The sequence below is a fragment of the Halichoeres trimaculatus genome, unplaced genomic scaffold (genome assembly GCF_033239565.1).
Source record: "Halichoeres trimaculatus isolate MK-OKI-2021-1 unplaced genomic scaffold, fHalTri1.1 fHalTri1_scaffold_3, whole genome shotgun sequence".
NCBI lineage: Eukaryota > Metazoa > Chordata > Actinopteri > Labriformes > Labridae > Halichoeres > Halichoeres trimaculatus.
This window is the reverse complement of record NW_027437181.1, coordinates 40451904-40523992: the sequence shown is the minus strand read 5'-3', so window position 1 is coordinate 40523992 and position 72089 is coordinate 40451904. Positions and strand designations below refer to the sequence as shown.

At 43.0% G+C, this 72089-nt stretch overlaps 2 protein-coding genes across 2 annotated transcripts; both read left to right on the top strand.

Moving 5' to 3' along the window:
- The first annotated feature begins 16484 nt into the window (after positions 1 to 16484).
- fgf19 (fibroblast growth factor 19) lies at positions 16485 to 24877 on the top strand. Its single transcript, XM_074667026.1, has 3 exons — positions 16485 to 16753; positions 16828 to 16931; positions 23503 to 24877. Exons 1-3 carry the CDS (start codon positions 16540 to 16542, stop codon positions 23827 to 23829), a joined length of 645 nt encoding a protein of 214 aa, XP_074523127.1. The 5' UTR covers positions 16485 to 16539; the 3' UTR covers positions 23830 to 24877.
- A 7347-nt stretch (positions 24878 to 32224) lies between these two features.
- On the top strand, positions 32225 to 64889 carry LOC141788299 (CD81 antigen-like). The gene is made up of 8 exons (XM_074667198.1): positions 32225 to 32442; positions 44654 to 44768; positions 59296 to 59393; positions 59784 to 59858; positions 60366 to 60485; positions 60599 to 60697; positions 61742 to 61825; positions 62929 to 64889. The coding sequence occupies exons 1-8, from the start codon at positions 32377 to 32379 to the stop codon at positions 62989 to 62991; spliced, it is 720 nt and encodes a 239-aa protein (XP_074523299.1). The 5' UTR covers positions 32225 to 32376; the 3' UTR covers positions 62992 to 64889.
- The last annotated feature ends 7200 nt before the right edge of the window (positions 64890 to 72089 follow it).

Below are 72089 nucleotides of genomic sequence, written 5' to 3'. Positions count from 1 at the left end.
TAAATCCAACAAAGAAGAAATGTGCACAGTAAACAAAGAGCAACATTGGAGGACATCCAACATTTCTTTGTGATAAGCATGTGGCTCTTTGTTGCAGAGACCTTTGTTTCAAGATGTTGTTCCTATGGTGCGTTCGAGGCAACCCGTAAATCGTATGTTTCCCAGTTGAAATCTCCAAGTTCTGACCTGAAAGCGTTCCAGGCAATTTACGACTTTGGTTTGAGCGCAAGGAATTCTGGGATGTAAACGAACCCGCATGGCAGAAATTCTAAGATCTATGCTTGGTCATTTCAATTTACCAAAGGAGCCTGCAAGTTCTTTATTTAAGTGAAACAGAGGAGGGGAAACGGTGCATGAGGTATTTACTTTATATCTCACAGTATATGTCGTTATTTTAAAGTGTAATTTTTGTTGATTAATGCACTGAACGCCAGAGTTGCTGCCAATGTGCAATGTGTGAACATCAGACTAGAAGTTTACACTTGTAGCCCAGTGATTAAAGCTCTCTCTCTCTCCCTCCCTCCCTCCCTCTCTCTCTCTCGCTATTAGCTATTTCGTGTCAGCGACACATTTGTCCACTGTCTTGGACACATAACAGATAATAGTACATAATCGTGTGTGTAAATTGTGATTGCAACATTCAAATTTACTTCACATTGTTGTAAAGTCTATTTCTCACTGCACTACCGCATCCCTAGAGGCTGCCATATTGTTTTGGTACAGATGTGACGTCACAAGTCGTAACTCGGAGTGAATCAATCTGGTTCGAGTTTACGGGTCATATGTTACGAGTTCGACTGCCGTTCCAGGGTATTTTCACAAGTTACAGGTGGGAAATATACGAGTTACGGGTTGCCTCGAACGCACCACTACTTACTGCTGTCACATGTCACACAATTCTTTGACCAATCAAAAGACTATAGTGTTTCTAGCTCCGCCTTCTGGGGTCTGATTGGTATGTCTGGCACCCTAATAGAAGGGTCCAAATTAGCAGGTAAATAGGGGATCTGTCCTGGTCTTAGTCAAAGGAAACACCACAAAATGAGTGCCTTACTGAGACAAACTGAGCTGAACTGCCTGGTGGAAATGGGACTTTAGCCTAGCGTTGTGGAACGGCCCATTTGGCTGCAGCGTTAGCCACATGCATAACTGCAAATTGACCAAAAAAGCTTGGCAGGTGCAAAACGTCATATGTCAAGCTGAACAGGTGTGGTAATCCAGCTGTTAGTGCCTGTGATGGTGAGGTCTACCTCCATTAAATTCAATGCTCTGTTGGGGAGTTAGCCTGGCTCACAGATACCAATAATCCTTATTCTTTATTTCCACAAACAGTCTGTTTTCATTGCTAATGGCTGGGTTACCACACAGGCCCTGGCTGCTGCATCTCCCAGTAAACCTGCAGAGCAAACAGCTTCTCTGTGCTCCTGTGTGGGTTGTGTTGAAATAGTCGATGAAGCTTTCATTTTTTATCCAGCTGCTGCTGAGAGACGGTTGTAACTGTATGGCAGTTTTTTCATAAGGTGTCATTCACAGACCTTCCAAATAACATGACAAATCACTTGTGGATGACTCAAAAATAACGTATTGGTACATGAAGTCTGCTGATATCCGGGGCTGAATGAGTTGACCTGACTCTGCTCTGGCTCACTCCAAAATGTGCGGAGAGGCTCAGGGACAGGGTAAGGTCTCGAGCTCTAGCTTTAAGTCTTCTTCAGTACGTAAACTATGGATCCAGGGTCACACAGAGCACAAAGCAGGAGAGCATTAACCATGGCGCCCTGAACAAATTCTGGCTTAGTGTTCTGTTTTATTTAAAGGAAGGGTCTGCAGGAGTTGTTGTTACTTGTTAGTAAACACAACTTTCAAACTGGGCTCCTCCTCCTTGGCTCAGTGCCAGTGGCCACCCACACCAGCTGCCTCTGACCGAAGCTTCATGAACACATCACTAGCCCAGCAACCACCTGTAGCATCACCTTTCTATGTGGGAAAAACTTAAGAGCTGTGTACCTGACTTGGCATGTTAGCACAAGCTAATCACAGGTATTTGACACATACCTGGTTAGCAGAAAGCTAACTCACATCGCTCTTTGTCCAATGCTGCTCTCCAAGTGCCTAAAAATGAGTGAAAGTGGAGCCAAGCTTCCCCCTCATTTAGGAAAAAGTTTTATCTGTTTGGTGTTTCATTTCACATTGGTTGTGTTCCTCTCTTCTTGCTCTGTCCTTTATTGTAGCTGCACAGGATAGCTTCTTCCACTTGTCATCATCAACACTCAAACTCACACACACTAAGTGCACTGTGATAGGCTGATGTTACCATGCCTGGTTTCCGCCCAGAAATGTCCTGAAACATCAACATCCAGGCAGAGGAGGGGGTTGAGGCAGACTCAGACACTGACACACATGCTTAGAGGCCTAGAAGTGAAGATTGAGCAGGACTTTTCCTGTGAAAGTTGATATTTCATTATTTGTTGGAAAATCTTGTAGACTCCATCTTTAAAGACACCAGAAAGGTTGTTTTGCTGGTTTGGAAACTTGGCAGGCACCGTTAGCATCCTATATGTCACATAGCTACCATCCAGCTAGCCCAGCTCATGCTAACATCAGGTCATGAACTGACCTCGTCTCAGTCTTGGGCCTCCAGCCAAAGCCATGAGTCAGCGTAGCACTCCACCAACCACTGGGTGAAGCCATGGTGACGTAGCATGGTTCGTAGCTTAGCATTAAGACAGCTGAAGTTGTCTTACTATGAACTATGCCACAGCATCCCCTCAGATGACACACTGCTTGTCCTTCTCACCTGGTTGGAGTTAGGCCGGCAGTTCTTCCTGTCCTTGGTTTCATGCTAAGCTAACGTGCTGCACACAGCAAACAGCAAACGTTTGACTCTCAGCACAGAGGATGACATATTTCCAAAGAAGATGAACTATTTTTGTAACCATATTTCTATCTTGATCCCAGCCTTCCTTCAGTTTTTAAGGGATTTCTCAGGCGATCCATCAGTGTCACTGTCTAAGTGTTTCCCCCCTGCTCACTTCCTCCAGCCGTGATGAACAACAACCACTCAGGATAAAATAAACCCAAATATAAACATTGTTGAGGAGACAAACTTAGGCACACTTCCAGCTCAACTAATTTCCAATCTCCTGCTACAAGCTCTGATTTCACTTCCTAAAGCAGAAGGATTTCATTACTCAGACCATTTTCCAGAGACTGTGTCTTCTGTCCCTGCCCCTGCCCCTCCTCTGTCTGTCTCTGCCTGTCCCTGCAGTTGACTTCAGCCCGGCTCTGGTGGCCATGTTGTCCTAGTTGCGCCTTGTCACGTTCCGGCTATCTTTACCCAGTGATTTACTTTTAGAAAGGATAATCATGGGAGAAATATTTACGGACAGCTGTTGGACTGTACTATATGCTCGGGCCAGTAACCCTATATTTTTCTTTATATATTTGTAAATAGAACTTCTGAGTAACTGAAGGTGCTGGTATTCGTTTCGGGGGGAGCACTTTTAAACCAACAGGCCTGTCTGGAAGTTTCTGTGTGCAGTCCCAGTTTGTGTTTGGTTCACTGTGATAATAAATGAATCACTTATCAACAACTCAGAGCCCTGGGCAGAGTAAGGTGACCGCACTCAGCCTGTGCTTATTTATTATTGGATGTTTGTTTTGGGTTTGACATATTTTTTATTGCAGAGGTTATGAATCTCTGTTTGAACATTCCTCTAACTCCTGCTGGTCCCGAGCAGCAGCTTCAAAAACACACTCACACTCTGTCATGATAGTACTGTTTTCTCTGCTGAGCGTGAGTGCCTGCAGAAGTACTGATGCATTAGCACTGAGGCGGGCCACGCTGAATGCACAGGCTAGGTATTAAGTTGCAAATAGCTCAAGCAAATATCATGCAAACTGTGGCGGCTTAAGACTGTGATTCGTGCAAACCAGCGTGGATGTTCAGGCTCCTGTGAGCTCTGCAGGCTGCGACATACTCTACGTGCCTTTGTGCACATTGTCAGAACCAGTCCTGAAACATCTTCTGTTTCAGTTTATTCTCTATAATCCTCCCTCCATGCTCCCAGACGCTCTCAGCCAGTCAGCAGCCGGTCAGCAGCCAGTCAGCAGCCCAGCATGCAGGTAACCCAAAGAGTCACAGCTGGGCTGGCTGCTCTTCAGTATCACTGCTTTGCATGCCGGCATCGTGTTTGTAGAAGAAAACCTCTCTGCCCTCTGTCACTGACCCAGGACCAGCCCTCTCTCTAACAGCTCATTTGGTTAGCCAGCTTCAGTCAGGGAGATGGGGGGGGGGTCAAAGTCTGCAGTCTGTCTGCTTTGAGGCCTTCAGGGGGTCAGGTCCACCTGCAGGAGGACAGATCGTTACAGATACACACTTTGACTTCAGTGGATTCAGAGGATCCCTCAGATCAGAGATGAGAAATCAGAGCGAACAGGAGCTGGGGGGTTTGTGTGTGTGGTGAATGAAAATCACTGAGGGTATCTTTAAAGACAGGTTTTGTTGCTGAGCTGTTGAATCCATGTCAGTCTGTTCAGGGGGGGCAGTAGTGATGCTGATTCTGAGTCCTGTGGTCTATGATGCCTGTTTATCATTTAATGTTTATCATTTTGTGGTCCTGTAGTTTTATACAGGCACTGATGAGATGTCTCACTGTATGTGCTGTGCACATGACTAACACATGGGGATGATTCATGATGTTTTGTGTGTTTTATGTATTTTTGTGAGATCTTTTATGACACTGAATTGTTTTCAATAAAAGAATATGACCATGTGATGCTGCGTCTCTGAGTGTTTTTACCAACAACACTAAAAATAGTGAATAATGACTCTTTCCTGACAGTAGCCTGTAACAGCCTGAACTCTGCTCGTCCATACGTCCTTTAATGGGTATGAATTGATCTCTAAAGGCAAACTAAAGCCATATGTGTGGATTAAACTCAGTCATGAAACATATTCATCCTTTCATGGGTTGCTGGATTGTCTCTTGGTGTGGACCCTCTACACACAGCGCAGCCTGGCTGAGGATAAGTTTCCACTCTGTTTAGAGCTGTCCACTTTGGAGGCAAAGCATCCTGGGACACTCAGCAAGCTGTGCTGGTGGTTCTTCTGAAATTTCTTTCCCTGGTTTGTCTTTATCACGCCCACAAAGAAAAGGTGGTGTAATATAGAAAATATGCCTTGTAGGCTGCTGATTTGTTTGGAAAGATGTTCAAGACAGGAAACGAAGCAGCTAAGTTTGGTAACGAGCTGCTCCTCAGCACTAGACGTGCTCCATAAAGCCCCGTTTCCACCAACAGTCCAGTCTGGTTCAGTACAGTTTGGTGCACGGTGGGTCAGTAAAGCCTGGTCCTGTATGTGTTTCCACAGCCAACTGTGCTTTTCTTGGTAGGCGGTGTGAAAGCCAAAGGCCAATAGCACGATGGCACAGCAGCACGACTCAGTGTACCCCGCCAATAAAACCAACAGTGAAGAAAAATGTGACACAGCAAACAAAGAGCAAGGATGGAGGACATCCAGCAGTTTGTCTTCTTTATAAACAGCTGTGTGCCACCAGGAGAAATACAGCAGCCACTTTCACAGGGGACTGCAGTGTTTCTAGCTCCACCTTCTGGGGTTTGGACCAGTACGTCTGGCACCCCAACACAAGTTTCAAAAAGTGGGACGGTACGGGTCAGTGATTTAGGGACCTGTCCCGGTTTCACTCTGTGAAAACGCCACAGAATGCGAGCCATACCGAGATGAGCTGAGCTGAACCGCTTGGTGGGAACAGGGCTTAGGGCACTTCTTGGCCACGCCTGTTAAAGAGATCTGGATCTCAGTGGGTTTTTCTGTCCTGCTCTTCTAGATGCTCCTTCAGTCTCATGTTGAGTTGTGCAGAAACCTCAGTGGAGGTTTTATAACCTGGGAGAATCTCCTTTTTGGCTTTTTTAGACAAACTTGGTTCAGTTTTTCAGTGCTTCCCTTTAGTCTATCAGCTCTGCACCCTGTGTGTATTCATTACTCTTCTTTTTACGTACGTAACATCAGACACACAGGTACACGTCAGGTTTGATCTGAAATCTTCAGTCTGATGTTAAAGTAAAAAGCAGGAGGATGGGATGGATCTGTTGATGTGGGGACCTTAGATCAGCTGGGTGATGAGCAGGATCATAGTGAGCTGGTCATTATGCACATTAGAGTCCGTGCAGGGTGAGCGTGCGTCCACACTGGTCAGCCAGCTGGGACTCTAATGAACATCATCACCCACTCTCATTTTACCACCAAGGCCAGTTTTCTGTCTGTTCAGCTGTCTGCAGACACTGAAAGCAGGGAGCCACTTACACACAGTGAAGACATGCCTATGAGTGATCGTATAATTAGGAAAATATTTAGCATGGCAAGGAGGAAAAAATACTTTATTAATTTCATTCTATTGTTTGCTAAGTTTAAACCTGGAATGCATTAAAATAATTAGTTTGCAAGCTTAAAGTGATTCTCTGGGATGGAACAAGTTGGGTCCTATCACAAGGTTTAGGGCAGAAATTACCCCTACAGCAGTGATTTTGTGCAGCAGAAGCCCAGAGCGCTCACACCAAACACCCCCTCCCTGCTCCTCTGCTGGTTTCCTCTGCACTCAGACGGGGCCATATTTTTCTTGACCAAAAACACAAATAAACGGACTCCCACCAAAAAATCTGATATCAGTCTGCATTCACGCTTTATTTAGAGAATTTTCAGCATATTACTTTCACACACAAAAAACGTAGCTAAAAAAAACTATTCACTTTGAATAAAGCGTGAATGCAGACCGATATCCGATTTTTTGGTGGGAGTCCGTTTATTTGTGTTTTTGGTCAAGTAAAATATGGCCCTGTCTGAGTGCAGAGGAAACCGGCAGACGAGCATATGAAAATTCATATGAAATTCATATGAAAAATATGAAAAATAAAAAATTGGAGCATAATTTTGTGTTATGGAGAAAAGTTGTGACTATTGTTTTAGCTTTAATCCATATTATACTGAATTTAGAGTTATTCAACATTTCTCTGTCAGACTACGCTCCCTAGAAATGTCCCTCATCATTTCTATCACAGTTTAGACAAAATTTAAATGAATTATGGCTCAAAAATCCCAGTAACCAGCTGACAGGACAAGAAGAGAGAAACATGACTCTACAACTCTACATTTAGTGATGCTAACACAGTCGACATTTCCTCCATTTTTTGTCCCATGTGCTAACTGCAGACCCTGAACATGTCACCACCTGACCTCCATCAGCTCATATTTAAGCTCCTTTTCTTCACAGTTTGCTCTTTATAACATCTACAGTAAGAAGAGCAGAAAATGTTGGTAACACAGTTGATGAACAGTCAATGCGCCCCATGTACAGGCAATCATTCTGATGAGATATTGATGAGGAGGAGCTGAAACATGACACACTTTCTTCAAGGTTCACACCAAAAAGGATGGGACCTCAGCTGATTTGGGTCATGTGACTTTGGGGACAACCATTGCTGATTTATAGGGTTTTTTTCAATGGGTAACACAGTTGGTGCGGATTTCTCAGACACACACAAAGTGAATTACTTTATCTAAATTAATTCTTAATAGTTTTCAAACTGCTTTGTAATACTTTTATGATTATTTTTGAACAAATAATGCTGAAAATAACAAACACAAACATGTACTCGAGTGTTAATTTTGAAGAGCAAACTTGAGATTAGAGAAGCTGCTTCGTAGTTTTCCTCCATATCTGCCGTCCTGGCTGCTGGACCGAGATCTGCTGCACCTTGGCCTGGCTCAGAGCAGGACAGGTGTCCACACAGCTCCTCAACACAAGTATTTCTGCCCCCGATTCATCTGCAGCCGGGCTAAAACTGGCCCCAAAGAATGACAGAATGACAACTTTCTGCAGGACCAGACCAAGGCCGGCCCTGTTAGGGGCTGTAAACCAGACTAAAGATAGAGCCTGCCCCCTGCGTGCTCTGCCCTATTGTCTGCTTAGTGTGCAGGGCACACACACACACACACACACACACACACACACACACACACACACACACACACACACACACACACACACACACACACACACACACACACACACCTGTAGATTTAACATGAGAGCCTTTGAACTTTATGAAGAGGGAGGGTTAACAACGACGTCTGTGCCAACAGAGGGCAGTGATTGGTCGGTGGTTTCCTGGTGTCTGAGCGTACATACGGGTAGGTGAGGAGACGATAAAACCTCCTCATGTACACACACACACACACACACACACACACTGGCGCTGTGTTGTGATGTTTATGAGACAGAGGAACAGAGCAGAGGAGAGAAGCAGGTCCTCGAGGGGTGATCTGAGCCCTGTGGGACCATGTGTCAGAGGGACGTCCTCAGGAGAGACGCTCTGAGGCTCACAGTCCTTTTCTTTTCGGCCCCAGTCACAGCCCACCCCCGGCTTCTCCTGCTCCTTTGATGGATTCAGGTTTTCTTTCCTGGCCCACCTCAGGTATTACATCATTTAAAGATCTTTGTTGAGGTAACATAGTGGCATCATTTCAACAGTCATCTGAATAATTTCCACTTTCTAAATCAGATCTTTTTTAGATACTTGCAAATCTGAAGTTTTCTCCAAAATGATAAACCCCCAACCTTCCAGACCCCGCTCCTTTAGGTACACTCCTGATACTCTCACATTGTGTAAGGGTACCACCTCTCATTTCCTCCCTGCATCCCTCCTCTTTAGAGGCGGATATGAAGTCCCACTGTGAAGAGGACCAGGGTGAAGAGATTTCTGACCCATGAGTCCACTCCTCTTCATTTTCTGCTAACACAGACCAATACAATGCTGAACTGTTCATCGTACACACTTCTCTATAATCAGATTAGCTAAGACGTTTGGAAGTATTAATCTTACATGTGACAGGTGCCATCAAGCTCCAGCATCAGACAGCCACACGTCGTGGTCCTGACCTTCTGTTGTTACAGAGATCTCCTTCATCCTTTAGGAGTCCAGATGTCCTCGTCAGCACTTCTGCTATAACAGCTTGTTTTGGTTTTCCCTCTGTTAACCTACAGCTCCCAAAATATGAGACAGACCCAGTGCCATCTCTAAGGGCTGATGGGTCTGCAGTCCGTCTCAGCCCCGTCACAGCAACAGATCAGACACATTTCCACTCAAGTCAGTCTGTCAACTTACACTGGATCCACTCCTAAAAACAACCAGAGACTTTCAAAATAAAGCAAACTGTCAAAACCAGTTCATATTTATCGTGACTACATCAACAAACTGAGGTAATGTTTGGAGCCAGACCAGGAGTCACAGGTTTGAGGTTTCACAGCCCAACGTGGTTGAAGAGAGACTGATCAGTGGGAAGTGTGGGAGCTCCATGGTCTGTGACTCCAGCTGTCTGTCAGTCACTTGTTGGACTGAACATACATTGGTGTGAGTTGACAGTCGTAGTCAACAGGTAACAGAATGGAGTTGGACTGCAGACATATCTGGTGTGTTTGAGGCGTTACCAAGACAAAAGATTTTGCTACATTAAAAATCACACACTCCTTCCTCCCACAGTGCATGTCTCAGAGATGTTTCATACTTTATTAAATTGAAAAAGATAAGATGCTGTTAGCCTCAAAATAAATTCTTAAAATATGGAGCTCTTTTTTCAAGGTTCTCTTCATGGACGGATCCAGTTTGGTGATACCAACCCCAGCCAAAATCAATGGTTATACAGTAAAGCACTAGCTCCTGTGTGTTTGATGAGACCAAAACAGACAGAAAAAACATGGAAGTCTGAAAGCTCTGTTTTGATAATGCCCTAGCTGTTTATATAAGAACCTCGGGGGTTTTGGTTTTTACCAAGAAAACTTTGGAAAATGGTGAGGTATCAGCCCTTACATTAAACTCTATGATCTATTGTTGTTATCATTGTATTTGTCCAAAAAAAATGTTCCTTAAGTTGTACCAGGCATTAAAATGAACCAGAGAACAAAGAAAAACGAGGCTGATCTAAGACTTTTTCCATGACTCTTCTTGTTCACTTCTTTTTCAACAGCCAAGCTTTGATGGTGTTGTGTTCAAATGATCTTTTCCTTTTTATTTTTTTTTCAATTTTATTTGAAAACTGCTCTTATTTTACTTAAGAACCTGTCAAACATTTACTGGTATGTCTGAAAAACTCAATTACAAAAGTTTTGAAGGAGAAGAGAAGGTGCTCTGCGTTCTGTCGGTGTTTGAAACCCGTCAGGAGGTACAGCTGCTCTCAGGTTTATCCAGAGGCAAATCAGCTGATCACTGCCTGCATTCAAATGAGCTCAGTGTTTGTGTGAGAGCACACCTGCTGCTGCACACACACATACACACACACTCTCGACTGTTTGCATCTGCCTTAATGTTTTTATCCCCGTCATGATCCAGATCTTGAATTTATGGATCATCAGACTGAGAGCGGCAAAGTGTCTTTAACCAGTACACACTCAGCATACACCTCTTAAGTTGTTACACATATGCAAACCACATATTGTGAAAGAGATCCAAAGCTTCATCCTGAACAAATAAATTCAACATTCATCGTCGCAGCTCAAGTTCTGCTTCAGACTTTGTTTCCCAATTTCTCTCCATCTGAGTCAGGTTCCTTTGGAGCTGTTTGTGTTTCAGTTGCTGTGATAGTCAGGACTCTAAGGATGATAAAGACAGAAAAAGTTTGAATCAAGAATTTAATGAAGAGTTTAATAAGGAGCTTTAAAAAGAAAAGCAACAGAGAAAGAGCAGATTTGGCAGTGAAATGTAAAGGCCTCTTCCAAAAAATGGACGGTCTGTGAGAGTGTGTGTGTGTGTGTGTGTGTGTGTGTGTGTGTGTGTGTGTGTGTGTGTGTGTGTGTGTGTGTGTGTGTGTGTGTGTGTGTGTGTGTGTGTGTGTGTGTGTGTGTGTGTGGTAACAGCAGTTATCCTCTGCTGAAGAGTCCTCTGATGTGCAGCTGTAAAGTGAACACTTCAAACACTGCTCCTCCTGTTCCTCTCTTTTATTTCTCGACCTCTCTGCTCGAGTGTGTGTGTGACTTTAGGAAATGACGTGGACTCTTGTGTCTGAGGAACTCCAGGACTCTCCAGCTGTGGCAGTAACATCCCTGAGACCGTCTCCCTGAACCAGAAAATGAACACTGAAACAGGTTTTCTGTTTCTGATGAACTGTGTCACAAACATCAAACTCCTGCTCCAAGCGTCAGCAGCGCGCTGAGTCAGCAGTCTGTGTCCCACTCAGAGTTTTCCTGATCATCTGTCAGTGTATACTTTTTTTTTTTGGGAGGTTATAAATTTAAGATTGATAATAATCTTACTTATCTTTGATACTTTCTTCTGTTTCAATGATTTTGGATTCATTATGAATGTGAGGTAGAGCAGCCAGGAAGTATTCACAGGGCTTCACTTTTTACACATCACTATCTTACCGCCTCTTTCCAAAATGAAATAAATACATTTTTCCCTCAATGCTACACACAACACCCCATCATGAAAGAAGTGAAAAAGTTTTTTTCTTTCTTTTTTTGCAAATTAACAAAAAATTAAAATCCATAACATTACGTGTACAGTAGTCAGTTATAATTGAGCTTATTTCATCATCCTGTTTCCACTGAGCCCTCTTGAGATGCTCCTATAGCTTCATTTGAGCCCACCTTTGGTAAATTCAGTTGATTGGACCTGATTCTGACAGGCACAAACCTGTCTACACACGGTCCCACAGGTGACAGAGCAGGCCAGAGCACAAACCAAGCAGGAAGTCAAAGAACCTGTCTGTAGACCTCAGAGACTGGGTTGTTCCCAGGCACAAATCTGGGGAAGGGTCCAGAAACATTTCTGCTGCTTTGAAGGTCCCAGTGAGCCCAGTGGACTCCATCATCTGTGGATGAAGAAGTTCAGAACCAACAGGACTCTTCTAGAGCTGGACCCATCTAAACTGCGCCATCAGGGGAGAAGGGCCTTGGTCAGGGAGGAGACCAAGAACCTGATGGTCACTCTGTCAGAGCTCCATGGTCCTCTGTGGAGAGAGGAGAACCTTACAGAAGAACAATCATCTCTCATGGTAGAGTGGGCAGACAGAAGCCACTCCTCAGTAAAAGACCCATGGCAGCCTGCCTGGGGTTCTCCAGACCCTGGAGGACTCTCAGACCATGAGAAGTCCTCTGCTCTGATGAGACAAAGATTGAACTCTGGTGTGAACACCAGGTGTCATGTTTGGAGGAAACCAGATCATCACCTAGACCATGCCATCCCTACAGTGAAGCATGGTCGTGTCAGCATCATGCTGTGGGGAGGTGTTTCAGCAGCAGGAACTGGGAGACCAGTCAGGATTGAGGCAAAGATGAATGCAGCAATGTTCAGAGACATCCTGGATGAAAACCTGCTCCAGAGCACTTTGATTTCAGACTGGGGCGACGGTTCATCTTTCACCAGGACAACGACCTTAAGACCACAGCCTCTGTGAAGGTCCCTGAGGAGCCCAGGCAGAGCCCAGACCTGAATCTGATCATACATCTGTGGAGAGATCTGATCTTTTTTTTTTTTTTTTTTATCGTGTTCAGCGTCCTTGAGTGTCCTGAAAGGCGCTTTTAAATAAAATGCATTATTATTATTATTATTATTATTATTATTATTATTATTATTATTATTATTATTGTTGTTGTTGTTGTTGTTGTTGTTTTTATTGTTATTATTATTATCATTATTATTATTATTATTATTATTATTATTATTATTATTATTATTATTATTATTATTATTATTATTATTATTATTATTATTATTGTTATTATTATTAAAATGTCAGTGCACTGACGCTCCCCATTATCAGGGAAGGGAAGATGCAGCAGGTCCCACTTTGGTTCCACTCTGTTACCGCTCACATCCCAAGTCTGAAGCAGGCCCAAACCTGGCCAAGAATCAGTATTCAAAAATATATCTGAAGCAAGGAGCGGGATGCAATCTTAGTTGAGTGCAGTGATAGGCAGAATGGCATGATGGGACTTTGAGCAGGGAGCAACAGTTCACACCTTAGGGAGTGAGGAGCAGAAATTCCAGCCATAACACTGTCTTTTTAAAAAATGAATGCATGTCCTTAAGGCAAAGTAAGTAAACATGCAATAATGTAATTAGAAAATTTTAAAAAATCCAATCAACAACTCAGATGAAATAAATCCAGACTGCACTGAAGAGTGTATGAACAACCAAATACAGAAACAAGTAGAGAAAGCACAGCAAATACAATCAGCGCCCAAAAATGATCACCAAAGAAACAGACACTGAAACAGGGTAACAACGGAAAAAAAAATCAGAACAAAAAACCTGCAACAGAGTAAAGACATAACAACACAGCCAGCAACAGAGGACACAACCAAACTAAGACAGAACGGCTACACAAAGATAAAACAGCAGTCAACAGAAGACACTAGTGTATAGAGACAACATGATGAAGTTAAACAGTGAGAGGAACATCACACCATCAAATACATAAACAACTTTACTCTCAACATTGTTTTTTTTTTATCTCATAATCTTAATCTTTGAGTTTACACGTGTCTATGGTATCAGGCCTCAGTGTCTCTTAGTTTGGATAAGTGACACAAGGGGGACAGAGAGAAAAGGCTCTGACTGAATAAAACCTGTTCTTGGCTGCCATCTAGTGGCCGAAGCTGTGCAAACTTTTCAGTCAAGAGGAGGGAAAACCTGTCACTGTGCCACAGCACACACTGGCAGTAACACCATCTTCTGTCAGAGAGGATCGGCTGACAAGTCTGAAAAATTACCAAAAGATAAGCTTTGAAAATCTGGCCTCTGGCAGTATTTTGGTGATGTTTGCTCTTCATTACAGTTTAACTTGTACGTAATTACAAGGCCGAGCAGCGGAAACACAGGCCAGACTGCGATAAGAGCGGAAAGAAGTCTGTTGAATTAGTGTGCACTGACCCAGTCTCACAGCTCAGCTTGGATTCAGACCAATCTGTAGACTTTACCCTGTGCACAAATAAAACATGTGCAATATGACTGAGTGCATTGGAGAGACCTTTATGTAACGTGATGTTCAATATCAGACACATGCAGTCCATGGATCTGAGCCAACGACGGCTCTTATTCAGCATCGTTCCCCTCAAACAACCAAAACAGCTTTACTACAGAAATGACACAACTACTACTACTGCTACTACTACTACTACTACTGATACTAATACTACTGATTCTAATACTACTATCACTACAACTGATACTAATGCTACTGCCTCTGCAACTACAATGTTGCTAGTACAACTAGTAGCATTGCACCTTGATATCGTACACTAGCAGAGTTCCTCATTTCATCACTAGCGTTACTACTAAGCAAATTACATGACACTAGTATTACTGGTAACTTCACAGCCCTCTCTGTTAACGTGCCCATTCTTTGACGACATCTGGTCACCTAGTAAAGGTTTCAGACTTTAACTAGTTCACTGCTAACAAAACAGAAAACTGACTCTAGACATCAGAGGGTTTGGGATAAATGTGCTAATGGCTCTCATGACTTACACCTATACAACCACCAGGATCACAACCACCACCACTACTGTAGTTACAACTACTACCATTAATGGTAGATATGAGGCATAAACGTATATATTTTTAATCATCTTCTCAAAATGAAACCCTCTGTCACTAAAATGATTAGATTCAACAAGGTCCTGGAAACATTGCTCAGAGAGTTTGGTCCATATTGACATGATAGCATCACACAGTTGCTGCAGATTTGTCTGAACATCCATGATGAGAATCTCCCGTTCCACCACATCCCAAAGGTGCTCTATTGGATTGAGATCTGGGGACTGTGGAGGACATTTGAGTACAGGGAACTCATCGTCATGTTGAAGAAACCAGTCTGAGATGATTCCAGCTTTATGACATGGAGCGTTGTCCTGCTGGAAGTAGCCATCAGAAGATGGGTACACTGTGCTCATAAAGGGATGGACATGGTCAGCAACAATACTCAGGTAGGCTGTGGACTTTAAACCATGCTCAGTTGGTACTAAGGGGCCCAAAGTGAGCCAAGAAAATCTCCCCCACACCATTACACCAGCAGCAGCAGCCTGAACCGTTGATACAAGGCAGGATGGATCCATGCTTTCATGTTGTTGAGGCCAAATTCTGACCCTACCATCTGAATGTGGAGCAGAAATCCAGACTCATCAGACCAGGCAACGTTTTTCAATCTTCTATTGTCCAGTTTTGGTGTTGCTGTGTGAAGTGTAGCCTCAGTTTCCTGTTTTTAGCTGACAGGAGGGTCACCCGGTGTGGTCTTCTGCTGCTGTAGCCCATCTGACTCAAGGTTGGACGAGGAGAAATCACCTTTCTACTCCGTTCGAACGAATGCAGTCTTGAATACATGTCTAAATGTTGCAGAGTTGCTGCCTTGTGATTGGCTAATTAGATGTTTGTGCTGACGAGCAGGTGAACAGGTGAACAGTTGGCCAATGATATAAATTAGGGATGCATGATATTATCGGCACAATATCAGTATCGGCTGATAAAAGCTTAAAAATACGTTTATCAGTATCGGCAGATGTGAAAATTTCTGCTGATAGGCACAGCCGATGAGGTGCTATTCAGTTAGGATTATTATTATTTTCCATCTGAAAAATAAGCTCCTTAAATAAAATGTAGCTGTTCATTTATTTGCACTGCAGAGCTCTGTGTCTGTCACCAGGTTGTTACAGTAGCTCTAAAATAATCAAATGTAACTTGGTTATGTTTAAAAATGCATTGTACATTTAAAGTTCATGTGATCTAAAGAAATTATTTTTCTATATTTCAATACTGAATGTCTTGAGTTTGAAAAATAATACATTTCTTATTTATGGTAAAATCAAATGATTTTGTCTTGTTTTATGTGTGTTTCTTAAACAAATAAGACCGTCACAATAAGAGTAACATATAAATGTCAGTACAGGATAGACTTAGCTTTCTTTACAGTGAAAAAAACAAACAAACTTGTGATTAACAGTATCGGTATCGGTATCGGCCAAAAGGGGTTTCGATATATCGGTATATCAGATATCGGCAAAAATCCAATATCGTGCATCCCTAATATAAATGCTATAAATATAAAGTGATAAGATTTGAGGTTGAGAGAAACAGACTTCAGCAGGACTTGATGTGACAGACTGTGTTTCTTTTTTCACCTGTCCAGAGAAAAAACAGACACCTGCTCACAGACTCATGACTGTAGTTCAGTAATCCTGGTCCTGCAGTCCCTGTGGAGGGGACCTTAATGAGCAGAGGGGTTTTATCAGAGCAGTGAATAAAGAGGATCTGTGCAGGTCTGTGGTTTCCTGGCTCCTGGGGGATCTGTGCCTCGGTTGGTGTGGTGCAGGGGTGTGTTGTGTTGTGTTTCTGGGAACTGGCTTTGGGAAGGAGGGTTATCAGCAGCTGATAAGAGCCACGTTTAAAGGGCTCGATAAGGATCGGACTACCTGACTTCACACCGCTCACTGCAGACAGAAACGCCGCTTTCAAAGGATTTAACCAATCATGCTCGTACTCCTCCTGCTCTCCGCCGGCGCTGCTCAGCTCCTTCTCCCCGAGGGAGTCGCCTGCATGCCCACGGCGCTGCAGGGACCGCACATCGCCCACGGCTGGGGACAGGTGGTCCGGCTCAGGCACCTGTACGCCGCCAGGCAGGGACTGCACCTGCTGATCGGTGTGGACGGACAGATCCACGGCTCCGCGGACCAGACCCTGTACAGTAAGTGAAGCCTTTAGAAATCCACAGACTGTGACGATCTGAGGCAGAGGATCACACTGAGGTCTGATCTGCAGGTCTGCTGGAGATCCGGCCGGTGAGTCCGGGCTGTGTGGCCATCAGGGGGGTCGCCTCGGACCGGTTCCTCTGCATCGAAAGAGACGGAAGACTCTACTCCTCGGTAAGATTCACATTAACATGATAGGAGCTGGAAAGGTTTGTCTGAGCAGAAGCAGCTCCTCTGTCACAGGTCGTTCATGAAGAGAGACTGTGAGGTCTGAGAAAAAAGAAAAACAGGCCAACAGATCTACTGATCACAGCAGAGACAAAACCTAGTCCTGATACAATCCTTTAATTCAGAGGTAGACATCTTTACTTTGACTGCAGAGCTGAAAAACAAATAGATTCAGAAAAACTGGATGTTTGACAACCTCACTTTGGATCCTGAAAATGTCGCCCTAACCGTGACAGAACATCAACACATGAACCAACAAAGAAAAATGATCCACAAGATGCAAAACTATGAAAACAAAGTAAATCCCATCACTTTCAAAGCTCATCTTTTTTTTTTTCTTCTAATGTTCAAACAAATACATACAAAAAAATTTCATTTTACTAAACTTTCTTTTAAAAATTCTTCTTTTTTCAAACTGTTTTTCCTCAACAAATCCGACCTTTGTACATTTTCTGAAGAGCACTTTGGCCTTTATCCTCTCCCCAAATAAAGGGATGCCAGCAGACAATTCTGAAGTTAGGTTTTTGATTCCTAATCTAAAGTGAACAATCAAAAAGTTGTGTCTGGTTTCAAGTTTTTCTTTCAATAAATAGATTCTGCTGAAAAGGAAACTTGAATGAGTGCTCCTGTTAGCAGAAAAATAAAAATCCTGCTGATGGCAGCGGACTCTGACGAGCTGGATCAACCTGTCAGCAGTGACTGAGCCATTTCTGCTCTCTGTGGTTTTCACCACTCTCTCTTCATTTCAGTTCTCTTCATAAAGTTAACTGCTATAGCATAACTCAGCAAGGAGATTCAGAGCGCTCCACGAAACATCAAAGCTCGAGGACAAAGGTCAGAAGAAATGGGTTCAAAGAGATGTCAGACAAAATCATCCAAACAGGCCCCAAGACTCAAAGTCAGGCTGGAGGAAAAACAGCAGAAAAAGAAGCTAAAACTACAGAAATCATGGAAATAAAGTCACAGTGTCACAGTGTCACAGTAAGATAAATCCATGAATCTGAAAAAGTCCTGGACTCTAAAACCTCAGACTGACTCTGAGCTGCCTGTAGCTGTGAGTGTGTGCATGACTGAATGTGAAGCTCTGCATCTACACACAGACTGGAGACCTTTCCAGACTTCCACCCAATCAGGAAACAGACCCTGAATGATACCATGGAGGATATTTAAAAACCTTTAAATTACTTAACTGAGTAAAAAAAGGAACAACAAGACAACAGCTACACACTGAGTGAGGTCTGGTTAGTCAGAAGCTTGTTGTGATAAACAAAAACAGATGAGAATGAACATAAGGATAAAATAATAATGCCTGTTTATCTGTGAGTGCATTGTGATTATTTTTTAAGACACTTTGATATTTGAGTTTTTAGTACAAAATGCTTTTAATGGCCATAAAAACTGCCTCACATTACAAAAAGCGACTGAAACTAAGAACAAAACTAAACTAAACATTTTCAAAACATCAAACTAAACCAGAGAACCTGCACAAAAACAGATTCAAATGAAACTTAACCTGTTTTTCAGTTTTGCTTTACAAACATCACAGTTCCAGTGTTTTTTCTGTGAGTTGCAGAGATTCATCTGTTTCTCTTTTCTTTGGCTTTCAGCAGCCTCTAAAACACAGCTCTGACTGATTTTCAAACCTTTTCCTACAGTCAGTCACACAACACTTCTTTTCTTTTTGGTGATTGTGTTTTCAATCCGGCGCTGACAGACATCAGCTGCTCTCTGTCCCTTTAACTATAAAACATTTTTGATTTGATCTATAATACCACAGGATATTTCTGTAGCCTAGAGTATGGGGGATCAGAGGGTGATGTATTTCACGGGGGGGGTGGGTCATCAGACCCTCATACAACACCAGGTAGGGTCTGATCCTCCTGATGTTATAAAGGACAAGACAAGATCCAGCAATCAAGGCCATGTGAGCCTTAAAGGTCAGCTGGTCATCAACCAGGACACACAGGTTTCTGCAAAGTTTGTGGCACAAGTTGACTTGAATTAAGAAAGGACACTGATCTGTGGTTGAACCAAGGGACAAGCAGGAAGGACAGTGAGCTCAGTTTGGACAGATTTAGCTGAAGGTGGCGTTCCTTCATCCAGACACGTTGATATCTGAGCTGAGACAGTTTGTGGTCAGTTGTAAAAGACAGGAAGTGCTGAGTGTGGTCAGCACAGCAGCAGTAGGAGGAGCCATGAGAGCGGATCACCACGCTAAGTGAGGTGGTGTATGAACTTCCTCTGCCCTACAGACTACAGCCGTGGTCAGCTGTTCTTTGCTTTCTCATCCTGAGCTGACCCACGTCCTCCAGTGGGTTGCCATAACGACAGGCATCATCAGCTTACAGGCCACAACCTGAAGCATCCTCATCATCAGTGAAGACTTAGAACATGACCCCAGTGGTCCCATGTCACCAACCTCCCATAAGAGGCAGGAGAAATCCCTTCAGAGGGGGGAACTGAACCTTTGTGCACGGGGGCCTCTACTCAGGGACCCTGTCAAAGCCCAGTCTACCAACAACAAAGCTCCCAGGTTCACATGGACATAACTCCTCCACCTCATCAAGGAGCAGCTCTTAGAGCTCAGATTTCACTTTTTTAAATGTTATTCACACACAGAGACAGAATATTAGTGATAAAGGGCTCTAATTTTGTGGCACAGCGCAGAGGCGCAAGCCTGGCGCAAGCCTGGCGCAAGCCTGGCGCAAGCCTGGCGCAAGCCTGGCGCAAGCCTGGCGCAGTGTTAATTTTGTGCTGCGCACCACCGTGCACTGCCAATTTGACAATTTGGTAGACTGTCTGCGCAGAGATGGGTGTGACGGCCCACCAGGGGGAGGTGTCGGCATATTCATTTTGGTGCAGCTACAATTTTGTGCCAAAAACAGTGCAGAAAGTGCCCTGAAAGCTCGCCACTTCCAACCTGGTCTATTCTTGGCGCAAAGTGGATCTGTCCCGGGAGCTGGCCCACGCGGTGATGCGCTTCGTGTCCTCCGATGCGCCCCGCTGTCCATTCTCCTGCTGCAGGGACAGCAGCTCTGACCGTCTCCACTACCGGGTCTTTCCAGCACACTTTCCACGGTGGCGGAGATCAGTCAGACCAATCAGACGCTGCGCCTCGGCCGCAGCGCATTTAAAGGCGAGGAGAGGCGCTCATTTGATTGGTGAAGGCAGTGCTTGGCTGTGTTTAACCCACTCACGGCTTTTCTCCTCCCTCTCTGCCATTTGCACAGAGGGGAGCATGGAAGCGCACCCCTGTGCCTCTCCGCGCCTTGACTGCGCCTCTCTTGGTACTGCAGGAAACGTGCAAAGTGCGCTGGTCACGCCCTGTCCACGCGGCAAAGGGTGCGCCTGCACCTGCGCCTGGTCTACGAAATTAGAGCCCAAAGTGTTGAATTGTTTCCTAGCCTAAATCAGTGATTCCCAGCTAGAGGTACACCAACACACTTCAGGAGGGACCTGGAAGCATTGAATAAATCATTCCCATCCTTGGAAGTACTGAGATAAGCCTGTTAATAACTGTTATGTCTGACTTTGACTAGTTTCACCAGGGAGAAACTTTGGTTTGATTTGAGTTACAGAAGAAAAGGCCAGAGAAGGACGTTTTCAAATTAAGGAGATTAAAAAAAAGTGATTTTCATTTAACAATCAGTTGTGTTACCTTCTGCTTTTGAAGAATTATCAACATGAATGAGTGAGGGGGTTTTCATGACAAAGAGGATCAGGAGGAACACAGGAGAAAAGAGCCTGGGAACCACTGGGCTAAATGATTGGGAAACAAATTGGATACATATAAATATCAAGTGTATACAAATTAATTTGTTTCGTAATGTTTAGTTTGCAAAAAAAGGTGAACTTTGGATGGTTTGCTTGTTTTCATTTAACACAGCCGTGTGGAAATAGTCTGTCTGTGTTTTGGTGGCTGGAGACTCCTCACAGGAGCTTCACAGAGGTTTTCTGGTGTTTTTAACTTGTCAGATTAGGATTTGATCAGATTGTTGAATGAGCGCTGAGGCAGGGGAATATACCCTCTTCAGCTGATCAGCATCACTCTGAGATACACCTGTCTGAGCCCTGGAATTAGAAAAGTTGTCTTCACTTCTTCTTCAAACTTCTCTGAACTCTGTTATTTGTAGTGTATCATCTCTCCTGACAAACAAAATAATTGGATTTGAAGTTTTTCCTTTCAGCATAAAACTTGGCAGGTCAGGAAGGCCAATCGGTCAGTCCCACTTCCCCATCATGTGGCGCCCACACAAGCATGCCTGACCCTTCTTCTGTTAGCCTTTAGAAGCCAGCAGACCTTTGATTTAACCTTTCATTTCAGAGGTTCATCCGAAATCTCATCCTCAGCCAGAGAATTTCAACATGAGTAAATGATTTAATTTCAGCCGTCCTGAATGCTGTACATGGGACAAAGTAGACTGACGGACTCACACTTGATTTATCTAATTATTACTGTTTTACTTCTGGCTGCTTTTCCTCTATAAAATCAAATCTATACTGATAAACTGAGTGCCAGAGTAAGGGTAAGAGTCCTCTTAGGGACTGGATGCTAAATATCAGCGAAAACGTGGACATGTTGTTGAATAAAGACTGAAAACAGGAGCCAAGAAAGCTTCCTGATCACTGCAGAGGAGTCACTGAGCAAGGCACAGAGTCCTGAACTCTGTGCTGCTGATGATCGTACTCTGTGCAGTTTACAGCCAGCTGCTCTCTGACTGTTTCAGAGCGGGGACTGAAAGCTGCTCAAAGGAGGAAACAGTCCAGTTTTTAAGGAAACTGTTGAAAAACCTGTGTGTGTGTGTGTGTGTGTGCGTGTGTTTGTGTGTGTGTGTGTGTGTGTGTGTGTGTGTGTGTGTGTGTGTGTGTGTGTGTGTGTGTGTGCGTGCGTGCGTGCGTGCGTGCGTGCGTGTGTGGGTGTGTGTGTGTGTGTGTGTGTGTTGCCTTTCAGGCTTTCATTCAAACAGATGCTGGTTCATCAACCTTTGTCCGCGGTGCTGCAGCCAGGACGTGTGTTTGCAAAGAGAAAAAGCTGAATGAAAAAAGCCACGACAGCAACAACAACCTTGGCCTCTGTGGCCAAAGCAAACAGCTGTTGAAGAACTGGCAGCTCTGTTTACGTCTTTCTTTTATTTAGTGAAAGAGGTCTTCAGCATGAAAACAGAACTTGTGCATTTATTTTATAAAACCTGACTTCAGGTCAGGATCTGTCTTCATTTCTGACTAACGTGGACCTGTGGGGAAAAGTGCTCCTAATATCCTCTGTAAGGTCAAACATTTTAGTGTTTGATCCAGGGAACATCATCAAACCCAAAAACAATGTCAATGTCAGTTCAGAGCCCTGTTTTTGCCGTGTCTTCAGTGATTTGTTGTTTGATTTCTAACAGGTGGAGTCTTTGTATGTACGGGTCCAAATGTCTTCAGGCCTGTTTCTCCTTCCTTTACGAACAGAAATGTCTCCCTCCCTCCCAAACGATGTTACCTTCACTACTCACATACTTCCATGCATCCTTTACGTTGGCATTGCAGTTGACCAACACATCCACCAGGGGAGGGGGGGTTTATGACAACAACACACTCTAAAAGAGGGGGGTATTGCTAATATATCCCTTACAATTAAGACAAAAACATAGGCAGAAGTTCCTGACCAACTCTTAAAGCTCTCCATAAAAACTTTTGTCCATTGTTGTTTCTTCTTCGTGTCTCATTAGAGCTACGTATGGAGTACTAACAGCAGCACTGCCTCCACGGTTTCTGTTTGGTGCATATCTGTAAGCTTTATGGAAACGTGCAGAAACACAGACAAAATGAACCCAAAGCTCAGACAGAAGGCTCTGTCCGTATCCTGATCCGTGTTTAACGCTGAGCATGAATGGGCCTCCACCTTTTTTAAAACCTATAGGAGATTGAGTCTTTGCAGTTGCAGCTCCCACTCTGTGGAAAGCATTACCTCTGACTGTTCAGGCTGTAAAAAGCCTCTCCACTTTTACAACACTATTGAACCCTTTAAACCCCAACCAACCCTCCAGCTGGGAGACTTTGAGGTCTCTCCAGAATAAAAAGCATAAAACGAAGCACTTTCCAGGTATAAATATGGTAATTTCACATCAGATTGATTTAACAAGACCAACTCAGCTACAAACACCATCAAGTCATACTTCAGCTGGACTCTATCTCCATTTGAGTGATACTAGAGTTATTACGCTGAGCAAGTGACATGAATACCAACACTGACACCTCTGAACAAATTTCACAAGTGTTCCCTTTGTTAGGACACCAGAATGATTCAAAGAGACCGTGTAGATGCAGAGATATACTCTTCAGTCTGGGTTTGTCCTTTTCCTAGCAGAGACCCAGACAAGAGGCCAGGCCTGAAAGGGTTCAGATGTACTTCACTTTGGCCTGTAGCAGAGTATAGTCACTTTATCTGTTATGTTTATCTGAGTTGTTGTTGTTTACCCCTGTGAACTGTATTTGGCCGAACAGAGATTCTAACAGCGTCTCCATCTGGTTGCAGACCACCTACAGCAGAGACGACTGCACCTTCAGAGAGCAGATCCTGCCCGACGGGTACAACATCTACACCTCAGATAGACATGGAGCCCTGCTCAGTCTGGGAAACCAGCGACAGAGACTCCTGGGTCGAGACCGGGGCACCCCAGCTCTGGCTCAGTTCCTCCCCATGGTCAGCACCTTGGACCAGGCCTCACCCCCTGGACCAGGATCCGATGTCCTGGAGCAGCCAGAACAGAACGTGGATCTAGGAGAGGAGCCTGTGGACACGATGGACGTGTTTGGAAAGCTGTCTCAGATTATTCACAGCCCCAGCTTTCACAAAAGATGAGATGGATGCTTCCATGAATCTGGAAATGGAAGTGACCGGGATGAAATTGTACACTCCTGCTGCACGAAGAGAAACCAGGGAAAGATGCTGCAGCACTTGGTCAGTGCAGAACACACGTGTAGAGTGGAGAGCCACGCCTGTGGTATGTTGGTAACAGCCTCTAAGCTCAGGAAACCAGCAGTGTGAGCTGGTTCCTCCTCTCCAAAAACAGCCACCACACTCAGGGAGTGATGAGCTGAGTGTGCAGGTGCTCAGGACTGAGACAGGAGACCGAGTCACAGAGGAGCTGTGAAAGCAAAGTGAGTCATGCTGAGGGAGACAGCAGAGCTTCTTCTTATTTTATTAGTCTAACAGAGACACAAAGCCTCAAACCTGCATTCTTTCTAATGACCAGCAGGGGCACTGGTTGTTAAGAAGTTTACACTAAAGAGTTTCCTCAGTGGACTTTTCCACCATGAGTTTATGGTCCCAGTTCAAATCTTCTTCAGACACATTATGATTTTCTTTTAGCAACTGGTCGTTCAGAGTCACACAGACCAGGAAGAGGGGAGGAGTCAGACGGGAACACCTGGGACTGATGTGTCCCGTGGAGCCAGTGTGAGGTGTAGCTAGGCTCGCTTTAGGAGGAAACAGACACCCACATGTTTGCTACAGTGAGTGTTAGCAGAGGGGAACCGCACTAGACTCTCTTTGGACTGATTCAGGTTTTGTGTGATCTGTGTATCTCTTGAGACACTTTGCTGTCAGGAAACACCACTGTGGTTTATGGGGCTTGTGACCAATCAGAATCAAGTATTTCAACATGTCTACATTTGGTCAGGAAGTTGGTGCTCCCGTCTGTGGCTCCACCCTCTGGTCCATGTGTGGTTGCCTCTGACATCAGAGAGAAAAGACTTGAAATTATGTCACGTTTGACCACAAACTAGTGGCTCCGCCCATATCGCCTGTGTGACCTGAGATGAAATGTGTCTTTTTATCTGTCTGTTGCATTTATGTTATAGGAATAATCGTACTCTGTGGTTCTGTGAAAACCTCAGTGCAGCGTGTTAGAAAGGACTGTGTCTCTGCAGATGTGCAGTTGATGTATTTATGAGTTTTTGATTGTTTGTTTTTGTTTTTTTAAGCAACCAACAGGTGAATGTGAACACCTGTTTGCTTCAGGAATGGAGTTCTGTATTTCTCTGATGTTTGAGGTTACATGTAATTAAATGAATGTGGGAAAAACCTCTGGAATAAATGAACAGATCAAACTGTAAGAGTCCCTGTGTTATAAATATCCTTCAAAATGGTAGACATCCACAAAGAAAGAAAGAAAGAAAGGAAGAAAGAAAGAAAGATAGAAAGAAAGAAAGAAAGAAAGAAAGAAAGAAAGAAAGAAAGGAAGAAAGAAAGAAAGAAAGAAAGAAAGAAAGGAAGGAAGAAAAACGGGGATGTCCTAGAAATCCAGGCCATTAAAAAAATATTTGTACCCCCACACATGACACTGAATGTTTTTTTAAATTCATTTGTTTCTAACAGATTAAAATCTTTCAAACTTCAATTCTTGTTAAAGAAAAAAAAAACAAGAATTTGACAGATAGCCAAAATATTTATATTATAGAAATCATTTGAAAATTGGACACACACACACACACACACACACACACACACACACACACACACACACACACACACACACACACACACACACACACACATATATCTATCTATCTATCTATCTATCTATCTATCTATCTATCTATCTATCTATATATATATATATATATATATATATATATATATATATATATATATATATATATATATATATATATATATATATATATATATATATACATATATATATAATGCTGGAATATTGCTCAGAGCAATTGAAATAATCTAAAATGCTTAAGAAATCTTAAATAACAGAAACAATGAAGGTACTACATTTTTCTAATAATCTTTTTACAAACGTATGATTTAGCCTTGTCATCTGTGATCTACAGAGTATTCTGAGTGAGATGTTATCAATGATCAACTGCTTTTTTCTCAGTCTGTATTGTGAGATGATGATGCAGTAATTCACTTGATTAAATGCTCTGAATGAGGAAACAGTAAAGACAGACTCTCGCTTTTTCTCCCCACCCCTCACAGGTGAAGCACATCTCTGAGGCATGGTTCAACATTAGCTCATCAGCTGGTTTCTTCTGGTAAAGTGTCATTGGCATCAGTTTGCTCATAAAAGTACCAAGAGGAAGCATATATCAAGGAGTGGTCCAAGCACTGAACCTTGTGGGACTCCAGTCTCCAGACTTACAAACTACAGACAGAGTCATGAACATAAACCAGGCTTGACATGATGCCACTCCAGGCGTTACATCAGCTGAGGCTGAAGGGCTGACACAGGCCCTGGGTGGTGCTCAGGACAGGCTCTACAGCCTTCAAGCTGCAGCATCCAGAGAAGGCTGAGGTGTGGCATCCGACTGTCAGAGTAGGAAAAACTTTGACCTCCAAAGCTGAAGAAGCTCAGGTGGACAAATTAGAAATGAGAAAAGACCGTGACAGTAAGAAGCAAAGAGCTGGAGAAAGACTCAGAGTGAAACAGATGGGACCAAAGGAGCTAAACGTTAAGAAAAGGAGCTGAAACGTTAAGAGAAGGAGCTAAACGTTAAGAGAAGGAGCTGAAACGTTAAGAGAAGGAGCTGAAATGTTAAAAGAAGGAGCTGAAACATTAAGAGAAGGAGCTGAAACTTTAAGAGGAGATGAAACTTGAAGAAAAGGAGGAGCTGAGGAAAAGGAACGAGACGGAGGAGGCTCCCTAATGTTCAGCTGACATCAACAGTAGCTTCTTCCTCCTCCCCTTTGCATCTCCTTCCCTTTCCCTCAATCTGTCTCCCCTCTGTCATCTCCATAAACCCCTCATATCATCATCCCCATGGCCACCCTGAAGTTTCCCATAGGGGCAGGCTGCCTGGCTCTGCTGGGGTTTCTGCCTCATGAGGAGAGTCTTTGCCCTTGTAGCTGAAATGCTTAAGCTCCATGTGGAAAATTCTGCAAATGCAAAACTGCAAACAAACTCTTAAAGCATTCACTGACTTGCCAAACACAGCTATTGTCTGTGAGTTGGTAAAAACCTTCACCAGTGAGATTTCATTTGCACTTAAAACATCGCTAATAAGATGTCTTGTGCAAAATCAAAATGAATTTTGACAGTCAGACTGTATTGGAGAGTTTTCATGCAATATTCCCCTCCCCATAATATGTCCAAAGTCACTGCTCACATGATAACTTGAACTATTCACCCCTTAAAAAACAAAAAAAGAAAAAAAATTTGGTCCCAAATATCTGCTTGTGTCTGCTACTTTGAGTGTTGACACAACATATAATGAAACTGACACAAACTTTAAAGTATCAAATAAAAACAAACTATATTTCTGCTTTAGTGCAGTTTGTATACATTTTTTTTTAAATTAGTCTGATTTAAGTGCTTTTTGAAATAATCAGTCTTACAGATAGTGTATTGTAAATTTTGGGGGGCAGTTTTGCTCAAAGAAAGTCAGCTCCATCAGGTCGCTTTCCTGATTCACATTTGAACAAAATTTAGGTGTGAGACCACAAGTTTCCAGAAACATCCAGACACTAGCATCCACATTTATGCTAGCCAATGGGGCCACAGCACATGTGGGTGGGGCATGTTGACACGTGGCTTCAGGCCAATTATTGTCCCAGATCGAGCATCCAATGAGGGACTTTGGTGGTCTGTTGTAAACAGTGCTTCATCTGTAGGGAAAGGATTCAGCTTTAAGCCTGTTTGGTGAAATGATGAAAATCTGAAGGAAATAATTGAAATAGTGAAAATAGTATTCATCAGAAGTGCTAATGGCTGGTGTATTAAAAACAACCTCTGAATGCTCCTGTGCAGGTAAAGCCGGCAGGACGACCTAACCCTTAAATAGTCACATGACGTGATTTTGAACACAGCTGCATTTATTTAAAGTCACCCAGTCTATATTATGTATTAGGAAGTGTGATATCAATTTTGTGCATCAGGAAAAAAAGGTTTCTTTGAGGCACCAGAAGTTGTGTTTTTTATATAGAGTTATAGCACCTCCTGGTGGCAGCAGGGTATTCAACACTGCTTTAGGAGGCTCATCGCTCAGTGAGAAAAAAAACCTTTAAGAAAGATATGTTTTTGGCTTTTGTGTAATAGATGAAGAAAACCGGTGCCTGACTTGTAATCACAGGTAACTCCAATCAGAAGCTGTCTGGTGGTTTGGGCACAGAATTCAGTGGTTCTGGCTTTGGTGGCTTCTCAGAGTTGGCTGCCCTGCTATTTAAAAGGAAGTCATTGCAACTCAAACACAGAAGTTCTGTGTACAAATTTGTTTTATACCATTACTACATTTATGTCAGAGTCCCACCAGCTCAGGAAACACATTATGAATAATAGGACATGCACATTGTTCCTTTGATCCCCCTCATCCCCCCTCAGTCTTCTCTTGATTGTGCAGCATTAAGACCCTTCGGATGCTCCTTTACTCAGCAAACATTTTAGAGCTGTAAGATGCAAGGCAGGAACGCTGACATTTCAGTCTGTGTCATGTTAACATTGAAACTCAGAGCCTCCATGACTATTCCTCTGTCTTTTCCTGGAGCAACAGCGAGCTCTGAGACTGCTCTACAGGCCATCACCCTGATTTGCACCGAACCCCAACACGAACAACACTACAGCGTGTGTGTGTGTGTGTGTGTGTGTGTGTGTGTGTGTGTGTGCGTGTGTGTGTGAGAGGGCCTGTTCAGTACTGCTGTGGTTAGCCTTTCCATGGCAGCACAGGTTATGATAATCGCTTAAAAAAGACCTTTAAAAAAGACTTTTATTTACCTTGAAGTTAAGAACTTGGCATTCATATAACGAAAACATTTTTGAAAACTGTTTATATCAAAGAAAGGCAGAAAGAAAAATTAAATGAAGACAAAAAAATAAACAAAAAGTGTTTTATAGAAGTTCAGCTTCTGTCAATCGTAATATTTTAAACACAAGAAACCTCAAATTATACTTCTTCTTGATTTTTATTACCATTAAAAGTCAATTAAAACCTTTTCTAATTAAATCCTTTTTTTATGGAATGAATAATTGACTGATTTGTTTAAGAAATATGTGAGTAATGCTAAAAGTAAAATGAAATACAGTAAAAGTTTGTACTTCCTGAATTTTTTTGCCTTTAGAATCAATGAAGTCTTTGAGCTAGAAAAGAATTGATCTTTCAGAGTTCTTTATCTATACAGTCATTGGTTCCAGCTCGCCATCACTTCAAGTCAGTAGATATTAACCCCAAAACACTGACCTGCATAAAAATATAGGGCTTAACTACTGGGATGCAAAATAAATTAACAAATGAATTAAAACAAGTTAACAGATAGTCATAATCATATTTAAATTCAGACTAAACATCTATAATATTTACTTTTTGTTGTGTTTTAGCCCCACACTGTACTACACAGTTAGTTACTACACTCACACAGGCTGTTGTCTCTAACATTCATGTAACACCTCGAGTTCGTCCCACAGACATCAATAATTCATTAAACAGATGGATGTGTGAATGAAAAAAGGTTAATGCATGTCGATGTAATCTCAGTTATTATCTACCAATTCCAGTTCCTCGTCCTTTCACTGAGCACAAACACAGCCTCACACCTTTAGTTCAGCTTTTCAGCTATTCATGATCAGGGCTCAGCTTTCCAACTGTTCAGATCATACGTTCAGCTTCTCAACTCTTCTCAACTCTTGAAACTTCTAGTGGTGGCTGAAGCTGAACCCCGCACACGCTGTACGGCACTGTCCTATAGAAACCACTTCCTGCTCATTATACCAAGTTTTTGCCCACAGTAACCTTTACATTTGAACGGTTCTTTAAATTCAGTGATCGTGGTTACAAGAACCTTAAGAGCTTGTCTCTCTGCTTCTGGATTTTATACATGTGCACTTTTCATCTTTTCATCACAAAGTAGTAAACTGCTCTGGTTATTCTCCAGCACACAAACGCTTGCAGAGTCCTGCAGCTCTATGCAGTTTGATCCAGTTTCCTCTGACTGTGACTGAGATGAGCTCTAATCAAAACACTTTTCAGACTGGAAAAAAGTTACTGTAATATCTGACTATGAAATTTGACTCTATAGATAAGTTTCCTCCTTTAGCTTCTACTTCTACTTCTTTTCTCCTGAAACTGTTTGTGACAAAGTCTTTTCCAGCCCACATGCAGTAGTTACTCTGCAGTGGTCTTCTTACTGTAATTTTTGCACTTGTACTTTCACAAGTATTTTTTAAGTGTGTAATTTTACTCACACTTGAGTGCAAGTTACACCATGTAATCTACTTCACTACTTTTAAAACCAAAGGTTGCCTCTGAGTACGCCCACCATCTGGATCAGTATTTATACCTTCCATCTGCACAGTGAACCAATAAGGCTGTCCGACCGTGACTGTGCCAGTGAAGTAAGAAAAGGAAAACTCTGCCAGTTCAAGCCCAGGCATCAGGAGTTCAAATACCAACGCAACAGAGTTGATACTAGACAGGTGCCCGTGGTCGTACCTGGAGGGAGTTTAAAGCACAGGGGGAGAAAAGGAGACGCCCCGAGAGGCAATATATCGGTTAGCCTGAGCCTTCATTTTCTGAGCTGTTGAATGAGCCTGTCTGAATAAGTTACATGTAGAAATTCACGTCTCAATCTTTGTATCAATCAACCAACCAGTCAATCTATCTTCAGACGTTTGTGTCTGGGACAGTTTATGATTCTTCTTGTACCTTGCTGTTAAACTCTCAAATGCACACCTTGGAGCATGGTAAAACGACGATGGAGTAGATTTTGAGGAGGGTATTTTGTACTTCTACTTAAGTATTATTTTAGCACCAACAATTTTACTAGTAATTGAGTACAATTAAAGCTAAGTAACAGTACTTGTACTTAGGTAAAACTTTTTGTACCCTGTCCACCTCTGAGAGGAATGTATTTGAGCAAAGGGCCACCTCCTCTTTTTATCGAAGCATGTTGTAAGCAGTAACGTGTGGTGAGGTCCATGATGAGGGAGGCAGGCAGCCAGCTCAAGTTGAAATTTCTGTATGTGTGTGTTATATAAACGGTGCACTGCTCACATTTGCTAATACAAACTGTTACGGGCCATCCCTGCCCCTTTAACACGGTGACAGTCTGTGCTGTGTGTGTGCGCGCGTGACATAGCAGAAGAAGAGACGGTCTGAGTGCATGCATGGTGTGTGTGGGGCGGGAGTGCATTATTTTGGTCTTCGTTTCCTCAATAAATGTGCGGTTGTGCACAAGGTGCACCTTTTTTCCCTCCTCTTTAGTCTTTTCCCTCACTTTGGCCCGGACTCCTAAACACCGGTTACCAGCAACGAGCCAAGAAAATAAATGTTAATCAGCTTTACCATCTACGGTTCGGAAACAGACTGAAGTCCTGGAGTTAACAAGACGAAATGACAATTAAAACCTGAAACATACATTCACCTGCATTTCTACAGGATTTACATCACAGGAGCAAGAGCAAAATACGAACAAAACTAACCCGTACCTCAAAAACACAAGAACACAGGCCAGGCACCTCCGGTATACTCTATTAAAAGTCTGCACTAACAAACTAATGCAAGACCTCAAAGAGGGTGTGGTATTACAACCTGCGGAGGCAGAGAAGCGCTGTGCCTCATCAATGCCCACGTTGATCAGCATTAGACCTTCGTACGCATGCGCGAACCTGCATAATGTTGTGATTTCAAGTAAACAGTCTCTCTCTCTCTCGGTGTCTCTGCCTCCGACGCACATTACAAGCATGAAGCCAGCGCGAAACGCTGTCCGTCCCCTCTGTTAGCCTCCCTCTTATTGACAAATCAGCAATTTCCTTTTTTATTTTTTAATTATGACAAATTGTATACGAACAACTGAAATTTTTTTTTTAATAATATATATATATATATATATATATATATATATATATATATATATATATATATATATATATATATATATATATATATTTTTTTTTTTTTTTTTTTTCTTGTTAGCCTAGGGGAGGCACTGCCTCCCCTGACCGCACACCACTGGTTGTAAGGCATTATTTATGTTTATGATACAGAAAAAAATCACTCAAAACAGAGAGGGGTGTTTTCTGTTCGAACTACTTCTGACGACGTCCACATGTCTTAGACAGTTTGAAAACAGGCACCCTCTCTAGGGACACAGCCCCCCTAAAGGTGTGATCCTAAGAACGCCCCTGTGCCAGGCTTAGCCCTCTTAAAGAGAGACCAGCCTCTCTCTGGCCCTGGACTGAGGCATGGGTGTTTTACTTTGAAGGTGTCGGCCGGAAGCTCAGTATGCCGTCAGATTATGGCGGGGTGCTCACGGGGGAGGGAGGAGGAGGAGGGAGAGAGGCATTGGGTGTTGCCTCGATCTCGGAGCTGAAGACAGGATTCCCAGTCGAGGTCCAGTCCGTCGTACAGAGATCCCTGAGTGTGTGTCGTTACCTCTGCGCTGAGAACCGAACCCCGGAGCACCATGGGAGTGGAAGGCTGCACCAAATTTATCAAGTACCTGCTCTTCTTCCTCAACTTCATCTTCTGGGTGAGCAGCTTGTTTATTACCGGTTATCCCAATGTGTGTGAGAGTGTGTGTGTGAGTGTATATGTGTTAATGTACCGTGTGAGTGTGTGTGTGTGTGAGAACGTGTGTCCGTGCTGCGCCGCCTCCTCTCCGTCTGCTCGGTTCGGTGGGTCCGGACTGGGAGCCCGTCATGAATGAACAAAGGAATCCAGCTCACCCAGAATAACGGTTCTTCCTCGGGTCTACATTCCCCGTCTGCGCCTCTGAGTCACCGCCAGGCTCCTGCTCACCGCTAGGGGAGAGCAGGGCCGAGTGGACTCACAGATTTCCAGCAAGACGAGCTCAGTTTATGTAACCGCAGCTCCTATCCAGCGTGTGGAGGGTTAGCGTCCAAAACACGGGTTCAGCCCCGGATAGTTTCCCTCAGCGGGGAAAAATCAGACACGAAGCGTCTGTGACACAACAAAGAGCCACAGACCTGTGGTAGTTTTGGTCAGCTCAGGCACAGACTGCTCAACAGTTTCATTCAGTGAAGCCTCCACCGAAACAGGATAAAACTCTGCTCTGTTTCTGTCAGTGGGGTTGGTTTGAGTAAGGCTTTGTTAAGACTTCATCTTTCTCTCTCTCTCTCTCCCTGTGTGTGTGTGTGTGTGTGTGTGTGTGTGTGTGTGTGTGTGTGTGTGTGTGTGTGTGTGTGTTTATTTGAAAAGGGGGGACCCAAAGTGGTTTCCATGATGTGTCTGGGCCCCAGGTTTGGTGATGTATCATGGAAATGTTAAAGAGTGTTCAGTTTTACTTTTGTGCGTACCGTTATCTGCTCTCACTTTCTGTTTACTCACTGTCTTTTAAAACCCTGTGAGTCTTCCCCCTCTAAAAGAAAAATCCAGTTGCCTCTTTTTTTTTTTTTTTTAAATTTAGTTTTAATATCAACTGCCAGTGAGAAGCCAAAAAGCTGATTGGTTAAATGAAGTCTTGGTCTGGAGGTCTGGTTGACGGCAGACTGAATGATGAAAGTGGGCGTAGCTGCCATGGCGGACAGTACTTAGAGCTTTTGTCGAGGTTTGCAGCTGCAGGCCTGATAAGAAATGTAACATGAGATTGTTACTGCCAAAAAAACGGTGTAACACAGTTTGTTTTAGATGAGTTGTGAGTTTTCAAAAAATGAAAAAAAATTCATTCGCAGTAACAAAGTGGATAGTTCATGTGACCATTACCTCATCCCCAGGATGTATTTTCCATGTTTTAATGTGTTACAACTGGCAGACAGTGTTTGGGGGCCATTTGAAAGCTTTTTCCATTTTGCCATTAAATAGCAGAAAAACTTCTAGAATAACATAAAAAAATAAATAAATAAATAAAAACCAGCAGTGCCTGTCATCCGTCATCTGTCATCCAACAGGTTGGCATTGTGATGGTCAAGATAAGACAGAGTTATACTTTATCATCAGTCCTCATTTAAAGAAAATTCAGTGTTTTCTTCCTGAATCATTGTATAGGTTACGTGTTCACACTCTATGTTCCATGTAAACGTGGTAGAGTTGTTGTCTCTCAATCAAAAGGTTGAGGGTTTGATCCCAGCTCCTGCAGTCATCTGTAGTCATCTGCCCAAGGGTCCTTGAGGAAGACACTGAACCCCAAATTGCCTCCACTGTTGGTTAGTGGTGTGTGGATTGGTTGAAATAAGTTAGCTAATCCTAGGGATGGGTACCAAATTTGGTACTTTTATAGATATCAACAGAATTCTGTCTGCAGTACTGAGTACCAATGCACGTAAAATCAAACGGTGCCATGTTCCAGTACCTAAACGCATCCTTGTGACTGTGAGGGAGAAGAAGAGTAGGCAATTTTCCATATTGGACATGAATACAGCATTGCAAGTTTATATATAGAGAAATTAACATGTTGAATTGAAAAACTTAAAGATTTTATTGTTTAATTAATTAATATTTATTACCACATAAACACATAAAAATGCCAAAAATTGGTACCATTTAGCACGGATTGCCAGGTACCAGCCATTGGTATCAGCCATTGGTACCAGCCATTGGTACCAGCCATTGGTACCAGCCATTGGTACCTCATTGTTTCAAATGTGAAAGGTACCCATCCCTAGCTAAGACTGATGGTGTCCTACTAATGCAGTCTGTGCCATCAGTGTGGGAATGTGGTGTGTGGTGAAAGACATCAGAAGTGTGAAAGCGCTTTTAGTGGTCAGAAAGACGAGTGAAGTGTTTAAGAAGCGCTGGTCTGTTACACAAACATTAAGTTTGACGGAAACATGCACTGATGGAGTGAGATGAGTGAGAGCACTGTCGGCAGTTCATTTGACAGCGCTCATAAAGATATTATGACACCTCTTCACCTATCAGCCAAATGTCAATTCTTTTCAAACTGGGACTTAAACCAACAACCCTCTGGTTGTGAAACCAGGTCTGAACTGACTGCAGCCTATTTTCTTTTCTTTTTGAACCCAGAACTGAAGAAAAACAGACGCATAGCTTTCTGGGAGAAACATCAGTGAAGTTGAGGTGAAGTTTAAACTTTGCCGGGTTAAACCAGAACATAGAAAATATCTGTTACCACTTTTCCACCAGTGTAAGTGCAAGTGCTTAAGTTTGTTTTTATCCTGTTCTTCCTAAGAACAGGTTTCGTTTTCCATCAGCAAGGGGCAAAGTTGGAGCCACATCATTGCGCTACTGTCACATCACTGCAAACAAAGCCGTTCCAGAGGGGGTGGTGTCATTGTTGGGGTGGCTACAAAGATGGCGCTGAGAGCGCTTAAAAATAGCCAGAGGTTCCTTTTCATCTGTGTTTTTGACATTATTTTTCCTGACTGTCTGCAACATAGAGTGTGCTCGTCTTTGTGTGCGTGCGTGTCTGTGACACACATATCATCACAGAATAAGATAAAGCTATTTAGAATGTTCGATGAAATAATAATGTAAAAACCTGATCTATAAGGGGCAATGCATTGCTGCTTCACTTTCACCTGCATTACAAGTTTTGAATGAGGAAAGACCAACAAAACATCAGACGACTCGCTCGGCTGCTTTCTTCTTTAAGAATGAAGGGAACTATTTGAATGATTACCAGTGCTAAAGGCATTTTACAGCCTCTGTCATTTTAAGGGAACTCTGGGAACTTTAAGGGAAAACTGGAGGCATCACCAAGTTTTACATCAGCACATCAATCTGGACAGAGCTGAATCCTCACAAATGATTTCTGGGATCCACGCTTTAAGAGCCATTCAGTGTTTTTGAAGTGGGCTGTATGACTTATTTATCACTTGTAGACATATTAGCTACAGCACGCCTGATGACTCGGCCCTTTAATGAAAAACTGCTTTTAGAAACAACACACAGTTCAGTTCTCTACAAACAGCATGTCCGCAGCACTGTTAGAGTCGCCCATCCTTCGGTCAGTCACAAGCTAAATGAGGGACCAGGCTCCACCCTGTCTGCTGGGAACCGTACCCTGGCCCGCTTACTATTTCTCCTGGTGGTTTCTCATTAATGAGACCAAGTTGACTGTGTCTAATACCATCACCAGAGACGTGCAACTCACACAGCCCTACTTCAAAAACACTGAAATATCCCTTCAACCATTGTTCTGAATCAGACTGTCATCAGAAGACTTAAATTTGTACACATCCTTTGAGTTGTTTTTTACGTCTCCTCGTGTATTCTAGTAAACGCCTGACTCTGAAAATAACCGTGCCACTCATCAGTGCTGGAAAAAGCCACGTGTGAAAAACAACTTCCTGTGGCGTGTGCTCTCTGTGAAGTTAGTAATTCCTTTGTAAAGTGACTTTAATGTGATTATTAGTGCATCACAGTATCTCTCTGACTCTGGCCCTTTTACTTTAACGCCTGTAGAGATCTGTGAGACGACACGGGTTGAGTGCGTCTGCTGTGTGTGGTCAGAGCACTGTGGGCTGAGTGGGGCTGAGCGGGGCTGAGTGGGGCTGGGTCTTTAAAATGAGACCTCCTGTTTCCATAAATCACACAGGGCACTAACAGTGCTGGGGGGAGGGGGTCTGCAGACAACACCCCACCACCCGCTCCCCTCCTTCAGCATGCCCAGCATTCTGTAACCCCTGAGCCCCGGCCAGCAGGCAGAAATAGACTCCACAGGGAGAGCCGCAGCTGATCTCACATTGGTTTATACAGTTTCACAGTTTCTGTTTACGACTCTCTGTTGAAGTTCTGTGTTTTGGAGGTACAGTAACTCTCTAACATTCACTGCAGCCAGCTCAGCAGGAGCAGCGACCCTCCCTCTGTCTGTGAGCCCGCCGGCTGCCCGTCTGCAGTCGACATGTGTCTGCACTGTTTCCTCCATGTGTGACAGCAAATGCTGCATGGGTAACAGATGGTGATTGATAATGTCTTGAGCATGTGTGAGTTTGGTGTTAACGGGCACAGATGCAGGTAACCCGGAGCTCTCTTAGTTTTTGTTCTCTGACCTGAAAAGAAACTCTGTCACAGAATCCAATCAGCTAAAGTGCTGACGTCAATTTTGGAGCCATAGAAGAATTAGCATTTTTATGGTCACGAAGAAATACACAAAGAGCTGCTGAGGCACAATGATTAGGCAAATGTATTTTTATTTTTGACCTATGGGAGCAGCTAACCATTAGCTCAGTTTGCTGGCTGCTGTGAAGTCACCTGGCAGTATCTTGAAGAAGATGGGGACAGTAAGGACATCGTCTGATGGTTTTGGGATGAATGAAAGGAGCACGTCTGCTGTGTGGAAAGGTTTTACAAACAGGTATGGACATTATCCATGCACAGCTGACTCCAGCTTGTTAAACAGCTCTGATGATGGAGAGAGCCACAGAAAATCAATGAGCACTTCCTTACTGAACACCTTGGTGAAAGTCTTCAGACCACTTTATTTACGTTAGAGTGGAGGAGGAGGGGGAGGAGGTACCATACAGCTGGCTCCTGAACTGAGCCTCATGAATGCTCTGCTCCATGATCCGGTGACTGACGAGTGAAAATAAAAACAAGGTCCATATGTGTTGCAGTGAATCATTTTTGACCAGTTAGGACACTCCAGTCACATATTCCCAAACTTATTCTCAAATCAACCACAAAACACGATGCAGACAGAGATGGGGAGCAGAGGGAGGCAGGGCAGCAGGGTTGGACCTGTTGGACGTGAGAAGGAGGTTTTACTTACAGGAGCAGAAAGTGTTTGAACACTGGGACCACCTCTGTTTCAGCTATAAAACCACTACAACTACAAACCTTTATATCAACAAAGAAACCACCTCAGCTTGTTAGGGATAAAATCTAGGACACCAAACCTAACCTTCTTACAGGGGTCATATAGGTGTACACTGCAAATAAACTCAGGTCATGTTGGGTTTAAGAGTTGGTCTAGTTCCAGTTTGTACACCGCGGGCTTGATTCAGAAGGGCTGAGCGAGTTTTTAAGCCTTTCTTACTCAGTGTTTACATGTATGCAGCAGCCTGACTGAGGGGCCTAACCCTACATGACAACGGTTTAGGGTGAAACGCAATCGTTTTGTTGCATTTCAGCCTCGCGTTTGCACGGAAACAGTGTTTCAGTCGACTTAAAACGCAAACTTTTGAAAACGGCCGCCAGAGTGGGATTTTTCTGAAATGCTCCCGACACTGTTGCCGTGTAAACAGTAAGCTGGCATTTTCAGTGGAAACGCTGACGTCACACTCTGCCTCTCGCGCGCGCATACAACAGGACAACAGTACCGTTGCGATCATCGTGAACTACCGGGTTGTGCTTGTGCTGCTCAATCTGCTGACTCTGTGACTGTCAAAAATAGCATTTTTTGCTCCACTTTTTAACTTAGTATTCCCCAACACACCAGATGATCAGCTCAACTCTACTTCAGTGAAGATCTACCAAAAGCTGCTTCTGGACAAGACAGTTATAGCGCCACCCACAGGCCTGGTATGCTTACTACAGCGTTTTCAGTCCATCAGCAGATTTTTTTCACAGCGTTTTAGCGTTTTTTCTGCGTTTACATGCAGGAGAGAGAATCAGATTTCTGGAGAAGAACATATCAGTCGACCCCTTTTGATAAGTCAAGCTGTGTGTGCATCAGACTAGTTTCAGTTCATCTGAAGAGGAAGCAACATTTTACCAGCGATGGCTGAGATGGATGCAGCTGTAGCTCTAAACATTAAATGTAAGTATGGTGTGTGTTTGTTGTGTTATCATGGTCATCGACTTCTCCTAGCTGAACGCAGAGATGTACTGAGACCTGCTGAGCCCTGACATATCCAAACGCAACCGCAGTCTGATAGCAATCACATTATCTGGGTGTGTTAACCGAGCTACACTTAGTCCGCTCTGGGTCTGACTGAGCTGTTCACACACATCTTAATCATCCTGACTGAGCTCATAGCCCCATCTCTTTAACAGTATGTAAACATACTGACTGTTTGTTGATGAGCTGAAAAGACATCATCTTATTCACAGCAACACACACACACACACACACACACACACACACACACACACACACACACACACACACACACACACGCACGCACGCACACACACAGGGTTAAATGCGTCACAAACTGCACTGCAGACCAAACGGTGTGTCTGTGTGTGTGTGTGTTTTTTTTTTTTTTGCATAAATGTAAATGATCCACTTCAGATTCATCTGAAATAAAACAGCTGATCCAGTCACTCTGTGCGGGGCTGTTAGCTCTGCACAGAGGGGAATATGTACAATCTGCAGAGAGCCAGCTGCACAGCAGTGTTTACAGGTTTGTTAATATGACTCTGACATTACTGTCATTATTATAAACAGAAGCTACTGTGATCAACAGCAGACGAATAGTGTTCACAGAGCCTTTGAAGAGATATTAATGAATGAGCTGAGCTCTGCACAGGCTGGTTTGGGAACTCTCTGACCACACCGACCTCAGAAAGGAAGTCCACAAAAGTAAGAAACAAACAATTAGGCAGTAAATGTCAGGACCTGCCAGCCGGGTGGATAACCTACCAGACCTGTGAACTGGAAAGCCCAGCAGAGTTTGGCTGTTTCCAGCTCTGACTTTGTGCTCAGAGCTGGAACTTCTGACTGAGTTGTTCCACAGCTCAGAGCTTCTGGAAGAAGAGCTTCTTATTTCCCCCATCACTGATCTTCATCCAAAGATAATCCTTTTCTTTTATTTTCCTACTTTTAAAATATTGTGGCCCTTCTGAAAAAAATAGTAGTTTTCTGAAATTAAAGATGAAAATTTGTGAGATAAAGTTTCTGTGAGTCCCGACGGTCTGAGAGTTTCAGAGACTTTGTAGGAGCAGCTGAAGAATGTTGTGGTTGAGTGTGACCTCTTCAGGGTCAAGAACAAGTCTGATAAAAAAAAAAAAACACAGATCTTGTTTGTGACTTGTTTGTAGTCAAAACTTTTCACACACATTTCTACTCCAAACTTCAAACGATGCTCTCCATAAACGAGTGTGAATCACTTCAAACCGCAGAGAGCCTCTGTGACTCATCTCAGCCCTTCACGTGGTCGCCAAGGCCTGATAGTTAAGTCATTCCAATGTGCTGTGTGTGTGTGTTGTGTGTGTGTGTGTGTGTGTGTGTGTGTGTGTGTGTGTGTGTGTGTGTGTGTGTGTGTGTATGTGTGTTAAATTGCAGTGCTTTTGCCAGTTGTGGTGTTGATCTGGTTACTAGGCAGCAGCTTGCCTCAGCTGTGGAATGAACTTCAGTGAGAGACAAGGAGACGAGAAGGAGAGGAGAGGAGAGGAGAGGAGGAGGGTTGGCTTGGTTTGAGGATACACCCCTCAGGTCCTCCTTCTCTAAGTTCACTGATTTGCGATAAAGATAAAACTATTTAAACATGAAAGATGTGTCTTGCTGCAGTAAAGATCTGCTGACTTCAGATCTGTTTTCCTGGGATGGACTAGGAGCACAGGTTGGACACTCGGAGGCTTGTAGTGGCAGCAGTCACCAGCTGTGGCTGTGAGGCCGCAGAGCTCAGGGTTCCTCCTCCTCCTCCTGTTTAAAAGCTCAGCGTGTTTTTTCCCCCTGGGGTTTATTTAACTTGTGCTGTGGGCCTGAAGCCGGATCCTGTGTGCCTGCTCAGGTTTGTGCTAACTCTGGTTATATTTAGGGCGTCTTTGTCCAGGACTAAACAAAGGGCTGAGAGAAGCTGGTGGGAATGAAACACGTGGACGAACAACAGGAAGCAGAGCTGCAGAGGGGGCTCAGAAAAGATAAACCCCAATGTTCACCGAAATGATCCAAACACGGGACACTCAGACCTCTTGAAGCTCCCAGGGGAAATGTAGCCTCTGTGCTGGTGAGTGTAACCTCCTCACTGTCCGGCCACTGGGAAAAGCTCCTCTGTAACAAGCCCCAAGCTGGCTGCTCCAGGAACCAACTGTCTGACACAAACAGTTCATGAGGAACCATTTCAATGAACCACACTGAAAAAGGGAAACAACTGTGTCATTTAGTCACATTTTTGCTTTCCTGGAAGCAAAAAGCAAACTTCATGGATAAAACGGAAGTAAATAATTTTACTGTAATAAGATTTTTACTTCAGACCAAAGATTTTTATGTCACATGACCACATGACATCATTGGCTCTGCTGCTGTCATTACTCAGACTTTGCAGGAACAAAAGTGACATCAATAAAGTTTTGACCTTTGATTTATCACTGATATTTAAGGAAACTATGGGCGCAGGTCACGTCACCTCTGGTTTGAGTCACAAGCCTGGCGCAGCCTGCGCAGTGTTAATTTCATGCGGCGCACTGCCGTGCGCTGCCAGTTTGACAATTTGGTAGACCGTCTGCGCAGAGATGGGTGTGACTGCGCGCCAGGGGGAGTTGACGGCGCACCAGGGGGAGGTGTCAACAGATTCATGTTGGCGCTGTGACAATTTCGTGCCAAAAAAGTGCGCTGAAAGCTCGCCAGCTCCAACCTGTTCTATCCTCGACGCAAGGCGCAGCGCACCCCACGCAGCTGTAATTTGGTGACAGGCGCACATGTGCGCACATGTCATCAAAGCCTCAGAGGCAGGTTTCCAGAGTGTCAGGCACATTTTAATGCAATAAACAATCACAGCAATCACTATTTAATGTAACTGTCTGAACCAGCATATACATTTGTATCTATATTAACTGTCCCGTCACATCTGATGTCAGATTAAAGCCATTTGTCATAATGGAAAGTTAACCTGACGGCAGCTGGAAGTTTGATGCACATCTTACAATTAAACAATAAACAGCCTTAACATCTGATACTGAGTATATATCTGGCTTCTCTCATTTCATTTCATTCAAAGAAAAGAGGGAGAGAAAAGATGAAGAAAAAAGAGACAAAATAAATGTATGTCACTCAGGATTTACCCGTGATTTCCCATATTTCTCTGTTTTAGTCTTTATTTTTAAGGTGATCTAAAAAGATGGAGTACATTATTGTAAGGAGGATGAGGAGGAGACACTGGGAGAGTATACAGTATATCACCAAAGGTTCTGCTATTTGGCGATGACAAACCAGGAGTGCAGGTGGATCAAAAGTATTCTGAAACTTGGAAAGTGCGCCGGTCATGCCCTGTCCGCGCGGCGAAGGCCGGTGCAAGGCAGGTGCGCCTGGGCTTGCGCCTGGTCTACAAAATTAGAGCCCAATAACATAACCCAGAGTCATCTAAGATATTCCCAGAATGCCTTTCAGCCATCTAATATCATCATGTATTTTTTGTTACAAATTCTCACAGTTGGTTGTGTGCCACCAACTCGTATCGTAACCATGAGTGATGAGGGTACGTGGTTGATGTGGACTCTGCTACTTGGTAACCTGAGGTGGTGCCCTTACTGCGCGCTGAGAGCAGAGTTAGCTTAACAGCTCATGTTAGAGCTAGTGGAAAGGGACAACGAAAGACACGACGGTGTAACTGCAAACTCTGGTTTACCACCCAGCACATTAATGCACATTTGGCTACACTTTGTCCATGTCAGTATTAAAACACATTGACGAGTATGTTCTAAAGAATCTTTGTTCCTCCTCCAATATTTTACCAACCCTATTGCTTTCAACAGAATTAGAGAATCACATTAAGTTATCTGAAAATTCAACTAAGATGGAATTTAAAAAGTCAGGTTTGTTCAAAATTAAAAGTTGAAATGAAGGTTTGTGGTCTCCACGATGAGTCATCTCCTCAGTTTGTGTGAGTGTGGTTTTTTGACTTAAACAAAATGACTTTCTAAAATGATCCTGTGTCAAATTTTACTTTTCAATTAAATCAGAAATATGATATGAGAAAATTAAAAATTTTCACATATAAGAGTTTTTTTTTTTTTTAAGTAGGTTGAAGATGTTGTTTTTGTGTGTTGGTGTTTAGGCTGAAAAAAAAGTGACCCATTGATTTGACATTCTCTCTCTTTCACTGCTTCTGATGTTGGTCTACTTATACCCATTTCACTCACTCCTTAAACTTCATCATCGAGTAGAAGTAGCTTCATGTTCTGTCTAAAGAAAAGTTATTATACCCACAGAGGTTATCAGCTGTCTGACAGTGACTCATATGTTGTCCGTACATCTCTGATCTACACTGGTTGACACATTTCCCACAAAGAAGAAGTGAAAGCTGAGCTTATTTTGAGCCTGTTGTTGGGCTCAGAGTGACATAATGTTTCAGCTGTGTCATAACCATGTGCTGCAGTCATGTTAGGTACTTTTCCCCCACATGGACTTGCCCCGGTAACCAGGGGCTTTTTGAGGAACTGAGTGGTTTTTGACTGCAGGAACCAGGGTCTAAGTTTAGCTCTGAAAAACTGGTTGTAACCTTTACATGGCCCTGCCTGGGCCTGCAGAGGTCCAGGAACTATAGGGGGCTGTGGTGGAAACGCAGACAAACAACGGGCCACAGGAACCCTTCAGTTCCTGGGATGTCTCCTAGAAACTGAATGTTAGTATAATGTGAGGTATCCTGTGAAGCTCGGGCAATTAAAAGTAACATTCAAAAACTGATGGCAAATGTGAGACCACTGCTGTGTGTTAGCATGCTCCGTGCTACTGACATCACAGGGGATCTGTGTTTCTTTGAAGTTCACCAGTCGAGTGCCTCTGAAATCAGCAATCCAGAGTCAATGTGGAGACAAAAGCAAGTGTCCGGCTGCTGTGCGTAAAAACAGGATTTAGAATAGGGCTGCCATGATTAGTTGACTTGATCGACTACGTCCATGATAACAATTCATCGACGCAAATTTGAATAGTCGATGCATCACATTATTATTTTTATTGTCATTGTCACGTGGTGAAATCAAATACCAGAGGGTAATACTAATTTGTAACTTCAGTTCACAGCATGAGGTGCTGTGTTATTGGATACTTTTATGGGAAAAGATCACTTAGTTCTATGTGAGGAATATTGATGAGGAAAAATCTCCACTTCCAGAGAGCGCTGTGCGCTGACGGAGGCTCTGGCGGAGCCTGACAGCTCCCGGAGTTTAGCGTCTGATAACGTGATTTTGAGAGTCTCCTTCACTCTCTGTTACCAACAGTTTGTAGGATCCGAGTCACAAACTAATGTAAAACTCCCCTAACTTTTGAAAAGAGAGGACATCTATCCGTCTATCCATCCATCTATCCATCTATTCGATGGAGCTCTCACTCTCAAGCTCACACTGCACTGGTAACACTCAGTGGGGAGGAGGAGGGGCAGAATGCGCAAGAGTGAAACGCCACATGCAGAGAAACGAAACTAAACGCATTGTTATGGAGAGCTGGGAGAGTCAGGCTGGATCATACAGAGAGCAAAGCCCCAATAAACAAATAAACATGAGAAAATAAGCCCAAAGTCACTAATAAGCGGTCTGTCCGACACTGCGTACAACAACTTCATTTCCCTGTTACCTGCTTCATTCATTTTGAGATTTTTTTTGTATAGTACCTACTTATATTTTTTTATATCATCATGAATGAAATAAAGACAAACAAACAAAAATGACACAGGGCTGACCAATCAGAGGTGAGAACCTAACTCTGGATAAATGCAGTCAAAATGCAACACACAGGTTGAGTTATAAAGGTCTGCACATTTTAAAGGCCAAATTAGGTTGAAACACAAAATAATCGTGATTAATCAACTGATCGAAAAAATAATCGATAGATTAGTCGACTTTAAAACTTCGTTAGTAGCAGTCCTAATTTAGAACGTGGAAACGAATGTTGGAGTAACTGTGATGGGTGCACTGACCGACCTGTGGGTGCTCTGTTGCAGCTTGCAGGAGGAGTCATCCTGGGGGTGGCCCTGTGGCTGAGACATGAACCCCAGATCACCAGCCTGCTGAACCAGGATTTCCAGGGATCGCCGCCTCCACAGACCTTCTACATCAGTGAGTACCTGACCCACAACACCTGTGCCTCTGTCCTGTCTCTGTCTGCCTCACACAGACCCCAGAATCAGTCCAGATCCTGCTGTTCTCTTTGTTTTAAGGACCTGGTGTGATCACAGGGTCACAGGGATAACGTGTGTGTGTGTGTGTGTGTACACAGACATAGCTGAGTGTTTCCAAAAACAAATATCCCCGCCTCATTTGTTTTTAAAAATACTTGCGTCCACACACAGCGGGGAAGTCCAGCGATGAGTAAAGCACGCCAAACCCATAAAACGCTGTGTTTTTCAGGCGTAACACCTGTGCGATCCAATCAGAATGAACTCTATCATTCAGCTGTGACCAAAAAAGCTAAACCATTAAACCAGAGTTTTCTGAATGCATTGTTTTCAGGCCTGAAGGTCCGAAGGTTCCTTTGTGATGATTCACGATTCACGATTCACGATTCACAATGAAAGGTCTTCACTCAGCCTGTTAATGGAGCTGAAACAGATATCTGTTATTGATAAGCTAAAAGGTGACTTTAAAAGAGCTCATTAATAGTTTATTATTGTTTTACTTCAGGAGAGATTATCACAGCAGACCAGTATCTGTGTTTCCTCTGCACATTCATCCTGACAGACTGAAGGTTTGTTTACCTCCCAGGGCTCAGGCAGAGGAGTGATGGTGTTCCAGCTCTTACAGAGGCCACAGACTGACAGTAGATTGCGCCCATATCCAATCACAGCTTGATGAGTATCCAGACTTCTTAGAGATTTGAAAACCTTGTTGCAGTCTAATGAAATCACGCAGTGGTTTACAGAGTGGAGTCATAACCTCAAAGATGAAATATTGACTCCAACTGACGTTAATGTAGAAACTGGCAATGATGTTGCTGCAATGCAGCAACCTGCCAGTCAACTCATCAGCGGCTGGTGTTGTTCACACTGGATCATGTTCAATAAACCAAAACAGATTGAGTCTGTCAAACACAGGCCTGTCCAACCATCATGAACAAAGGAGAATGGATATGAACCACTATGTCGTCAGTGAAGAGGCTTTGAATAGTCTGATTTATGGAGGTCAATATAACAGTGAAAAACACACAGCACTGGTTTAATGTCACTCACAGGAAAATATGATCTGGAGTTTCTCTGTGTGCATCAGGTTAACACTGACATGCTGTCTCAGAGAGCCTCCTCTCTTTTGACCAAAGAGGCTGAATGAGAAGATGGCTCACTACGTCTTTCTTTCCTAACATCGGGGTGCATAGGTTCTATAGCGGATTTAGCAGATTTATAGTGGAGTGAGCATCTGTCAAAAATGCGATCTTTGGGGTGAAGACGGGGCTGCTCACGCGTACACACGGAGAGAGCTGAAGCGAGCGTCCTGAGGGGTAAGGAGAAAACACACGCTAATATGAGTGATGGCACGAAAGATACGGTTCTTAAGCCGCCTGCCACAGTCCCAGTGTGGGAATGTTTTGTTTTTTATCAGAATGAACAAAGTGTGAGCTCATGAACACCAACGAGCTGATATGTCGCATTTGTTTGAAAACAGTGGTGATGAAGAAGAAGAAGGGGAGGTGCAGTGGAGCCTTGTTCTTTGACAATCCGCTCTTACTGAGGCTTTTGGTCTGCAAAGTAAATAGAAATAAAAGCGCCAAATGGTGGGCGCTCAAAGACAGTTACATTGCCAAAGAAATGCAGCCCTTCAATACAGTTGAAAGCCAGAAATGTTCAAAATGTTTGACAGACAGTACGGATTGACTGGGAAAAAATACATGTTACAAACAATTCAGGAACTCTATAAACTCCCTTTTATTTAGGCTATAGTTTTTATTGTTGTTGTTTTTTTATGGAGTTTTGTTTTTTCTTTAGAGACAGGGTCTATGTTTTGTTGTTTTTGATTAGTATTAATTATTTTTATTGACATGTATTTTTTTCTTAAAGAGAGTCCATTTCATTTTCATTGTATTTTTTTTCTCTTTCTTGTTTGTTAAATTTATTATATTTTTTGTTTAATTTATTTTATTTAAAAGATCCTGACCTTTAATTACACTCTTAAGAAATTAAAGTTTCTTGCTTTTGATATGGTGTACTCACTTTATTATCCCATTTATCATAATTACATCAATGAAAAAATGAAAAAAAAAAATCAAAATAATATTGACAATAATATTGTTTATTGGCAATGATATTTTGGAAAATTATCGTCTACAAAATTTGTTATCGTGACAGGCCTACTCCTGGATGTAGATTATTAGACATAGAGGAGAGTCAGAGCTTTGGTTCAATAGCTGTTCTGTATGGGCAGAAAGCCAGATGCATCCTGGGAAAGTGGCTCGGCTAGCTACTGCTGTTAACTGATTTGGCTTAACAGCTGCACCTCTGAATCAGTGACCTCCATATTTCATACGTTCTTCAAAAGTTCTTCATACATTCTTCATGCTTTCGTGATACATTCATCATATGGTCTTCATATGTTCTTCATATGTTCATCATACGTTTATCATATGTTCTTCATACGTTTATTATATGTTCATCATGCATTCTTCATGTGCTTATCATACATTCTCCAAACGTTCATCATATGTTCTTCGAACATATTTTATACGTACATCATATGGTTTTACAGTTCATCATATGTTCATCATATGTCCTTCATATGTTCTTATGTGAACATATGATGGTGAACGTAAAGTTCACCATCATTCATCATATGTTCATTGTACGTTCATCCTACAATCATCATACGTTCTCCAAACGTTCATCATACGTTCATCATATGGTCTTTATATGTTCATCATACGTTTTTCGTATGGTTATCATACGTCCTCCATACCTTTAACATATGTTCTTCAAACATATTTCATACGTTCACCATATGGTCTTCATATGCTCATCATACGTTTTTCATTTGCTTATCATACGTCCTCCATACCTTCATCATATGTTCTTCAAACATATTTCATACGTTCATCATATGGTCTTTATATGTTCATCATACGTTCTTCATATGCTTATCATACGCCCTTCATACCTTTATCATATGTTCTTCAAACATATTTCATAAGTTAACCATATGGTCTTTATATGTTCATCATATGGTCTTCATATGTTCTTCATATGTTCATCATATGTTCTTCATATGTTCTTCATACGTTCATCATACGTTCTTCATATGGTCTTCATACGTCCTTCATATGCTCATCATACCTTCATCACACCTTTTTCATACGCTCATTATATATTTATCAAACGTTTATCATGTGCTTATCATACGTTCTTCATACGTTCATCTTACGTTCTTCATACATTTATTATATATTCATCATACGTTCTCCATATGCTTATCATACCTTCATCATACGTTCTCCATATGTTCATCATACGTTCATCATACGTTCATCATATGTTCATCATATGTACAGGAGGCTGAGGAACAGATGAAGATCTGACACATCCAGTGGCACTCTTGGCCTGATGAAGACTGGAATCGTTGATGGTACAGTCCCCAGTCCTCGTCCCTTCAGAAAGAAACACAGAGCTTACACTCCAAACCCCCTGAGCCTCATGACCATAAAAACAGCAGCTGATTGAGAAGTGGCGTGATGAGCCCCTCCGCGGTCGCTCACACGTATTGCTTGGTCAGGTGGTGCAGAGCAGACCCCCTCAGATCGAGGTGTAAAAGTTTTACAGAGGTGTGAAGCGAGGCTCGGAGCTCATCATGTGACTTTAACAACAACATGAAGTTATCTCCTGCCACCTCCCCAAACAGCCCCGTCACAGCTGAGTCACCCCGACCAGGAGAAGGGGAGTGTCAGGAGGGGGAGGGGAAAAGAAGCCAGTGTTGGAGCTCCTCTTGGGCTGGATGTCTGTGGTAGCTCAGCCTTTCTCCTGAGCCGCCTCCATGATTGCATCCTCCCGTTACATAAACCTCCCCCCATCCCACAGAGGGAGGAGAGGCCTCGTCGGTTTAGGAAAAAATTCCTCACTGACCATCCCTCCTCCCCCTCCTCCTCTTCCCCCTCCTCCTCCCCCTCCTCCTGGTGCAGGGCGGCCCCACCCATCCTCCTCCCTCCCTGTGAAAGTTTTCCTCTCCTCCTCTTTCCACTCTCCCTCCCCCTCACTTCTCCATCTGGTTGTGGTTAGTCTTCACGTCGCGCTGTCTCACTCCCCTCTTCGCTCCAGTCTTTCTCTCCCTCCGCTCCTTTTCCCCCTCCTCCTTCCAGGAACTTTTCAACCTCTGCATCTGCTCCTTTCTCTCACTCCTCCACCCGCGCACAGACACAGCTACCCATCATGCCACAGGTTCAAAGACAGACTGGGTCGCGCTGGGAGGATAAACAGCTCTCCTTAGGGGTTTCAATCTGAAGCTTCTGGAGTTCAGTGACCCAGAGAGGAACAATCAGTCGTCAGAGATCTTGTGGTTTGTCGTAAAACGGAGAAAGTTTGAGAAACGGACCCTTTAATGGAAGTCTCACTTCTTGTTTTTTGTTTTCGTCCTGTTTCTCTAGAGTCGTGTTTGTTTCTCAGCAGCAAGAGTTGAGCCGTCATTTCCTTACGCCAATCTTTACGCCATCACAGCTTTTGACAGATGGTGGCTGGATGGTGAAAACTCGGAGTCAGTGTGCCGTGAACTCAGAGCCCTCCACAAAAACCACAGACGCCTTCTCTAAGCATGAATGAAGCGTGTAAGGAGGTTAGTTTCTGCTTCAGAAGAAGCAGCTTTCACAAGCAGCAGCTTTCATAAGCAGCACTTTGGGTTGCAACACCTCGACGTTAAAGGTTGTCTTCCTGGTCCTCGTCGTGGTGTTGCATCAGACGATCTTTACTCAGCAAAGACGTTTCCTGATCTCACCAAAATAAAGTCTGACCTGGAAAGATGCAGAGGCCTCTGTCCTCACAGCTGTCAAGGCTGCAGCAGATTAACCATCCAAATTCAGTTCATCTGAAATATCTGAAGTGGTGAAATGAAAAGTCTTTAGTCCCACATGTCAGACATTTACTGGTGACATCAACTGGTCTGGTTTGGATCAGTGCAGTTTGGTATAGGGAAGGGTACCTTTCATGTTTGAAATGATACGGTACCATTGCCTGATATCTGGCAATCGTTACTGATACTCAACGGTACCACTTTTCGGTACTTTTTTGTGTTCATGTGGTAAAAAATATTAACTTGTTTAATGATGAAATATTCAAATTTTTTCAATTTAACATATTTGTTTCTCAAAATATAACCTTGCAATGCTGTGTTCATGTCCAGCATGGAAAATCACCTACTCCTCTACTCCCTTACAGTCACAAAGATGCATTTAGGTACCTAAACATGGTACCTTTTGGTTTTAGATGAATCGGTACCCGATACTTTTGCCATAATTCAGTCAGTACCTATAAAAGTACCTCATTCGGTACCCATCCCTAGTTTGGTACAGGTAGGATCGGTAAATTCTGATATTGTTTGTGTTTCCTCAGCCAATCCCAGTCCTTAATGGTAGACAGCCTGTAAGCTGGATGCTACACTGTCATAGTGTGTCAGCGTAGCAGCAGCACACAGTGTACCTACCAAAGACGGTTGGATATAAAAGTCCATCTCTGTGTGAGAAACAATGATCAAAGCTGTGTAACTGAATACTAAAACATGAAGAAAGAAAGAAAGAAAGAAAGAAAGAAAGGAACAGGTGAAGAGTTCCTCTTTGTCTCTGAACATTTCAACATGTCAGGGCGTCAGAGCTGATTCACAGACTGACAGACGTGACTCCGTTAGCACACACATCCGTTACAGAGAGGTCAGATGGGCTGTCTGGAGTCCAACAGGTTGATGAGGACTGATTTCAACTTTACCTGATGTACAGGTAACCCATGTTTGATCCAGCCCCTCTTCTACACACTGTTACATGAATTTATTTCTCTTTAAATTCAGTCTGCCCATGACGAAACCAAAGAAGAAGAGCGTACAGGCAGTCACCAGGAAAAGGCTGTTGGAACAGAGCGTGTTACTGTCAGACACTGAATCCTCAGTGGAAAATGTGTCAGATCTGGACTGAAGAAAAGACTTTTCCTGGAGGGCAGGGGTTTCCCACATTTGGCTCTGAGAAAATGACTGAGAGCCAGCAGCTCTTACTAACTCATGTATTAACCATGAAAGTAACACACAGCTCCAGATTTGGTAACTGTTTCTTTTAGTGATGTCTGTAAAAATTAGGGACGGGCAATGGTTTTTAAATTTTTGAAAAGTCATTAACATTGAAAAAAAAATCTTGTGTAATGATGGCTTTGTCCTGTCTGCGGCACGTTGCAACATGTAACAACTATCAGATGTTTACCGGACGCTGGAGCTGTGACACATCAGCTCAAGCATCACAGGAAGTTTGCTCAGAAACCACCAAAAACCACCCAGCGACTTTCAGATGAGAGCAAACTGTATCCAAATCAGATCAGGCAGGAAGTCAGGTTGATTTTATTTTTCCATACAGCGCCAGATCACAGCAGGAGTAATGTAGAGATACCTCTCTCATTAATCAGGTCCACACCTTTATTTAACTTAACAGACTAAAGCCTTTTGTTATTTATAAGGGATGAAGCGGTTCATAATATCCACGGCTTGGTTCCTATCATGGTTTGTGGTCATGGTTTTCGGTTCGGTTCAGTGTACATTGTTGTTGTTTTTAACACCTTTATTTTTACCATATACCCTAATAATCCACTACTAAAAGATGATTTAGTTGTCATGTAGAGTCATGAAAAAAAAAACTGAAAGAATGAGGCTGTTTCCCACTTAAAACATCATTAAAGCTGAGTGAAACATTGCTAGTTTCAACATGCCAGCTCCCCAGTAAGGACAGTCACTATTGTCTGTCCCAAAAGTCAATAAAAGCCACTAAATGACACTGCAGTCTGATTTACATAATAATCCATTTGTATGTAATTGTCATGGACTCTGAAGGTGAGAGAAATAAGGCAGGGGAGACAGAAAGCAGGTAAAACACAACATCATAAATATGTTTACCACTACAAATTAACTTTCTTCTGTCCATTCTTGTTTTTTCAAGTCAAAATATCAACCCTCCTCCTTTATCTGGGCTGGGGACCAGCAGAAATGACCATAACACACACTTGGAGATTTCATCTGCTGTGAGTGAGCACTGTCTGTGTTTGGATGGGGGAGGGACTCACGACCCCTTACCAAAGAAAAATATATGTACCAATATATTTTTTGAAATGTATTATGATTTATTATTGATATATTATAATATACATGGAATAATATATTAAGGGAACATATACAATATATGATATATTCATGAAATATATTGCAATATATTGCAGCATATACAAATGATTGCTGCTTTCCATATATTGCAATATATTGGAAAATATAAATACTAAATCTCATATATGGGAATATATTACCTAATGTATGACATGATATTTTCCAATATGCTGCAATATATTTTTCTTTCGTAAGGGGTACAGCACAGGCTGCTAATTCAGGTGATCAAAACCTGCTTCAGCGTCAGACTCCAAACTCCAGAAAAGTCGCAAGAATTGTCGTTTTTAAAATAAACTCTCCCAAGGGGTCTGAAATCTGATCTAAAGTGCGCTCAGACAGCAGAAGGACTCAACGCCACAGGTACACACTCTGCCTTCTCCTCTCGACATGTAAACAACACACACGCTTCCCCACACCTGTTCGAATGTATCCATCACCTCGCGTTGCGCATGCGTCTGATCGGAGCTACATACAGGCTTCAAACCGAGCTGTAAAACAAAGAAAAACCAAGCGGCAAACTCAGGTCTAAGAATATGAGACAATGCTTAAGAGCTAAAATCTGCTGTTTCTCCGGTGTCCACTTGAGGCTGGCCCAGGTTTGAGGTTTTACAGCCAAAACAAGAACAAGGAGAGGATCGATGATGTATTGGGAGGTGCAGGGGCTCCTTCGAGAAACTAAATGAAAAGTTTGGGTAGTTACCATTAAGTGTTGAATAGTGCTCACCCCCAGTAAAAATCAGTCACACTGTGCTCCAACATCATGTGGTCATTAAAGACTGACCAAATGAAAATGTTCTCCATTCAGGGGTGGTATGGGGATGTTTTCATGGATCTGAATCAGGGTTTTATCAGGACTGTTTTTTATTATCAGGTTATTTTGACCTCAAACAAACTCATCTTTTGTCCTTTAATGTGTTTTTTTTTTAAGTTTCACATTTTCACATCATGATAAATCCATCCATCATTTAAAGATGTCAGCAGTAAGAGTTGTTGGTTTTCTGCAGAATGTTCAGAGCTTTAGCTTTAGCTTGACACCACTATCCTACACACAGTCCAAATGTCGTTTAGTGAGACCTCACTACTGTGGATGGGTACGGAATTGGGTACTTTTGTAGGTACCGACCGAATTCTGTCAAAAGTTACAGGGTACCGATTCAAGTAAAATCAAAAGGTACCATTTTTAGGTACCGAGATGCGTCCTTGTGACTGTGAGGGAGTGGAAGAGTAGGAGATTTTCCTTGCTGGACATGAACACAGCAATGCAAGTTCATATATTGAAGAATAAATATGTTAAATCGAAAAAATAAAAATATATTTATTTTTACAAATTGATATTTTTTACCACATAAACACAAAAAAGTACCGAAAAGTGGTACCGTTGAGTACCGGTACCAATTGACAGGCACCGGGCATCGGTACCGTATCGTTTCAAATGTGAAAGGTACCCATCCCTACTTACTACATAGACTTTGGTTTGGTTTGTGCTCGGGACTGGAAATCAGTTTGTAAAAGTGGAAATCAAAATGATTCATGTGATAGAAAATAAAAACTGAGATGTGTAAAGGTACCTGTGGTAATCTGGCGACCGGTCCAGGGCGAAACCTGAGCTAGGATCTTGAGTTGTTTTGTTTGGAAGCAGTTGTCATAAATAAATGTGCAGTTTTAAGTATTGAATGTGTTTCTTATTTTACACAAATTAATATTACCTAACAAATGTGATGAGAGTATGCACTGCTTTACAGAAGAGACTTGATACCTGCAATTAGGTTTGCAGAAATAAAAAAAATGTGTTGGAAATCAGCTAAATGAGTTGTCAAATATTGTCCTATCAGGTATCTGCAAAAAAAATCCAATATTGTGCATCCCTAAAAGATTTAAAGATATCAGTTGTTGTAACATTTATAGGATGACTCAGAGTCTTAAAACAGACCCAGAAGGTGGTGTGACTCCACAATCAGGCTGTTCCCTGGCTGTTTGTTACAGGTCCCTACGGTAACAGATGCTTAATTTGATCTGACGTCATATCAGTTAATATTGAATACACATCCGTTGTGCTGATTTCATGAAACATCCGACTGTTGTGTATCAAACAATAAAGCACTTCCCCTGTGCTGCTTCCTTTTCCCTCAAACGGAGTAAACATGAAGTTCTGACTTCAGGTCGCTGTGGATGAAGACGTTTCTGACAGCCAGCAGACAGCGTATCCGCGCTGTGAGCTCAGCCTGAGTGCTGCTCTGTTGCAGCATCAGCAGCACCGTGTTCACAGCAGTGTGGTGTGCAGCGTGTGGCGTCAGGCGTGGGGCATGTGAAACACTCAAAAACAAACTGCTGCTTCTTGACACCACTGAACCTGTTCACTCTGTCTGCTCGTGAACCGTGAGGAGAATATCTGCTTCACGCTGGAGGTGCTGGCTCCCTCCATCAGCTGGTGGAAGCTGCAGAGTCCTGACTCTGAAGCAGATTCACAGCTGAACTTTGGCTCCAGCACTCCTGCACCTGCAACACACACTGTGGAAGTGGCAGTGGGAGCACACAGTGCAGGAGCTGGTCCACGCCCTGGGTGTTTGTTTGAGGAGGAACAGAGGATACTTAGCTGCAGGTCTGCTGGATGAAGCCACAAGGAAAACACATTCAAACTTTTCTCTGGGGTACACACTGGATTTCTCCTCTAAAAACGTCTGTCCACTCAGGCCTATTACGCACATAGCCAGATATTTTCAAAAAGATATAACCCTCCTCATTAAGTTTTTGAAAATACTTTCGTCCGCACATACACAGCAGGCAAATCTGGCAATAAGTGTGGCTCAAAGCACGCAAAATCTATATTTGGCAGTGTTGTTCTGTCGTGAAACCCATCCAATCAGAATAACCTTTGTCAATCAGCTGTGATGTTTGAGAACCAGGCATGAAAATAGATTTGTCCAAAATCTCTACTTAGGCCAGAGTTTCCAGGAAACATCGTTTTAGTGATGTAAAACTGAGATTTGGTGTGGATGACAGGCCAAAATGTATTTAAAAAAATGCAGTTTCCCAGATACCGGACCAGGTGTGGACATGGCCTGGATGTCTGTCCCTTTGTTGATGTTTTCAGTCCACTCATTAATTCTCAAAAACATGTGAGTCCGTCATATCGTGTTATTTAGGTTAAATAAATGGTGGTTTGGTGGTAAAAACCCTCACATCGTACTCCACAGCACTTCTGTTGACAAATTCACCAACAGTAAATTGGTCAATACGAGAAAATGACTGTGGTTGAAGTAAAAGTTAGTTTTTATCTGATACTAGAAGAGAACAAGTCAAAAAGTATTTCATATTCACTTCATCATCACAAAAGATTTCTGATATAAGCTGCTTTATGGATTTTACAGTAATCTCAAAATAATTTCATTTTTACACGTTTGCCTGTCTGTGATCATCAAGTTGAAAATGAGATCATCAGCACCAAAGCTCTTTTGTTACTTGTCTTGGTACCACAGCGCAGCGACTCTGCAGCGACTCTTATTACTGTCACAGGACATGTTAAAGCTCTGGCGTTATGAGACACCCCATGATTCCTACCCTCCACCCAGCCACAGAACAGGCTCTCAGTACATTATAGCAAATGGCTGCAGTGTGGTCATGTGACCCATCAGCTCCTCTTCAGAGAGCAGGATGAGAGGCCTGCGGAGTGGGGCTCACGGAGAGCGTAATGGATGAGGAGCTGTGAGATCAAATCAAGCCAGACAGGAAGAGACATTTAAGTAAATGGAATTATTGAGAGCATAATTTGGATTGCATTAAACAGAGAGGGAGCACAAGGAGGAGGAGGAGGGCGTGACAACTGGAGAGCCACAATCTCAGAGATGGAGGCAGCACTTGGTCAGTCTCCAACTTATTGATTTAAGAATTAGCCTCAGTGTGTGTGCAGGACTGTTAGTGGTCTACAATCCAGTTATGGTGGATCTGACAGGCTAGACTGATGGTGCTGAGGCCCAGCCCTCCCCCCTGAAACCACTGCAGGATGGCATCACTGCTTCTTCTCCACTTGAACAATTATTCTGTGTGTATCCCAACAGGAACATGCTCCGAGTGATGGAGACCCAGACTGCTCACAGTGATAAACCAAAACACAGAAACATCCCTCACCTCAGTAAACACTGCTTGTGTGGGGTTTTTCCCTGATGCTGTGGTCACTATCTAACATGGCCTTGAGTTTAAGCAGAGTCTTGCTCCACGCTGACAGTCTTTAGGTGCTTTTCGTCCAGAAACTATACCGCAGGGACTTTTCCCTGAAGCTACGTGCTTTGTACCTGGAACCAGGATGGAAACATTCACAAGAAGAGATGTGTTTGTTAGGAGAAGGAAGGATGAGACTTTGGGTCAGACAATAAAGAAATACACACCTTAATGTCCACAGGGAGGTGCTGAAGTCCACACAAACCAAAAGCTTATCCCTGCAGCTCTGAGGCTTGAAAAAGTTGTGAGTGGTAAACCTCCATCCTCCATCAGTAACACCCATCCATGGAGGAGAGCCAAACCCAGGTGTCAATCGCTAGGGGCCTTGACACCTGGACAAACCTTCTGTCTTTCTTGGACCTTTTCTACAATACAAACTGAAGGTGTACTTTGGATTTTTGCTCCTCAGTTGACACCAACTGGACTTAGATGTGGACCGTTCTGTCATCTGACATCTGCTTGCCCTGCCTGAGTTTCATCCCCAGAGCTCTGAATCATCTTCCTCTGCATCTGCATCTTGATCTTCATCAGACAACTCAATATCTGAGTTTCTATCAACAACTGCAGTGAAATTCTCTCTGCTTCTGAGAATGAGTCCCTTTCTTGTCATTTGAAAAAGACAGAACAAAATGAAGTAAATAACTACTAATGTCCACTACGGAGGAACATTTTTAAACACTTAATTACAATGATAAAATACAGTAAAAACTATTCAGACAATGTTTAAATGTGTTGTTAAGAGTTCCATTTAAAATATGCCACCAAAATTTCAAGCCAAAATTTGCATATTAAAAAGTTTAATACACTTACTTTTCCTCTCCCCATAAAATGCACTTGCACTGATGGATGCCATTTTCCTTAATGAAAAAGAGAAAGGTACCAAAGCCCCACCCTTTAACATTTGGTATCATTGAAAAGCCCCAAATGTCCTCTGTAGATGGCATGAAGAGTTTATTCAGTCGTGTGGAGTAATTGGAAGATATTCAGGTTAAGAAATGTCCTCCACAGAGGACAAATTTGAACTCTGAACTACTTTTCTTCTTTGTTGGATTTATCAGTAGGTCACGCTGTTGCTATGCCGTCACGCTGATACGTAGCTGATGCAGCTATCAGCATCCGGCTTCCACACCACCTACTAGGCATGGTTGGCTGTGGAAACACAAACAGGATCAGGTTTTAACGATCCAACCTGTAACTGTTTTAGAGTGAAACGCAAGAGTTTTGTTGCGTTTCAGCCTTGCATTTACACGGAAACGGTGTCTCAGCCGACCTACAACGCAAACCTTTGAAAATGGCCTCCAGAGAGGGATTCTTCTAAAACCCTGCCGACACCGTTGTCGTGTAATCGGTAAGCTGGCGTTTTCAGTGGAAACGCTGACGCCATGCTCTGCTCCTCACGAGAGCATACAACAGTACAACAGTCTAACAGTATGGTAGTTAGGATGGTGGTGATCTCCTCTGTTGAGCTTGTGCTGCTCAATCTGATGAATCTATGTCTGTCTTGAAAATGAGCATCTGTTGCTCCACTTCTGCTCTTAGTATTCACCAATACTCCAGATGATCGACCCAACTCTACTTCAGAGGAGATCTACCAAAAGCTGCTTCTGGACAAGACAGTTAGAGCTCCACCTACAGGCCTGGCATGCTCACTACAGCGTTTTCAGTCCCTCACCGTTTCTGTGCAAATGCATATTTTTTCTCACCGTGTTCCAGCGTTTTCAGATGAAACGTTGTTGTGTAAACGGGGCCTGTGAGTTCCCCTCAGACCTGGGTCTGTGGCAACCTCTAACCACTGTGGCTCACATCAGAGGACAGAGGACAGGAGGTTTTCAAAGCAAGGGTTGAAAGTAAACCTAAGACCTTGCTTTGTGGTCAGTTATTTTCTATCTTATTTATTTATTCACATTTTTATCCTCTCTCTAATTCATTTGTTTTAAACTGTAATGAAGCATTTTACTCTCTTTTACCAATCTATTTTTTTGCATCATTGTCATGTGTTTAACTGTTCCCTCAGTTTGTCTGCACCGTTTTTATTTACATCCTGGTTTTTACCTGGTTCATTGACTGGGCTAGAGGTGTGTGTGAGCAGGGGGGTTATTGTATGCTATTATATGTTTGAAAAGTACTGTACTGATAACATCATGTTCCTACAGAAGGAAACCAGGGTTTATTAGTCGTGGGTCAGAAAGTTTGGTTTTGGAAACTTTCACGTTACTTCTTTATTTCATAGAGGAAAGAACAATCAGTTATTTCTTCTAAAGGATTTTAGTCATTCACTCTTCAGAGCACATCAGCTCAGTGGAGTTAGTCAATGTGATGTATATAACTCACATTTAGCAGGGCCCGGTCACACAGTCACAGCTGGTGTGATGACTGAGCCAAACAGAGTCTGATCGTTGAGCCGAGTGACAACCAGAAACATACGAGCAGAGCTTCACACCTGGAGGGTTAGACAGGTCAGATACTGGTCCTCTCTGGGTCTACATTCACTGACCTGGAGGATCCTCGTGGCCCTGCTCCTCACAGCCCGGCTCACCCTAAACCCCCTGACCTTTGACCCTGACAGTCATGACCCCATTTTCCACTTCCTGTTTTAGCTATTGGACCAAACAGCTGGGCTCTCTCTCACACACGCTCACACACTGTCAAACATTAACGTGTGACGAGTCTGCTTCTGACTTTGTGTGTGTGTGTGTGTGTGTGTGTGTGTGTGTGTGTGTGTGTGTGTGTGTGTGTGTGTGTGCTCCATGACAGAGCAGGGCCTGTTCCATGATGAATTATTGAGCAGGCTCTCTGTGTTAGTGACCACTGAACAACTTCCTGTGAACATATCTAAAACATGACTCATTTTATTCTGCGGGCATCAACAACACTGTGCCCTCTGCTGGTCAGAAGCTGTTACTGCAGGTGTGTGTGTGTGTGTTAATGTGGTGGGAGGAACCACTGAAAGCTCTGCTGGTTTGAAAGCTTTAAGTGATTTCTCTGCGAGCTGCTCCTCTCCTGCTGTCCCTCTTCAGTGATCCCTGTTAACGTGTGATCGATGCTTTCTGTCGCCCAGGTGCTCACATCCTGATCGCTGTGGGCGCAGTGATGATGGTGGTCGGTTTCCTCGGGTGTTATGGCGCCATCCAGGAGTCCCAGTGTCTCCTAGGAACTGTAAGTACAGCTGCTGTTTCCAGTTTGTTAAACTTTTGTTGAATGTGACGTCTGCAGAAACTCAGAGCTTAGTCTTCTGTGTGTGTGTGTTTATGCAGTCTGGTGTGTGTGGAGTGATGGCTCAGACTCCTCCTCTTCTGTAACAGAGAGCACCCTCTGCAGGAACTCTTGATGAAATTATTTCAGAAACTCAGGAACAATCTGAGACAAAAACAAGGACTTTAAGTGAAGACCTTCTGACCCATCGAGGGTTAAGTTGCAGAATCTTGGACTCTAAATTTTGTGACAGCTTGGGCCAAAGCCTACAATGACCTTCATGGGAGAATTTTTCTGTTTGTTAAATGTTGTGGTGTGATGTGGTGTTACAATCATGTTTCTGTCATCCTGCAGTTCTTCGCCTGCCTCGTCATCCTCTTCGCCTGTGAAGTGGCAGCCGGAATCTGGGGCTTCATGAACAGAGACCTTGTAAGGCCACACACACACACACACACACACACACACACACACACACACACACACACACACACACATTCCCCTACCTCCTGCTGTGCTCTCACTCTCAGCCTTTCGTGTTGCCTTCACTGACTGAACACTGTGGGAACATTGAACGTCCACACTAACGCAGTACAAAGAGCAGAGCTGTCACAGGTTGATGTGACCACACACCTGAACAGGTAAACCTCTCTGTCTGTAGCCCCTCAGCAGCAGCAGCAGCAGTTACACAGGAGGAAAACTGAGACCAGTTTGCTGAACTTCACAAAGTTGACAAGACCATCTCACATCAGTTGGGGCAGCTCTGAGCTCAGCTCTGAGCTCAGCTCTGAGGGCAGCTCTGAGGGCAGCTCTGAGGGCAGCTCTGAGCTCAGCTCTAAGCTCAGCTCTGAGCTCAGCTCTGAGCTGCTCAGACAAAAGGTTAGCGGGAAAGGTGGGAGTTTGAAGGAGGTGTAATGAAGTGTTTCCTCTCTGTGTTAGTTGGCGAAGGAGTTGATGACCCACTACGACTCTGTGTACGACAAGGCCATGACACAAAGTGTGACCACCACAGACAAGAGCCAGGGGCCTGCGCAGGTGCTCAAAGTCTTCCACGAGACGGTGAGAACACACAGCACTCACAGGGTTTTGTGTTTCACTCAGGGAGTGGTTGATCATTTAGTCCAAACAAAGACTTCTCAGGGAGTTTGATCCTTTCTGTGCTCGTCTTTCAGCTTAACTGCTGCGGGAAAGGAGATGGCACCATGGGACTCACACGCATCACAGACCTGTTCGGGGTGACAGAAATCTGCCCCTCCTCTGGAACCACAGTGGTGAGTGTGACGTGGGTCATATTAATCCAGGGTCTGTCATTCCATAGGCTAATGTCACATGTCGCAGATTCTCCCAGTTTGATGTTCGGAGCTGCTCTGTGACGACATGCAGGTGTTACTCTCAGACGTCACCGTGGCTCTGTTTCTTCATGGTCCCTGTGGGAGGAGCTTCAAACAGACTACAACAGATTATGAACATGACACAGGGCAGCGCTGGTCAGAGTTAAACCCCATGTAGAGAAGTTTAAAAAGACTGAGATCAGGCCGGGTGTGAATGTTGAGGGGTGGCTTGTTCCACAATCTGGAAGCTGGACAACAAAACAACTCACCCACTGTTTATATCTGCACCTTGGGACGTCTAACAGAGGCTGGTGAGGAGAACGCAGGGCCCTCACGTGGTCGCAGACAGCTCAGATCCCTGACAGGCCGAGAGGAGTCAGACCATGAATGGCACTAACAACAAACAAAAGTTAAAAATCAACTCTAAATCAAACTGGGAGCCAGTGGAGTGACCACAGCACCAGGGCTTGACATGAACTAGTTGGCTCACCAGCCACTGTGGTGGTGGTTTCCCAGAGCTACGAGCCTCTCAGCATTTTCACTAGACACTTTTTCTTGTTGGATAATATGTTTGATGTGATTAAACAGACCATGGCTGAAACGCAACAATACTTTTGTGTTTCGTCCTGAAACTGTTGTTGTGTAAACAGTTCCAGTTTTAGGATGAATCGCAAAACCTTTTGTTGCCTTTCAGCTTCGTGTTTACACTGAAACAGCGTTTTAGCCGACCTAGCAGCTAAAACTGAAAAGCTCACTCACAAAAAGTCACCTTTGGGATGAATTTCCAGAACATATCTCAAATGCTGTTACCCTCACTCCATTTGACCTTCTTTGAAGTTTTATTGTTGTTCAGTACTTGTTGCAGAGCATGCTGTTCTCTAACCAGAGGATCAACCACACAATCAGAATAATACCATCAGTCTAAAAAGTCCACAGGCGAAGCAGCAGAGTCCCTGTTGACATGTGTTTGGTCCCTCTCTGCAGAACTGCCACACCAGGATCAAGGCCCTGTTCTCAGATAAGATGTACCTGATCGGCATCGCTGTCCTGGTGGTCGCCGTCATCATGGTGAGGACAAGACACTGCACAGCACGCTTTGAATGAGAGTGTGTCTTTGTGAATGGAGTCAGACTAGGGTTTAGATGCACACAGAGCCGCCAGCACGAGGTGAACGTGTCTTCATGAACAGCAGGAGACAGCTGATGGACATCTTCATCTCATGTGCTCATTTATACTGAAGTGGACATCAGAGGTCACGGGGTTTTAACAGACTGATATTCACTGCTGTAAAACAAACACGTTTGTTTGCTTGTTTTTTTAAAGCATTATTCTTTCAAGCTTTTGAGCCAGTAACCTGAGAGGATGGGACAGTGGATAGAGGAGACAACAGGGTGAGAGTGGGCAGCCACATGTGGGAAAGGAGCCACAGGCTGGACTCCACAAGGGTGGTGCAGCCTGGACCTGTAGTTCTCAGCTGGTCCAGCTTCAGGTCCAACCATCACCCCTTAATGATGGAAAACTTTAACTGCTCTTTTTTTTTAATTGAAAAACCCTTTCATGGAGTCCTCAGGTCTGAAGTCGTCTTTGAAAGTACTCAGCAGGTTTACCTCTGCTAGGAAAGCGTTTTTTTTTCCAAATGCTGCTTCAGTTCTGACCGTTTTATGCTTCCAAGCAGACAAAATAGCGTGTGTCTCTTCTTCCATACTGTGAAATAGGAGGTCTCAATCAGTATTACAAGTCATCAGCGCCACCTGCTGTTAGAGTTTGTAAGAAGACGTCACTCAGGGGCACAGATGGCCCAGCAGTTTAGGTTACACCCCATAAAGTTTACCCTGGAGTGGGTGGCTTGGGTTTAAATCCAGCCTGTGGCCTGTGTTTCCTCCTCTATCCACTGTCCTCTGTAGTTAAAGACATAAAAAGATTAAGTTAAAAAGAAGAATCTTTTCAAAATAAAAGCATAGGATTTTTTTTCAACATTTTTTTTCTCTTTTGGCTCAGACAGAGGCCCACAACCCACTGAAAAAAGGTCCACGACCCACTATTGGGTCACGACTGGCCAGTTGAGAATCACTTACCTAGGCCTAACAGCGCCCCCAGATGTTTGTTGTGTGTAAGTGTTCCTCCCAGCCCCGTCTGAACTCCTCACTCTGTGTCTGTGCTCCTCCCCGCAGATCTTTGAGATGATCTTCAGCATGGTGTTGTGCTGCGGGATCCGTAACAGCCCGGTGTACTGAGGCGTGGGCGTCCGGCCGCCTCGCCGCTGAAGGAGGGACGACCTCGCCGTCTGTCTCTGTCTCTTTTTCTCCTTTTTTCTTTTATAAGCAGAGATGTCTCATTTATTGCTTGCTGGATTGAGTTGGCTCTGTGAGGAGATGCTGTAAACGTGCTCCACAGAGCGTTTTAATGACACTGTCCATGAAGTTTTTGTTAGATGCTTTTATTTTTTAACCCCTGCTATCCTAACCTGATATATCAGTGTCACACCTGAGTTACCCCCACCTGTCCCCATGCGCTCATGCTTTTCTGTTTCCTGCTTTACTGTCTTTGTTCTACGGATGTTTTTCACTGTGTTATGTATAAACTGTATATAAATATATATATTAACAGTGCTTTATGACTGCCTGAGCATGGATGTTGTATTACACTCTTCTGCTTGTTGTGTTGCTCCAGACTGAACCAGAGGAGGGCGGAGCTTTAGCGTTCCCATCATCTGTTGTCTCCTCTTAACGTCCACGTGGCTGTGAGACCTCTGACTGCAGAGTGTCCCTGAGAGGCTGCTCCGCTGCAGACGCTCAGAAGGATACCTTTATAGAAAAGAAGCTGAAAGAAGTCCCCCCCACCCCCCACCACCACTGTGATCTCTGTCAGTTCAGAAAGAACCAATCAGATCAAAGCAAAGCCTAAAGGCCTTTTCTGTGTATGGTCTCTTGTCAGAGACCCAGAGTGAGACTCCAGCTGCTGTCAGCGTCTCTGCAGACAGCTTCAGTGATTCCTCGTCTGGTTCAGTCTGCTCCTTCTGTCCCGTCATCTTCACATACTGACCTTCCTCATCATCATCATCATGGTATATGTAGTAACTCCTCCCAGTGCAGGGCTGATGGTTTGCACTAAGTGTTTTCTATCCAGCTAATGATGCTAAGCTGTTAGTCCGACCCTGAATCCCTAGGAGACAGGTTTAGAGTGGGTGTGACCACAGACCTGCAGGAACACTGGGGCAGTCTGACGGTGTGTTCAGACCCAGAACGCAGTGAAGGTTTGCTTTGTGGGCTCACAGAGTCAGCTTGAAGCTGTCATTTAAACTATCAAATAAGCTTTTTGGAGATTTAAACTTTTCTAACACAAGCTGTAAAAAGTGTTTGTGGTGCTGTTTGGAGGGCAGCAACTCTCCTCTGACTGACCCAGCAAACCACGGATCCAGATTTTGAACAGTGTACGTCAAAACTGGGAGGGGAAAGCCATGCAGTTGGTTTGAACACAGCTAAGAGTTAACGTCACGACCCCCCAGACAAAAATCAGTTCCCGCGTTAGGCTCCAGCTTTATGTCACTTCCAGCTGATGTGAACCATGCTCTGTGCTCTGAAGGTCCAGTCCCCCCTCAGGCTGGTTGTAGTGCTGGATTCTGTCCTCTCTAGCTCTGCTGGGGCTCAGTGGGTGAGCAGGATCACACCCTAATGTGCTGTTTCTGTTTCATCCCAGGCTCAGAGCTCTAACACACACTCACACTCAGTCACATCACCGCGTGTAACCCTCCACATCCTCACAGGCTGAAACCTTTTCTCTAACACCTCATACTTAAACTGAGAACCAGTAAAAGTGTCTTGTAATATTTACAGCTCTTATGTATTGTACTAATGGAATCATGAAGGCTGTAGAAAGACAGTGTATGCCTTTTTCTCTTGTATTGTGATAACTTGTCTGGTACGTCATCAATGGAGGTCTGCACAGAGATGGGGAGGGGGATTGAGTGGCAGTGTTGACCTTTGACCCTTCAGTTTCTCTGACAGAGCGCTCCATGAAGCTGCCTTTTGAATCTGACGCTCAGGACACACTGCCTGAAACCTGAACCTCGCTCTGCTCCTGTAGACTCTGGTTTTCCCAGATATAAAGGGATTAAATGTACTTTACAAATAAAGTCTCCTGTCTTTTCTTGAAGGATATCTGAGGAGTAAAAAAGCTCAAACCTGAACTCAAGTACTGTTCACATCAGCATCAAATAGCTCCTATTCACATACATGTTATAACTGGATTACCTTCACTGGTATCTGAATGTATGAGGCATTAACAGATTTAAGTCTTAACTCTACAAACTGAGTTGATTTCAAAGTGTTTGTCAAAGAGATGCAACCGTGCTCATTCTCCAAACAGAGTTGGAATAGCAGAGCCACCAGTCCAACCAAAATTAGAACAAATATCAAACCAGAGAAAAGGGAAAAATGGTGAAAGAGGAGAAAAAAGGCTGGTGATTTTATGAAAATTGAGGAGAACTGGTGAAATAGTGGAACACGTAACAATTTTATTGGGTCAATCACTTTACTAATCAAATTGCATGTATTTAATATTTTGAGGTTAGCTGTAATTGTTAACCCTTTCTGTTTATTCACTAGCTCACCACGAGTCTGCCACGCAGAGGATGGATCCATAATGAAAACAAGCTTCCTCCATAGACCAGACACACCTAAATGAAATATATTCCATCTCATGTTTTAAAAACAAATGTTAATTTTTGATGTTATAGAAATGCCCTGACACGATCACACCACTGCTTTCATACCCAGGAAGTCAAATACCAACACCTGTCGCAGGCCTTCAGGGACACTTTAAGACCCCAAAGGCCCCCACAGTGTCTGCATGATATGAATCAGGGTCTTGATGATTTCTGATGTAAATCCCTCAAAACCATTACACTGGGGTCAGCATCTGAGTCACAACGATTTCGTTGCGTGGGTTCGGATTTGCAGACAAAAGTTTTGTAGATTGCATAAAATTCTGCAGGTTCTTGAGAATATTGATCCAGGTCTGTAAAACTTTTATAATGGCAGAATCTATAAGGCTTTAGGCGTTTCAAAACCTGCTTGCAGTTTATGCTCAATACAGTGAGGAATTTGTTTCTCTGCCATGTTATCAGACCTCATTCTCATCTATGGTGGCTCTTTCTTTGAGCACCTCAATCTTTCAGCCAAGATGTCATGTACATTCAGAGATTCGATTCAGGGTATCTGCAAGGTATAAAAGCCTTTAATCATAAAATCCAATAATTTGAATTTAAGATCTTAAATGTCTTAAATCCTCTTTTTTATAAAATGCCTGAATATGAATGCTAAGAGCTGAAATGTATGACATTTTCTCTAAACAAATAAATAAAGAAATAAAAGATAAAAAGCAAGTTTATCTTAGCAGCAAGGCAATTCAGTGTCAGTTAAACTAAATAAATAAATAAATAAATAATAATAAATAAATTTATGAATTATAATATTTTTAAAATACACAAATTAATTAAATAGATATAAGAAATGGATATAAGATACAAGAAATATGCTATACCTTCTATAAAGGTATAGAAGTAAAACAATAATAATAATAATAATAATAATAATAATAATAATAATAATAATAATAATAATAATAGAAATAAAATAATAATAGTTATAATAAATAAATAAATAAAATAGATAAAGAAATAGCAAAGGTATAGAGGAATAAATAATGATAGAAATGAAATAATAATAGTTATAATAAATAATAGTTTAATGATAATAATAATAAAACAAAAGGCATATATTCAGTGTTTTATTGCAATGCATTCAGTTGTTTTTAATTGATTGGGAGAGGTCATGCAGTTATGACCAATTCTCAGAGTTTCATTGCTGCTCCTCTGCATGGGGGTATGTTTGAAGGCAGTGCTGCTGTCTTTCACCTCTGCCAGAGCATTTATGTCAGACTGTGAGACCAGAAGAAAATTAAAATAAATAAAGAATAATAATGATTAAAAAATAAATAAATAAATAATAAAATTAAATAAAAAATAAATGATTAAATAAATGAATAAATAAATAAATAAATAAATAAATAAATAAATAAATAAATAAATAAATAAATAAATAAAAATTAAAATAATAATAATTATAATAACATTAAAAAAATGAAAATAAATAAATAACAAAAAAATAATACATAAATCAATAAATACATAAATAAATTACAAAAAATCAATGCGTTGCAAATGATAATTCATTAACAGATGAATGTTGTGGAAACATCTAATTTCTGGTCATCAGCCAGGGAAGTCCTTTAATATGTTAAGAAGAATCTTAATCTGACTCTTCTTTCAATCCGTGCTCTGAATCTGTCATGTCCTATGTCTTCTTTTGCCAGTGGAAATGTGAATTGGGTTTTAAGTTATATCTATTGTGGCATTAAAAATAAAAAATAAAAACAAATATAATACTCATGACAATTAGAAATATAATAAAATAAATAATAATAATAATAATTTATTTATTAATAAAGATAACGAATGAATGAATACAGGATGATAATAATACACAATAATAATAAATTTAATTATAAATGAAAATGATATACTTAAAAAAAAAAAAAAAAAAAAAAACCTGTTGAAACTTCAGAGCCTATTTCCTTGACCACACAAACTGGCTTTACTGGGCGTAAAACCCGAGACTCTTTCATGACTTCTCTTTGTGTGATAACTGTTACAAGACCTGCCGGCCCCAGAATTCCAGCCAAATTCATGTCTAGCTCTATAGATCATTCTTAAAGGGTCAGGCACCTTTTTCTTCAGGATATGAGTTCCCTGTTTGTTTGTTTGTTTGTTTTCTTGCAATGAAAACATTTGCATTTCCTAATTGTTAAATAATGCCTATGTGGAGTTGGTGTGCAGACAGCCACCCTCGCTCTGTCTTTCAGGAGGCTCACTCCTGCTGAATCGAAGAATTAATAGGAAGCATCTTTCAACTCCGGTGACGTGCCGGCTCTTTCCAAAGCTCTGTTTATTCTCCCCAATAGATGTTTTGTGAATCATCTGAGTACTGGTTTAGTAAAAGATTTTAGCAGTCCTGTGCTCTTTAAACAACCTTGTCAAATTCTCAGTAAGTTAAGGTCAAACTCCCTTCTCTATTCGGAGCAAGAGCTATGGTGTTGCCACAAGGACTGTTCAATGACGTTATAATAATAATATAGGTTTCATTAGATCTCTCTTCAGTTGCAATGACTTTGTGGAGACTTAAGATTCTCTCTAGTTTTAATGACCCTGCTCCATTAGTTGGTTTTGGGGGATTCTTTATGGTTAAGGGTTTGCTCGTCTGGATTTAGTTTTACATTAGATGCTAAGACTTCAGAGTCTTCTTGGGGACCCTTCCATTCTGCTGCTCTCAATGACTAAGGGCATATCCTCCAAGCAATGATAAAGAATGCCCCTCTTTAAATCACTGGTGCATAAGTCAGTGTTGAGATTAAGACCTATTTGACTTCTATTGTTCTTCTTCGAGAAGCAGTTCTCTTCATGGCTTTATAGTTGCTCAGTGGCAAATCCAAATCTAGGCCTCTCCTATATTATCATTTGAGCTCACTATTCTGATTCAACTTAGAAGAGCACATGTATTCCATATTCTTGAAACTCTGATAGATCTTGCCACTGGTTATTGCTGAAACTAATACCATTATTTGTTCTTTGTTTTATGATGGAATATTGGCATTATCATCCCTCAACCCATCAATCGTCCTCCTGTTCATCATCGATGGTCACAACCTATGATGAGATCCTGGTTCTCCAAAAGTTGCTTGCTCTCTGCCTGTGCTACTGCCTGCCAGACGAACTCCAGTCCCCTCAGTCCCTGACGATCAAGGATGCCCATTGCTGCTCATCTGCCTGCCTCAACACTCAAATCCCTGGGTTGCTAGTTGTCTTCTGCTGGCAATGCTATGATGGTTCTCAAGAGATCCAGCTTGCTCAAAAGCCCTTGAACTTCTGCTTGAAAGTGTAAATGAAAGAAAAGTTGGATTTACTTGCTGCTTAATACTGTCAATGCATATCAGGTGGTTTGCTGGGTTAAAGAAAGTATCTAATAAATGCTATAGGTCTGCATCTTCAACGTAGAATGTTCCCTTGCGGCCACAGTGCTATCAGAGAATGGCCTCACACAGTAGAGAACACTAGATAGTATATTCCCCGACAGGCGCTGTACTGGCGGGGAATGGCCTCACGGCGGCTGGTGCCGTGGTCACACATAGAAGAGAACACTAGATAGTATATTCCCCGACAGGCGCTGTACTGGCGGGGAATGGCCTCACGGCGGCTGGTGCCGTGGTCACACATAGAAGAGAACACTAGATAGTATATTCCCCGACAGGCGCTGTACTGGAGGGGAATGGCCTCACGGCGGCTGGTGCCATGGCCACACATAGTAGGCTCTACATTCTGGCCCAGGCTCCTAAATTTTGTTTTTGGGGATTATGTTCAGTATGTTTTGCTCATCCCTCCTCAATGTCACCATGTAAAATTATTGTGAGGGGTGATGAGGCCGGAGCCTGGACGCCAAACATAAAATATATTTGCTGCTAAATAAACAATTCATACGTGAGTTGTCTGACTGAAATGGGGCGAGCCCGCGAGCTAGTTCAGGCAGTCAACTCGAGCAGCACTGCTATGCATATACCACGTGTCCCACACGTCATAACCATCTTGCAATCACACTCTCTCAATTGGGCAGTCTATTTAAACCGGGAGTCTCCCATCCCTCTTTGCCTGTCAATGCCTTGGCTGCCCTGCGTTTGTAATGCTGCATGTTTCTTTGCCCCCACCACCACCCCAGCAACCACCTGCAGGCTCCAGGGGGGATTATGTTCAGTATGTTTTGCTCATCACTCCTCAATGTCACCATGTAAAATTATTGTGAGGGGTGATGAGGCCGGAGCCTGGACGCCAAACATTAAATATATTTGCTGCTAAATAAACAATTCAAACGTGAGTTGTCTGACTAAAAGAAACTAATGGGTGGAATAGCCGGATGGAAGTGGACAACGCTGAGCTGGACCTAAAGAGGGGGGAGAACCGACACCTGTGGCAGGAACTAGAGAAGGTCAAAGGTGCTCACAGCCAGCTGCAAGCCTTGCACCAAAATCAAATGAATGAGGCCAGGAAGGTGGTGGACGACCTCAACAAACAAGTTCAGGTCTATGCCAACAAGGTGGCCTAAGACCAGGCCACCATGGCGGCTATGACCAAAGAACATAACGCCCTGCTGCAGAAGATAGCTGAAGAGAGCCAGAGCAACAGGAACAATTTCAAAAGCGCACAGCAAAAGATTGAGGCTCTACAGCGCGAGCTTCAGGAGCAGAGGAAGACCAACGCTGACAAAGCTTCCCAAGATCAGGCTGCTTTCACATCTTTATGAGCCGATCACAATGCCCTCCTTCAAAAGACGACAGAGGACAAGGCTACCAAGGAAGCCATGACCAGGGAAAAGAACGCCCTGCGCCAAAAGATGGTCGAGGACAGCCAAACCTACCAGGCTCATCTCAGGCACGCTGAACAGATGCTACCGGGGCTACAGCAGGAGCTCCAGGATCAGAAGAGCAACAACAACAATGCTCTTCAGGACCAGGGAGCCTTCACATCCCTCAGAGCTGAACACTAAGCTCTCCTTCAGGGAACAGAAACGAAGAGGCACCAAGCTGAACTGCTCACTGCCAGGCAGACAGCAAACACCATTAAACAAGAGCTTCAGAAAAAACGCAGGCTCATGCTGTCAAGGTGTCACAGGACAGGGCCGCCATGGAAGCTATGGCGAAAGAACAAAACGCCTTACGTCAGAGGATGGCAGAGCAGAGCCAGACGTACCAGGCCCATATGCAGCACGCTCAGCAGGTGCTTCAGTCGCTGCAGCATGAGCTTCAGCAGCAGAAAGATGCTAACAACGCTTCCAAGGACCAGCCGACCATCACGTCCTTAAAAGCCGAACATCAGGCCACCTGCCAGAAGCTGGTCCAGGAGATGACCTCCCTGAGGCAGTTTGCTGTCCACAGAGAGCAAACGCTACTACAAGAGATGGAGAAGCTCCAAACTCAGCTCCAGGCCAAAAACAAGTTCCAAAAAGACTATGAGGAGCTTTGAGCCAGGACCAGCGCCACTGAGAAACAGTTTAAAGCTGCCATCTTAGAGGAGAGGAAGCAGAATGCCGCCATCAGACGAGAGATGGAGATTTTTAAATCCGCTCACCAGAGGCTCACATAGAGGCAGAGGCTCCCCATCCAGAACCAATCTGGAGGACACCCTGGGACTTCCTGAGAGTGACACAGCCTCAGAGGACCTCTCCTCTCCTCTCCTCTCCTCTCCTCTTCTCTCCTCTCTTCTCCTCCAAAATCCCTGTTCCTCCCCCAAAACCTCTTGCACTGCACATATTCTGTGCTGACAAAGCATGTCAACCCAAGTACCTGCTGCCAAAAGGTTAAAACAACCCCATGATAAAAGGAGTGACACTTAGGGGGCATGCAGTTTTAATCACTGCAAGATAAGGACTCCATTATGTTCCTCCCCAACATGCATAAAAAAAGAAAAGAAGAAAATAAAAAAAAATACAAAAAAAGAAAAAGAAAGAGAAAAAAGTTGAAAAACAAAAAAAACACAAAATATTAAATAAATAAATATATTTATAAATAAATAAATATGAATATATAATATACTTGATTAAATAAACAAATATTTAATTTAATAAATAATTAAATAAATAAATAAAAGTTTCAAATGGTTCATTCATTTTTCTATGTTGGGAATGTTTTAATGTTGTGGAGTGAAGTGAAAAGAAAACTAAAACTGTAAGTGAGTGGTGTATATTTTTTGTCATGGTTAGTCATTTCTTTAAAAGTTTCAGATACTATTTCCATTTGTTGCAACTTGGGGGTCCTCCTGAGAAAAAAATGAAAGAAGTTGGTTTAATTTTCTGCATTCTGGTGCATTTTATCATGTTTAGATCAAAAATGATCTCCCTCTGTTGTTGTTTTTGTGGTGTTTGCTGAGTCTTTTTTGTGTTTGGAGTTTCTCTTTGTCTTCATAGAGAATGGGCTGTTCCCTTCTGCACCGGCTCCACCTCCACCTGCTCACCTGTTTCTCATCCAGACAATCAGCACCTGCATTTAAGCCCTGCTCACAGACTGTCCAGTGCCAGAGTATTCCAGCTTTTCAAGTAGTATATGGTCGACTCTCTTCAGAGTTTTATGAGCTTCTGTAGAATTGAATTGTATCTACCTGGCTTCGCCTGCCCTGTTAACTCTTTTTGGACACTGGATTACACTGCTCCTTCCCCTCGTCACAATAAATTAT

What these genes read in the sequence shown, in the direction of transcription:
- fgf19 (XM_074667026.1), top strand. Translation starts at nt 16,540, where the DNA reads ATGCTCGTACTCCTCCTGCTCTCCGCCGGCGCTGCTCAGCTCCTTCTC. An exon ending in CGCGGACCAGACCCTGTACA is followed by an intron (nt 16,754 to 16,827) that starts GTAAGTGAAGCC and finishes TCTGATCTGCAG; the next exon opens with GTCTGCTGGAGATCCGGCCG. An exon ending in ACGGAAGACTCTACTCCTCG is followed by an intron (nt 16,932 to 23,502) that starts GTAAGATTCACA and finishes ATCTGGTTGCAG; the next exon opens with ACCACCTACAGCAGAGACGA.
- LOC141788299 (XM_074667198.1), top strand. Translation starts at nt 32,377, where the DNA reads ATGGGAGTGGAAGGCTGCACCAAATTTATCAAGTACCTGCTCTTCTTC. An exon ending in TCCACAGACCTTCTACATCA is followed by an intron (nt 44,769 to 59,295) that starts GTGAGTACCTGA and finishes TCTGTCGCCCAG; the next exon opens with GTGCTCACATCCTGATCGCT. An exon ending in CCTCCTCTGGAACCACAGTG is followed by an intron (nt 60,698 to 61,741) that starts GTGAGTGTGACG and finishes CCCTCTCTGCAG; the next exon opens with AACTGCCACACCAGGATCAA.